Source organism: Silene latifolia, chromosome 3, assembly GCF_048544455.1.
Source record: "Silene latifolia isolate original U9 population chromosome 3, ASM4854445v1, whole genome shotgun sequence".
In the NCBI taxonomy this organism is placed as follows: domain Eukaryota; kingdom Viridiplantae; phylum Streptophyta; class Magnoliopsida; order Caryophyllales; family Caryophyllaceae; genus Silene; species Silene latifolia.
Window position 1 is genome coordinate 108,138,971 of NC_133528.1, and position 72,089 is coordinate 108,211,059.

The following is a 72,089-nucleotide window of genomic DNA, read 5'->3' on the forward strand; positions in this document are numbered from 1 at the left end:
TTATTTGGATTTTTCGAAATTTTATTTTATTGGAAAATATTTTTTGAAAATTGGAATTTGAAAATGTAATTACATAAAATTCGACATTATTTGGTTTACAAATAGTCTTCTTTTTTTCGAAGAAAATGAATTTTATTTATAGAAAACTTGACATTATTTGGTTTACAAATGTGGAATTTTAGACATGTGATTGACTCGGGAAACACATACAATGTACACACATATAAATAGGAATTATAACGCTATGCTGAGTGCTTTAGTAATTGTTTTGGTTTAGAAGGGTGGGTTGACACACCAAGCTATCAAACACTAGTCTGTGGAGAGGTCCGCGCCAACATGAGTAGGGCCGGTTCCTAGTTCCATTCGCTCGAGTAGTGAAAGCTCTTGATACAAATATGAGTAAGCATCGTGGTGTGGTTGGCGTAAATCACTATCCATTAACTAAGAACAAATAAGAATATGTGATATCGAGGACGATTGGTCGAATCGGTTGGGTTAAGAGCCTAGGAAGACTTGTTGAAACGACCTAAGAAGGTCGAGTAATGAAAATCAACAACTATCTTATATAACTTATAACCCAACCTCGTTCAACTTTCACCCTAGGTAACACAATGACTATGTCTAAGTTTATCATCCCCAGCGGAGTCGCCAAACTCTAGACAAGGCCACCCGCGCCGCGCTCATCCGCGCCTTGGTGTATGGAAGGCGGCGACACTTCCCCCACGAAACCTTGGTGAACCAAAGCACGTCATAGGCCGTTACCGATTTGAAAGGCATTGAAACCGGTGAATGGTTTGAATAAGCCTGCATTTGTGGAATCGCCACCAAGTTAAGTGGAAAACTGGAAACCATTCAAATACTTCATGCTTATGTCGACATGATGCGTGCCATAGGCACTAAAGATACTTGTTTAACCTTAGCATTCTATGTCTAGAATGACTCTCGTGATACCAATGAACAAGGATGTCAAAAGAGATCTTGAGTAAGGGCGAGGGTACGTATTAGGAAGCTCTTTAATCGAACGCCTACGTCGAAGCAGATGCTGCGACTGTTCCAGAAGGCGTAACAGTTTTTGCGTTCCTTCTCGACGGTCTTCCCTTGCTGTTTCGTAAAAAGGGTTTGAAAACGTGATTATGAAAACAGTTTTGAGCATGCTTATACTATAAATTCGTACAAAAGATAAAATAGAAAAATAAAACACGATTAAAGTGGGATTTACACCCTTAGACTTACATGTTTAATGAAGCGAGATTAAATAAGTTGTCGCTTAGTGGTTGCTCGACTTGATTTGATGCAAATATGAAAGTGCCCTATAAAAAAGGAGTTAGAAACAATATGAATTAGATTAGATTAATTGTGGTGTTGGTCAAATTTGTCGGTCATGCAACGAGACTGGTACCCAAAAGAATTTCGGCTTACGTGGTCGAGTGATCAAGCACGTAAGCGTCAAAGAAATAGCAAAAGTCTTAGAATGCAAAGAGAGAAGAGAAGGGGCGGACACTAGTGTGAAGAATAGGTGAGGTGAAGGCCTCTATTTATACTAATCACGGGGTAGAATTTAGGAAAAGATATTATATGGAAAGAATCTGGAAATATTCTGGAAACTGACGAAAAACCAGCCCAGGAAGAGGCGCAGCAAGCACTGCGGCCCTTCCAAGAGGCGCAACACCTACTGCGTCCTCTCCCGAGGCTTTTCCTCCTCAGCAAGAAACATTCCCGCATTTTGGAATTAGGATAGAGGAAGATTGACGGCTTCCTTATTCCCCAAGGTATATATTTCATCAATATTAAGAATAATATTAGGAAATCGAGTTTGATGGAAATTCTAGAACATTCTGACTCGGACTAAGACGGTTTTAGAAATGAAGAAGGTTTTTTACCCATACTCCAAATGTACTCTAATTACTGTCAAAACGACCGTATCGGGACGTAGATGACGACAAAGGGGTTGTCATGACTATTTGAGCTACCACTTATCGACGAACTTATGGTATGTCATAAATTGCTCTGTATGTGAAACATGCAGCCCAATCATCACTGGATGTTTAGCGAGAGGTGCATAAATGAGATATCTACAAAGTCTTATATATAATGCCAAGTGAAGACATTATTATTGAAGTGAGGATCAATATAGATGACAAAGGTTTATAGAAAAATGATGAGGGTAGTTCAAGGAAAAATGGTGAGAAGGTGGTGGATGTAAGCAATGATGAGAGGGAATCAATGAAGAAGAAGAAAGAAGAAGAAAGAAGGGAGAAGGTTGATGAGGAGACAATTGTCATTAGGCTACCATTTCCAAGTAGTCAAATGAAGCCTAAGATAGATAAGCAACTTGGGAAATTCATGGAAATTGTGCAGAATTTGGAAGTCTTTATTCCCTTCCCCCAATTTATTACCCATGTGCCGGCTTATGCAAAATACATGAAAGACATCCTTACAAAGAAGAAGTCCATTGGTCAAACGGAAACAATTGCTTTTGCTGATACTTCTAGTGCCGTCCTACAAGGTACTTCACCACCAAAGTTATAAAATCCCGGGAGTTTCTCTATTCCATGCACAATTGGAGATACAAGATTTTAGAAGGCACTTTGTGACCTTGGAGCAAGTGTAAGCGTGATGCCTTAGTCGGTTTGTGCAAAGCTTGGGATGGGAAAGTTAAGGTGTACGAGTATGGCGCTTCAAATGGTGGATCGCTCTATAAAGAAGACTCTAGGAGTCTTGGTGTAGATACCTCATTTCTGCACCTCCCGCAAACCACCCGGTGATGATTGGGCCGCATGTTTGGTACGCGGAACGATTTATGACAGTTCATAAGTTTATCATCAAGTGATAGCTCAAATACTTGTGTCTACCCCTTGGTCATCATCTACGCGCCATTACGGTCGTTTTGACAGTAATTAGAGTTCATTTGGAGTTCCGGTCAAAAACCGCTTCATTTTCCAATAAACCGTTTAAAATGTCGAGTCGGAATGTTCTAGAATATTCCGGATATTTCTATTCCATAATTTAATTTTATATTCTTTTGGCAAAATATATCCCGAAAATCTTATTTTAGGGAATAAGGAAGTCGAGATCTACCGCAATTCCATAAAAGAAACGCGTAAATCTTTCTTCCGCAGGAGGAAACCTCTGGGGAAAGGACGCAGCACCTGCTGCGCCTCTTCCAAGAGTCGCAGTGGCTGCAGCGCCTCTTCCCCAGCTATTTTCTGCATATTTTCAGATCTTTACGAGATTTGTTTCCAAAGTTTCAGTCATTCCATAATTCCTCCGTGTGATTAGTATAAATAGGGACCTTCGTTCCTCATATTTCTCACGCGAGTGTCCGCCCTTCTCCTCTTCCTTTGCATTCTAAGACCGTACTCTAAGCTTATTGACGTCTACGTGCTTGATCAATCGACCACGTAAGTTCGGATCCTTCTAAGTACCATTCACGTTACATGACCGACCAATTTGACCAACTACACTCAATTAATCAATCAATTTAATCTAAATGCTCTTGCGAGGGCACTTTCATCATACATTCGAGTCGAGCAATCACTAAATGTTAACTTAGTTAATCTCGTTTCGTCAAACATGCAAGTCTGAGGGTGTAAATCCCATCTTTTATTATTGTATTTTATTATTGTACCAATTAATGTAAGGTTTACGTCAAAAATATGCTTAAGAACGATTTCTAAAACCCTTTTATCAAATTTTTTTCACGGATTAACTATAGACAGACGTCGAGAAGAAACACAGCAACTGCTGCGTCTCTTCCAGAGGCTGCCGCAGTTCCTGCTTTTCTTCTTCTTCCTCACCTCTCTGTTAATTCGTCTTCTTTTGTTTCTTTTTCTTATTTTCATCTTATTTGTTCGTATATAATAATTATAACAGATATTCTTAATAATTTATCGCTTTAAATCCGACTTAAATCCCTTATAATCAATATTTGCGGGTTTTCGTCATCAAATCAAACCCGGATTTTGGAGATTCGATTCGTTCATATCAAATATCTGGAATTCGACTTTTGTATATGTTTTCACCTGTTTATCACTACTTTCGTATTGTTTCCGTCTTAATAACCTAAATAACCCTAATTAATCTGTAATTAATTTCTAATTTGTCTTAATTCGTTTTAATTCATTTTATTTCGTTTTTTACTGCTTCTATGACCAATGCACATGTTAATAATATGCTAAATCACTTTCATCCGAGATAAATATCAATAATCAATCATTAAACACATCAACGAACATTAACAACACGCAGTTCTGACTTCACAGCCAGAACTCACCTCAGGAACAGACGAAGTGACCACTGTGCCTCTTCCAAGAGACGCACCATTACTGCGCCTGTTCCGGGTTGAGCTCTGTCTCTGAAATTCCGTTCTTGCTTTGACCTAATTCATTAGTTTACGTATTAATCGACTATTAACCGTAATATCACTCTAATCTTTCCGTGTTAACCTAATTTTCTCTTGTTTTTCTCAAATTATCTGTCTTAAATATATTTTTGACGTAAATCAATTAAACCGTTGTAATTATTGTAATTTTAATTATCGTTATTTATTTATTGTATTGTATGGTTTATTTATTCGTTTTCACATGTAATTAATCCTAAACCCAACTTCGACATTAATAAGTGCTAAATTACATGTTCACCGACTTAGTTAATTCTCATATGCTAGGATTAATCTGTGGATGTTGCATTGCATGCATATAATCGACAACATATAGAGTATGAATAATTTCCCTAATCATTAGTAGAAGCCGCTATCGAGGCGGAAAGGATTAGGTTTTCATTAAAAGGACTTTCTAATACGTACCCTCACCCCTTACTCCAGATCTCTGTGAACATCCGTGTTCATTGGCATCCACGAGAGTCATTCTAGACATAGAATGCTAAGGGTAACGAGTTCTTAGTGTCTATGTCATTACTTTGTGTCTTGCCATGACGCAAAGTATTCGAACGGTTTCCAATTTTCCACAATAAATTGGTGGCGACTCCACAAATGCAAACGCTTGTTTCCCAAGCCCCTCCGTGGGCCTCCCGTGTCCACAGTTTGGCGACTCCGCTGGGGTGTAATACACTTACGTGTTGCCAGGGTGAAACTTGAACAAGGTTAGGGAATAGTTTATCTGAGACAGTTGTCGGTTTTCATTACTCGACCTTCCTAGGTCGTTTTATTCAGCCTTCATAGGCCCAACCCAACCCATTCGACCAATCGCCCCGTCTGGACGGTCCAAATTCTTATCTGGGCCTAAGGATGGATAGCGATTGACGTCAACCATATCATGATGCTTACTCATGTTTGTATCAAGAGCTTTCAGTACTCGAGGAAATGGACTAGGAACCGACCTTACTCATGTTTGGCACGGACCTCTCCACAGACCCGGGTTTGATTGCTCAGTATGGCAACCCACCCTTTTAAACCAAAACTCTTATAAATGCTCTCATCATACCGTTATAATGCCTGTATAAATGCTTGTATCATATGTGATCACCATTTTCTAAACAAAACCATGACGAAATTTGTAAAATCGAAAACCTTTTTTTAAAAAAATGTAAACATTTTCTAAAATGGCCAAGATTAGCGCAAAATAAGTCAAAAATCTGTCCAAGTATCCAGTCAAAGTTTGGGCCTCAAAACCCATTTCAAAAACCTCACTTCGAGTCAACACTCCTACAACTACACTACAGTTGTCTAGGACAAACATTTCAAACCTTTGTCATTTTCAAACCTCACTTAACACAAGTGGCACACTCCCACTTCACAAAGTTGAGTCTTTTCTTTGAGTAAGTGTGCTAGAATGGTCGATCGTGTTTTGATTCATCGTCAACATCTTATCCAGTGTCCAAGATGCCTAGAACTAGTACCACAAGTCAGAGTGGTCAGCTCCAAAATGGTAATGATCAAATCCTAGCTGCGCTAGCCCGTCTCCAAACAAGCCAAGACCAAGTTTATGATCGCCTCAACACTATTGAAGGCCGAATTGTTGCTGTAGAAACTAGGCTTCCTCCTGCAGAAAGCGACGTTCCTAGTGAGGCCGTGCATGATATCCTTCCACCCTTCATTGGACAACCAGAAACCAACCCTCCAATAGGTCTTACTGAAGCTGAAAAACGACTCCAATATTTGGAGGAAAAACTAATGTACCTCAAGAGAGATGACATCTACAGGGAGAATAATCGCAAGTATGAGGTCGTAAATACTAAATTGCCAACCAACGTCAACATGACTGACATCCCGAAGTTCAAAGGACATGAAAACCCTTTGAACCACATTTGTGCTTTCAAAGACTACATGTCTAACAAAGGCATCAAACCTGAGATGTTCTTAAGAATCTTTCCTTCATCTCTCGACACCATTCCTAAACAATGGTTCTAATCTTTGGAGCACAAGAAGATTGCCACCTGGGATGATGCCGTAATTGAGTTCGCTAAACAATACGCGGATAATGCTGAAATCCAAGTCAACATGCGTACTCTAGAGGTTCTTACCCAAAATGAAAAAGAAGGCTTCACCGACTTCCTAAGTAAGTGGAGGAAGACTAGCACATAGCTAGTTGAACGTCTAGATGAAGCTACCCTTGTGAGGAAATTCGTGGATAATCTGAGACCCATTTATGCAAACCACTTGAGGTACCAAAACATAAAGACCTTCAAAGATCTAACTGTGCTAGAGACAAGAATTGAAGATGACATCCGTAAAGGGCTCTTGTCCAAAATGGTAGGTCATAGATATCAAGGCTCAACGAGTCATTCTTATGGCTCTACTAGCAAGACTGATGAGGTTAACCTCCTCGAATCATCAAAGAAGAATAACCCACAAAAGAAGTTCACGAACATTGGCGATACATACTCTAATGCTCTAAAAACATTGATGAAACAAGGTAAGCTCCAACCCATAGGGCCTACACCTGACCCAGAAAAGAAGGCCAAGTTCTGGGACGAAAATGCATAGTGTGAATATCATAGAGGTAAGGGATACGATACAGAGAAATGCTTTAAGCTAAAACATGTTCTTCAAGATATGATCGAAGATGGTCGTTTACCAATACCTCATGGAGGTAAGCCTTATAATACTCAGAATTCTCTTGGAGTTCTGATAATTACAGATGAAGAATCCACCTTGGATTGTTCACACCTCATTTTTCCAATCGAAGATGAGATTCATGCACTAGAAGATGAGGGGAGTTACTCCACCATTTCTCCTACAATCACCGATTTTATTGCATGGGCGAAGAGTGTGAATAGGCAAGTTTCAGAACTGGAAGATGTAGTAGCATCCCTCCGCAATCCAAGCACCATACCCAAGGAGAGCATTGTTGGAGTTAGTGTCCTCCACAATAGTGCGTTAACATAATAAATCTCATTAATGGAATATCATCAGATATTTAATTATTTGATTCTCGTCAGTTGATTAACGTAAATCGATAACGGTTGGCTGACTAGAGTTTGACGTTATTGTCGTGAGACGACGGTGATCAACTGACCCATTTCGGTCACACCTATAGGAACGAACCCCAATAGACAACTAATTACTTGTATGAGATACAATTTATTTAGTCCCTTGATTTGTAGACTAAAAGGTTAGTCAATGATTTTAAGAGAGAATTCGAGTTGCGAACTCGAGGAACGTCAGTTATTATTTAATTATGTGATAATTGAATAATAAATATTGGGAGACGGGTTTTAGTTAATTAATTGTTAATTCAATAAAATTGTACTAATTGATTAATGTGATTAATATTAGTACGTAAATAATATGTGTAGTGGTACACGTATATATTTACGGAGTGATTTGGACGAATTAATTATGGAAGTATTTAAACATGAAACGATGTTTAAAATAAAATTACACGTATTTGTGCGACAAATATAAGAACCAACATGGACCCGTAAATGGGCAAGTGGACCGTGTAATATTGAGTAGTGGATGATTAGGAACATAATCATTTCACCTTACTTTGTATACTACCATAAGTTATCTTATATAAGATTTTGCATGTGATGTAAGATAAAAATATAAGATAAATTCAACACTCTACCTCACCAACCCCACCATCCGGTTTTTCCCCCCTTATACACTCAAGATGTTTGTTTATTTTACACACATCATTTGTACATCTTTGCATGTGTATATCTTCCCCTATCTAAAAATAATATTCATCACTACTAAGATTGTTAGTATACATATATTAATATTTACTAAGAGAGTTAGTAAAATTAAAATATTATCAAGGGTATAATATTAACAAGTTTCTAGTTAATTACTTGTTATTATTTTTGGGTAAGTTCTTGGGTGCAACAAGAAGGAGATCTTCTCTTTGAAGATTTGTAAGGAGGATCATCCATTTGGTATAAGCTCAAGAACAAGCTAGTAAGGTGAACTAGTTTGTGCCCTTTTTACCACAAAATCAATATAAGGAAATTGTTTTTCCTTATACTTTCATTTTTATGCTTTCATATTAGCATGCATGTTACATAGATCACCTAAATGACAAATTATGAGATAATTTATTTTTTTATTAGAGAGTCTAATATGGATCTATGATCTTTCAAGTGGTATCAGAGCTTAGGCTTGTAATTTGCATGTTGATTTTAAGCATTTTAATGAATTATGAGATAATTTATAAAAACTCAAAAATGGTGTTAGAAGAGGTTTTAGCACAAAATTTTAAGGACATGCATACCTACTGAATTTAAAAGATTTGTGGTTAAGTTTGGTGATTTTTGAAGTTATTTTGCTATTTTTTATGATTTTTGGTAGAAAACCGTGTCAAAATGCCGTATTTTAGTTAAAAATTGACTAAAATTAGTTAAAATTTGATTTGGTGCATGTATTTTTTATGATATTTCATGCATGTATTCTACTGATTGTATGCAAAATGTTGAAGGTTGGTTCGAATTTTTTTTGCATGTTTATTGATTTTATGAGATAAAAGTCGATAAAAGTGAAATAAAATAATCATAATTTCGAAACATTTGATTCTGCCCATGATAAATTTATGTAAATTTAAAAATATTATTTAAATGTAAAAAGTGATTTTTAATATGTGTTTTCACTCTGTTTTGATGTTTATTGGTTTTAGTGGTTAAAAATCGATAAATATCGGTCTTTTTCTTCATAAAATTTATCCGAAATTTTTGGGCAATTTTTCCGATATTTTGGTGTTCTTGGGAGTGTTCCATAATATTAAAAAATTTTGCTTCAATTTTTTGGGTAATTTTTCAATTATTTTGGATTTTTACTTAAATATTATGTTTTTTATCGATTAAATTAGCAAAATATCACAAAATCAAACTAATTATTTATCAAAAAATTAGTGAGGACTAATTTTGAGGCTCAAAACAGTTTGGACAATTAGTTTGGACTTAAATGAGATTTAAGAGTTGATTATTGATTTTTACATGTTAAAAATCGATTAAATCCACAAAAACCGAGATGGATACCAACGAATGATAGATAGGGCGATTTTGGCATCAATTTACAGCATTTTAAGCATATTTATTTAAGTTGAATGAATGATTGTCATTTATTTAAGGTATTTATCTTTGTTGTACCTAGTATGGCCTAGTTTATTTTAATCGTTATTACCCGAAATGAATGGGAATATCGATTTGTTTGTAATTCAATATGATCTCATATCGTCGGTTTGTAATTATTTAATAGTTTTATTTATTTTATTAATTAATGTATAATAGGAATAGTTATGTAATTCATTTGTAGTAGTTATTCTTACCGGCATTTCCAAAAGATGGATTACATCGAGCAGAGTCTATTTTTGGAAGGTGTTCCAAATCCCACAAGGAAGAGCCACTTTTGAATGAAGAGGCAAGGGACCAAGGAGTTGGTTTCCGAAATGTAATAGACTAGTTTTTATTAACTAGGTGGCCATACTAGGATTTATTCATATGCTTACATGTTTGCTTGTTTTATTTTCGCGCATGCCAAAATCGCCATTCACATGCATTTTATTTTCGCGGTTGTCAATTCACGTCATTTGCATTCACCGAATTAATTCACTTATAAGGAATTTATGACTAAATTGACAAGATCTCTCACATAACTAAAATTGAGATTAGCCTTACCAATTAGTAACACCTATGAATATCCTGTTCATTAGAGCCACGCTCGCCCAAGCGGGGTGTTCTCTTTTTTACCTTGGGTAAGTAGGGTGGTAAACGGTTATCACACGCTAAAATTGGTTGGACTCAACGGGATATATGACGGTCTTGTGTTCCGGGGCTAGTAGATGGATTTAAGGAAATTCGTCGACCAAGAGTTCTAGAGGTAGAATTAGTCAACGTGACTTACCGAATTTACACAATTATGGGATGTTCCGCCTAAGCGATGCTCATTTTTGTTTAATATTTGGGTCTTGAAATCATTTATATAATTTAGTGGGAAATCATTATATAAATTCTAAAACTTGCTAAACATGTTTTACAAGTAATTTTTAAACAATGGATGTTAATTTTTCCTTTTTGTTGTAGCATTTTAATTCGCAATGGCAACTTCATCAACTCCATCGACTACTTCACTAGGCAAAGATTAATGGCTAAGGTCCGTAATGGACAAATGTATCTTAAAAGATGACGGTAGTAACTTTCTTGAATGGGAATCCAACATCAAAAGTGCCGTGTTCTCCGACAATGTGCTCACTTACTTGACCGATGCTCCTCCTATCGAGCCTGGTGCAAGAGCTTCATCGGCGGTGCGGACCGCCTATGATGACCATGTTAAGATGTTAAATGATATCAAGAATGTGTTGATATGGTCGATGTCCCCAAAGCTCAAGCTATCATGCATTTCTTTAAATGCATACGAGATATTCACTCGTATGATCGCTTTGTTTTCACAAACACCTAAAGTCCGTCAATACGATGCGGCAGCACGCTTCTTTGAAGCTAAGCTTGAGAGGGGCCAAAAGATTAGTCCCCATGTACTCAAAATGGTCGAATATGTTGACATCCTAGAGCGTCTAGGGTGTAAGTTTCCTAAGACTCTTGTGGTGGATCGTATCCTCCACTCACTCCCCACCAAGTTTGCACACTTTAGGGTAAACTACAACATCAATGACATGGATAAGAGTTACCATGAAATTCATGCCCTCCTCACCCAAGCGGAGAGGGATATGGAAGCTAGTGGGAGTGAAAAGGGAGATGTTTTAACCATGAAGTTAAAGAACATGTCCCTTGGAGTCAAGAAAGGAAAAGGGAAAGAAAAGTCCCAATTTAAGAAATCGTCAAAGAAACATGACAAGGGAAAGGGGAAAGTCGTTGAGAATGGCAATACCAAGGCAAAAAGTGTCACGCTCTCCGAGGCCGAATATTTTCATTGTAATGGGAAGGGGCATTATAGGAGGAGTTGTCCCAAATACTTGGAGGATCTCAAGGAAGGGCGTGTGACGCCTATTGGTATGATTTCCTCTCTCTATGTGATAGACGTTAATTATGCTTGTACTTCCACTTGGGTACTTGATACCGGATGTGGCTCTTTCCTTTGTAATCATTTGCAGGGTTTAAGGGACGTGCAAGCACTAGCAAAAGGTGATGTGGATCTCCCCATGGGTAATGGATCTAGAGTAGCTGCCGTTTCCGTGGGGACCTATGTGCTCACTTTAGCTAGTGGTTTAGAGTTGTATTTAAATAAGTGTTATTTTGTACCAACTTTAACTAAGAACATCATCTCCATTTACGCGTTAGACGCGGAAGGCTTTTGTTTTATGATTAAGGACAAGTGTTGTACTTTTTCTTTTAATGATGTGGTTTATGGTAAGGCCATTTCAATTGGAGAATTTATGTTTTAAATGATGTTAATGATGTTTATCATGTGGAAACTAAAAAGCTCAAAACGGGTAATCCAAACGAATCCTACCTTTGGCATTGTCGTTTAGGCCACATAAACGAAAGACGCATAAAGAGACTTGCTTCATCAAAAGTGCTCAAACCATTTGGTTTCGAATCTTATGGTACATATGAGTCTTGCCTTCTAGGCAAGATGACTCGTGCACCTTTTGCGGGAAAAGGGACACGAGCTAGTGAGGTTTTGGCTCTCATACATACGGATGTGTGTGGACCATTAACCATCTCCGCTAGAGGAGGTTTTCACTACTTCATTACTTTTATTGATGACTTAAGTAGATATGGGTATGTCTACTTAATGAAGAACAAGAGTGAAGCCTTTGACAAGTTCAAAGAGTTCCAAAATGAAGTAGAGAACCAATTGGATAAAAAAGATAAAGACCCTACGGTCCGACCGTGGTGGTGAGTATTTAAATATTGAATTTGATTCATACCCTAAAGATTGTGGTATAGTATCACAATGGACTTCTCCTGGCACACCGCAATTAAATGGTGTGACCGAAAGGAGAAACCGAACTTTACTTGATATGGTTCGGTCTATGATGAGTCTAACTGAGCTTCCTAGTTCATTTTGGGGTTTTGCCCTCTTGTCTGCAGTATTTTCACTAAATCGAAGCCCGACTAAAGAAGCCGATAAGACTCCATATGAGATATGGACAGGGAAAGTCCCTCATTTGTCATTCATGCGTATTTGGGGTTGCGAAACGTACGTTAAGATCAAGTCTGACAATAAGCTTGCACCGAGGTCTGACAAATGTCTTTTGGTAGGATATCCAAGGGAAACACGTGGCTATTACTTCTACAATAAACACGAGAACAAAGTGTTTGTGGCTCGTGATGTTGTCTTCCTAGAAAAGGAGTTTATTTCTAGGAGACAGAGTGGGAGAAAATTTGAACTTGAAGAAGTTCAGTACTATTTACAAAAAAACAAGCCACAACAAATCAAATGCCAAAACAGCTCAACACAGAACAAACCCCAGTCTCCATATTCAATCTCCACACAACTGACTACACCCTAAAGTGTGTAGCCCTGCCAGAGTACCCATCGCAATAGATACTCCACACCTAAGCCCCGCTCATCTCCATCGAGCGATAAACCCATGTTCATTAATGTGCACATCCCTCCTATGGCGGGTTCCACATAAGATGAATATGGGCGTGAAGACACTCCCGCAAGTGACTCCACTTAGCCAGGGACGCACCCCGAAGACCACAGACAGATACAACAACAATCAACGATATTAATCAAAAATACAACCAATAATATAACCAACAATCGTCACAACCACCAACAATATACTTTAACAATAATCACAATGAAACCACCAAACATATCATGTAATTAATACTGAGTAGGGAAACCCTACCTGGATAGCAATCACCAAGATCACCACAATCAGCTAATCACAATCGTTCTTCAACGAAATCATCTCCTATAAACACACAATCATACAATCACAATCTAACATCAACCATACTCCCCAAAACCCCCAAATTACCTAATTAGGGTTTCAACTAAAATCAATAAAACGATATAAAAACTATACTAGGATTTTACCCACAAAGCGACGGTCTCAACGGCGTAAAGAACTCAAACGATCCGACGATTCTAGCCCTTAGGATTTGATAGCAATGCGAAAGAGGAGAGTAACGTAACATGTTTTCACTCTTTAAGAAACTTAGAAAAGGGTAAAATGAAGAGAAACTGACGAAAGATGATTTTATATCCTTCTCGCATTACTATCAAAATCCGACAAAATAACCCGTAAAACTCACTTACTCGATCGAGTAAGTAACTTACTCGATCGAGTGCCCCTTACTCGATCGAGTGCCACACATACTCGATCGAGTACCCATCAGACAGACTACTGATTCGTATAAAAACATACTTACTTGACAGAGTAAGCCCCACTCGATAGAGTACCCATAGACATAGAAAACCGTAGTATTACAGTCTTCCCTCCTTAAAAAGAACTTCGTCCCCGAAGTTCAACCCATACATAAAAACAAACAAACTAACTCAATCAAGACATCACAACGCAACTAGGAACTCAAAACGAAACCCCACCTATCAAACAGGTACTCTTAACACAAACTCCACCAACTATGCTTACCTCACAAAGAAAAAAAACCCTAATGGAAGGCGATTCTCGGGCGAAAACTTCAGCTTGCAGCCATTAATTAGGGCTCTTTAATTCATTATTATGGCACGAAATTCAGCAAAGAAATCACGTAGCAATCAAAAATCTATACCTAAACGATCTACTACTCCTAAGAAGACGAGCCATGTTCATAATAATGGAAAAAAGAGAGGTCCAGAGGAGAATGAGGTTTTACGTACTAAACCTATGCATGAGGTGCATCCTGTGACTGGTTTGTCTTTTGATGATGAAGAGGATCCAGTTGCGACCACAGCATGGGTTACACAACGTGGCAAGAAGAATGAGGCTAAAAAGGATGATAGGGTTCCTGAGATTGTAGTAAACCCTATGGTGGAGATTGCAACTGATGATCTGCTGCAGTTTACAGATGAGGATGTCAAAGAGGAGGTGGACTACTGGAACCAGGCGGTATATTGCTTTGTACTTGGGGCAAATCCTCCATGGGAAGTATTGCATGGTTTTATTCATCGTATTTGGAGCAAATATGGCATTGACAAGGTCTCATTCTTACCAAATGGAGTCTTTTGGTAAGGTTTAAGGAGGTAAAAGATAAGGAAGCCATTCTTGCGGCTGGTTATCATATGTTTGATAACAAACCTTTAATAGTTAGACCATGGCAGGTTGATGTGGACCTCTTAAAGGAGGATGTGAAAATAGTTCCTGCTTGGGTAAGGCTCCATGGATTGCCTCTGAAATTTTGGGGCAAGTGTCTTCCATCTATTGCAGGGCTTGTTGGGAAATATATCAAAAAGGATGTAGCAACAGATGAAAAGACGAGATTGGGGTTTGCTAGAACTATGGTGGAACTTACAGTAGGGCAAAAATTCCCAAATTCTGTTAAATTTAAGGATGAGCAGAGGAAAATTGTTGTGATTAATGTGGAGTATGAATGGAAACCAAGCATTTGCACTAAGTGTAAGAGCTTGGGACATAAAGAAAGAACTTGTAGGAAGGTGCTTCAGAGAGGCAAGCCTACTCAAAAGGTTTGGAAACCAGTTCCAAAGCCTGCAACAACTGATAATAAACTCTCTGAAATTGAATACCCTGTCGTGAGTGCAGCAAATGGGACTCCTGGGAAAATACAGGCTACTCCTAGTGTGTCTACTCAGGAGGAATTGGCATCTCAGGGTGGCAAAAGTTGTCCAATGCAGGAGCCTCCTCAGGTGGTAGTAGTTGATGTCAGTGCTGATGCAGCTACTCAGAATGGGATTGAGGCAACTACAGATCAGGTGAAAGATATTGGTGACCCTCCTAACAAGTTGAATAATGAATAATATAGGTTTTTGGAATGTTAGAGGCCTCAATAATGTAAATAAACAAAAGTTAGTAAAGCAATTCATTCAGAATAATGAGATTTGTTTGTTTGGTCTCTTAGAAACAAAAATAAATGGTGATAATGTGCATAATATTTCTAATAAAATGCTGGAAGGGTGGTGTGTGACAACAAACTGTAATTTGCATAAAGGGGGTAGAGTCTGGTTACTGTGGCAACCTAGCATTTTTTATGTGTAGGTTCTGCAGTATGATCCTCAGTTTATTCATGTGAAGGTGACTATAAAAAGTACTCAGAAATCTTTCTTTCTGAGTATGATCTATGCTTATAATGAGGGTGTGGATAGAAAAGATCTCTGGGCTAAAATGGAAAGGCTTGCAGCTGTGTCAAATGGTCCATGGGTTATGGCAGGAGATTTCAATACAGTTGTATCACCTGATGAAAGAATGGGGGGTAATACTAAGCAGGAGGATATGGATGATTTTATTGACTGCATTACCACCTGTGGCATGACTGACATTCATGCTACTGGAGCTTATTTTACTTGGACAAATAAACAGGATGTTGCTCATAGGAAGTTTAGTAGATTGGATAGGTTTATGGTTAATCATGATTCGATGAATACTTTCCCTGAGATGGAAGCTCATTTCCATCCAGAGGGACTTCTTGATCATAACCCTTGTGTTGTCAGAAATTCAAAGATGGGAGGGAGGAAGAATGCCAGTTTCAAGTACTTCAATATGTGGAGTACAACTCCTGATTTTCTGGCCAAAGTTCAACAAGAATGGTCTGTGCATATAGAGGGGACTATGATTTTCAGAGTAGCCAAACGTTTGAAGAATTTGAAAGGGGTACTCAAAGACCTGAACAAGGACTGTTATTCTGACATTGAAAACAAGACTAGTCAGGCTTGTCATGAGTTAGAAAGGATTCAGTTGTAGCTTAGAGATGGTATTACCAATTCTGAATTGATTGCTCAGGAAATAAATGTTGCTGCTAATGTTAGATTTTTGACAGCTGCCAGGGACAGTTTTCTGCAAAAAAAGGCCAAGTCCAAATGGTTAGAGGAAGGGGACTCCAATTCTGCACACTTTCACAATGCAATTAAGAAAAGATGCTTGCAGAATAAAATAATTCAAGTTGAAAATATGCAGGGACAAGTCTGTACTGATAGAGAGACAATCCAACAAGCTTTCATAGATTATTATACTGACCTACTTGGCAGCAAAAAGTCTACTGAGGCTGTGAGACAAGAAGTTCTAATGCAGGGACCATTATGCACTGAAGCTCATTCAACTCTTTTATTGACACCAGTGACAGATGAGGAAATCAAACAAGTTGTCTTTGCCATTCCTAAGGACAAGGCCCCTGAACCTGATGGTTACACCAGTGGTGTCTTTAAAGACACCTAGGACACTACTGGACCTGATATTTGCTGTGCTGTTAAGGAGTTCTTTAGGAATGGTCAGTTGCTATCCCAGATTAATGCTACTAATATAACTCTCATCCCAAAATGTGAAAGACCTACCACTGTTAAACACTTTAGACCTATAGCCTGCTGTAACCTGATTTACAAGGTCATCTCCAAACTTCTCTGCAATAAGCTAGCTCTGGTCCTTCCTGACATTATACATGAAAACCAGGGAGCATTTATCAAAGGTAGATCCATTATTGAGAATGTCCTAATTTGCCAGGATATAGTTCACATGTATGCAAGGAAAAGTGTATCCCCAAGATGTTTGTTTAAAATTGATCTTCAGAAGGCCTATGATACTGTTGAATGGGAGCATGTGGAACAAATGCTGTATGGGTTACAATTTCCTACACACTTTGTCCAACTGGTGATGAGTTGTATCAGTACACCTGCTTATACATTGTCCCTCAATGGAAATCTATTTGGATATTTTAAGGGACAGAGGGGTCTAAGACAGGGTGACCCCATATCTCCTCTCTTGTTCACTATATGTATGGATTACCTCACCAGGGTCATCAAATTTGCCACTACAAGATGGCCATTTCATTATCATCCAAACTGCAAGCCTCTCAAGCTTACCCATCTGATGTTTGCAGATGACCTGCTGATGTTTTGTAAAGGAGACCCTCCTTCTATCATGCTGCTGATGAAAGCTTATACATCCTTTTCTAATGCATCTGGACTGACCATGAACAATACTAAATCTGAGATTTTCTTTAATGGGATGCAAGAGGAGATCAAAGAAGGTATCAAATCAGTGACTGGCTTTACTGAGGGGGTCATGCCTTTTAGGTACTTAGGGGTGCCTATACAGCCTGGAAAGATATCCAAGAAAGATTGCACCTCTCTAACTGAAAAAAATGGTCTCTAGGATAAGAGGATTGGGAGCAAAGAAGCTATCTTATGCTGGCAGGATCACCTTAATCAATTCTGTTCTCAATACATTGTATAACTACTGGGCTCAAATGTTTGTAATTCCTCAAAGTGTCATTAAACGTATTGAAGCTATATGTAGGAATTTCCTATGGGATGGCAGCCCTGATTTTCATAGGGTTCCCCTGGTAGCTTGGGACACAGTGACTACTTCAAAAAAGGAAGGTGGACTAGGGATAAAAAAAGCAGACATTTGGAACATTGCCACTGTTGGGAAACTTGTCAATTGGATACACTCTATGGCTGATAGACTGTGGATCAAATGGATCAATGCTATTTACATTAAAGATCAGAACTGGCAGGACTACTCCCCTCCTGCTGACAGTACTTGGGTTTGGAAGAGCATTTGCAAAGTGAAAGAGAAGTTAAAGGAAGGGTTTGTGAATGGCAGCTGGGATCACCACCCTAAGGGATATACTATTAGAAGTGGATATGACTGGTTGTGCTCTGAACAGATTGCAGCAGTCTGGTCACCTGTGGTTTGGAACAATTGGAATGTCCCTAAACATTCCATTGTTACTTGGTTGATGATGCATAATGGGATGAATGTCAAGGAAAAATTGTTCAAGTATGCTTGCTGTGCTGATGATTTATGTGTGATGTGTGAGTCTCAAACTGAGACTGTGCATCATGTGTTCTCTGAATGTGTTTACAGTTGCAGAATTAAAGCTCAGCTAAGCCAATGGTTTGGAGGAAGTGTCCCTGATACGATACATCTAGCTACGGTGTATCAGAAATCAGTCCTATGGAAAGCAAGAGCTGCTTGTCTTACTGCATACCATTACCATGTTTGGTTCCAAAGAAACAACGCAAGATTAAACTGTTGCTTGCTGCGTCCTGAAGTGGTAGCCAGGAGAATTGAGGAAGAAGTTAGCAGGAGAGTAACAGCTAAGCTAGGAGGAGCCAATGTGAACATTAATTGGCTTGCTTTAATTCAAGGACATCAGGCTTAGTTGATATATGTTTGTTTTTGTCAATGTGGGGGTTTGAACCGTGATCAGTTTGTATCTTTTGTATATTCCTTGATTTTAATATATAATATTCTCATTTTCACCAAAAAAAAACTATGCTTACCTCCACAACAAGGCTCACGATATCGTATCAACTACATTATAGTCTCTCTCGACACCAACTCCAAACACTACCAAATACTATCCATAAACGCTGTTAGCTCTGTAACATATTATCCACTAGAAAATGCGATATCAAGACACTCATAACATCAAACGGAATCTTACACCTTAGCCTTAGCATAACTCCCACTGTCTTCACAGTGTGTAGGGATAGGACTTTCGTTTATTGGAACGAACTACCATAGTGTTGGAATATGTGTCCTCCGACAATAATGCGATCACGACTGTTGATCATGATGATCACATGTTTAAAACTCATTATATAGAATACAATTGGGAAGTAATATTGTTACTGTCAACTGGTCAACATATATTGGTAATGATTGGCTGACTAGAGTTTGACATTACTGTCGTGTGACGGTGGTGATCAGTTGACCCCCTAGGTCATACCTATAGGGCAACACTCTTAATTGATTATTTAATTAATCGTATAACGTTACGAGTTAATTAAATTACTTGAAAATTGACGGACGATTTTTGGAAGTAAAATTTACGTATCAAATTGAAATGTGATTAAATGTGATACGGTCTGAGTAATTGAATTGTATAATTACTCGGATGAAATAATTGTTTAATGTAACAATTAAATTGAATGAATTATTATAAATACAATCTGTTGTAATTTATAAATGGTAAAATATTCTGGCACAAGTAATTATGAAATTACTAAGTCGATTTTGTATGTGACGTATTTTTATTAATACGTTGATTTTTAATATGTTAAAAATACATAACAAATTTATGTCACATATGACATGTGACATATTGACAATTGACAAAAATAATATGGAATCCATATTATCAAGTGGGCCGAAAATTAGAGGGTTTTTATGCTAATTATATGTTGATTGTAATTAGTGGAGGGCATGATGATTACCCTAGTCACTAGCCATGCAAGCCTATTGTTTATTGTGAAGAACAATTTTTTCATGCATTGGCTCCCCAAAATCCCTCCTCTTACACGGTTTTGAGAAGACAAAACCCATCATGATTTTTTTTTCTATAATTTTTACCTAATAACACTAAAATGTTTTAGTGTATTCATTCATTCTATCATCCAAAAATTAAGATTTCTAGAGAGATAAAATGCTCTCTTCTTCTCCTTCCATAATACCGAAATATTTATGTGTTTATAATATTTTGGGTCAATTTTCTACTAGATTAATATTATACTAGTACTTATAATATTAATTTGAATTAAGAGAAAGCCTTGGGTATAAAGCTTAGGGAGAGATCCTACACTTGGATCTTGGTTCATCCATAAGGAAAAGCTCAAGAACAAGAGAGAAAGGTGATCTCTCTTGTGCCCATTAAACCGAAATCACCAATGTAAGGACATGATTTCTCCTCTATTTTTATATTGTTTGCATGCATAAAATCCGTATTTAATTTTATGACAAATTAATTTTGACATATATGAGTATGTTAGTATGTATATAGATCTACATTTCCTTCAATCGGTATCATGAGCCACGGTTGTTTGCATGCAAATCGGTTAAAAGTTTTTCCGAGTTATAAGAATAACAAATAAAACTTGTAATATTTGTGTTATTATGATATATCACGAATTTAATCCATGCATGTTAATATTTCTGGTCCTAAAATGTTTTAGGATATTTTGGTTAATTTTACGGATTTTTATTGTTCATATTTTACAATAATGGCATTTAAATATGATTTTATGAGTAAAAATATCATTTTTGGTCTAAAATTAGCTATACTTCGAATTTTAAGTTGATTTTTGGATATGTTGGCACATATATTATTTTGAGATAACCTGTAAAGTTTCATAATTTTTGGACTTGTGATGCTCGAAAAATGAATTTTTTATTATTAAATTCGGATTTAAGTGAAAAATAGGTTAATATGAGTTAAATTTCGAATCTGGTCATAGAAAATTAATATGTTGTCACATGAAATTTTAAAAGATGTGTGTAAAATAATTGGCTATAAAGAAGTCTTTTTGCATGATTTATGGATTTTTGAAGAAAAATAGCATAAATAGTGACATTATTAGTGAAAAATTAATAAAACATAATCTATGACTTAGGAAAAACGTCTAATGTTGCATTTTATTATATTTTTCAGATCTAAAATTGAAAAGTTAATGAAAATATTTTACCATGTTTTTATGATTTTTTTTTATTTAAAATCGATAAACCGCAACATTGTTTTTCCGGAAAAATTTCGAAATTTTTAACCTAAGTTTTTGAACATTATGAGTGTCATGGTATTTTTCCAGAATGTTCATGAGTTTAAATTTCAAATTTCAAATTTATTTGAAATTTTTTGATTTATTTGAAGTTTAATAGCTTATTTTTGTAATTTTTGGTCCATTTATGAACAATTTTATAAAATATGGGTTAATTATGGTCAAATTATTAGTGAAGACTAAATTTTGAGTCCTAAGAGGTTAGGGTAATTAACTTATGCATAAATATGAGTTTATGTATTTTTGTGATTATAAAATGTTGAAATCACGCAAATCCGTAAAAACCGAGTAATATACGATATTGGCTAATTAAAGGCGATTTAGCATAAAATTGAGCATGTTCATACATATTATAATGCTGCATTTTCTTTATGATTGTCATAATTTTAATTTATGTAATTTTTGAATTATGTAATTTTACTTAGTATGGCCTTAGATTTTAATTGGTATTTCCCGAAATGTATGGGAATATCGATTCGGTTGTAATTTTATTGTGATCTCGTATCACCGTTGTGTAATTTAATAGATTTATTTTATTTTAGTTACAAATGTATAATAGGAAATTATGTAATTTATTATGTAATTTTTATTCATTCCGGAGTTCCAAAAGACGAATTTCTTCAAGAATGGCGATACATAAAGATGGTGTTACCTCGAGATGCGTGCCACAACCGAAGTTCAAGGGACCAATGGAGTTGGTTTCTGAATATGTAATAGTTAAATAGTTTTTCTATTTTAGGAAAGGTCATACTCGGATTTATTTATTTTTGCTTGCATTTTATTTTATGTCACATGCATCGCTAAATCGCCATAACTAAACATGCATTGTCATTTTATCGAGTTTATCGACCGTGTCAATTAAAATTATCGTAGTTCACCGCTTTAGTTCACTTAAAACGTGATAGATAATAAATTGACATGACCTCTCGCTAAAACAATTAATTGAGACATAGCCTTACCAAATAGTAGAAACCATGAAAACATATTTCGCGAGGGAGTGCGCTCGGCCCCACCGGGGTACAAACCTTGTTACGTAGGGGAAGTGGGTGATGAATGTTAATCCACCGAATTCATGTTGATAAGGGATGTATCGGCCACACCATGCCCAAGTTAATGTGGGTTTGGATCATGGACACATTTATTCGAAATTTGGATTGAACTCAACAAAAGTTTTTGATAAGGGATGTATCGGCCCCACCGTGCCCTTGTCGAATGTGTTTTGGGCTAAAGATAATTGTTAATGTAATATTATCGACCAAGAGTTCTAAAAGTAGAATCGATTAAACGTTAATCCACCGAGTTATATTGATAAAGGATGTATCGGCCCCACCGTGCCTAAGTCGATATGAATTTGGGTCTTGGAATCATTTATCTAGTTGGGTAGAGGTCACTAGAAAAATGCATAAAACTTGTTTAAATCATACATTTTTACGAGTATTATTAAAACGACAATTGTTTTACTCCTTATATTTTGTTTTGTAGACCACTTCTTTTTCATAACAAATGGCAACACCAACACCAACTCCTAATGCTACACCTCTCGCTAGTTCGTCTTGGCTCCGATCCTTTATGGATCGATGTAAACTTGAAAAGAATGGGTCAAATTTCTCCGAATGGGATGCCCAACTCAAATTAGCCGCCGAAGGTGACGACAAGCTTCGTTACCTTACCGAGGCCTCTCCACCCGAACCCTCCACTAGGTCCACCGCGGCCACTAGGGAAGCATATGAGGCTTACCAAAAGGAGTCCGCCGCAATGAAAAATGTCTTGATATTTGCGATGGAGGCGGACCTCCAAAGGAGAGCCTTTAAAATGAGCAATGCTAATGAGATATACTCCAAACTTGTGACCATGTTTTCACAAACTCCGCGGATCGTCCAATATGAGGCGGCCGCGGCATTCTTTGATCTCGACTTCAAAGAGGGCCAAAAGGTTAGCCCTCATGTGCTCAAACTCATGGAGCTTGTCGAGACCTTGAAAATTCAAAAGGTTGAAATCCCCAAAGAACTCATCGTAGATAGGATTCTACACTCCTTGTCCAAAGTCAAGGCATATGTGCAATTCCGGGTGAATTTCAACATGCAAGACAAGGATGTGTCTCTTGAGGAGTTGCACAAGTTACTTGTGCAAGCCGAGAGGGACATGGGATTAAATGTGAACCCTCCCAAGGATGTGCTTAACATAAGCACTAAAAGTAAGGGGAAGTTCAAGAAGAATGGGAGAAAGGGCAAGAAGCAAGCTCCCACATTCACCAAAGCTAAGTCTTGTGAAGCTAGCACCTCAAAAGTCAAGAAGGGTCCTCTTGATAAATGCCATTATTGTAATGGCATGGGACATTGGAAAAGGAATTGTTCCAAATACCTTGGTGATATCAAAACTGGAAAGATCACTCCAGTAGGTAAATGACTATCCTTCTTTTATGTTTCTAATTCAACTATGGTATTATGATGCAAAGTTGTGATAATGTATCTCCCTTTTTATTGTAAATAGGGCCTCCACCAAGCAAAGACAAAGGAAAGGAAAAGCAAGCATAAGAAACCATGGAGAAGCTAAGGATAGCTTTTATGGAGCTTTGCTTTTCATTGTCTTATTTTAAGTTATATTTTGGATTTTAGAACTTTAAGTTTCCGTGTTCGACATGGAAAGGTATTTTGGATAATGGTTTGTATTTTGGATGATGGTGACTTGGTTTGCAACCCAAGTCACCCGCTTTATCATTTATCCTTTCATGTTCTAAAATTCATCTTTAAATGCTTGCACTTTGAAACATAAGATTAGTCACTTAAAGTGATCTAATAGACAAATATAATGACGGGTTTCATTATATGTCCACATGCTTAAGGCTTGTGTATGATCATTTATGAACCGATTTTTGAGTCTATGAACTCTCTTAAAGGAATGTCAATCACCAAGTACACATATGAAATCAATAACTATTAGTCTATCTATGAGATAGTTCTCCTTATACTTCAACATCATTAATTTGTGTCTCATATGCTATCTTTGAATGTTTAGTGTATTTATTCTAAAGATAGAGTGGGAGAAAAATGAGGACACAACACACAAGGCAAGATAAAATTGTGTACTTGTGTATATGAAGATCTACACAAGAGAGAATGATTTGAATAAAGGTATATTTATTTACATAGTATGCCGAATAGATGAGATCTATGGTCTCAAGTTAGTTCTATATGACTAAAGAGACCAAGTGTAGTAATCATAAGAGATTATTCTCAAGATAACTACACGAGGAGACCAAAAGAAAGTTTTGGAAGAAAAATGACTAATGTAAAGTCTTAACAAGTTTTTGACTAAGTTCATGAAACATTTGACCAATAGTTTCAACCTTGAGATTTATTTAAGAGCCTAAATGAATCATAGTAACATACTAGTCATGATCGAGTTGCAAAGATTGATATACCGATATCTTCAATGACCAAAGTTTTAACCACACAAATGTCATTACTTAACCTCGCTATGAAATGGTTAAACCTCCTTCCAAAAGGGTATTTGCGAAGGACGTATTCTAGATATTGTTTATATTTGAATAATGACATTACTACACATCATTATGACATGAGTGTGTTGGAGATTTAAAATCTCTTTACGTAAGGTTGAGATGAGACCACTTCAAAATAGGTATTTTGAAAGGATATGATGGAACATATATGGTTTTATCCTAATAACTTGGCAATGAAATTTATATTTCAAATCTTGAATAAATTTCGATTGAGAAGTCAATTTCGAAATGTGTAAAATTGAGTGGGAGTTAGGAAATTCTCATGTGAAGACATGGAATTTAGTGGGAGCTATCATCCTTGAATGTATAAAACTCATTACTCATTAAAGAATGACGAGCTAATACCTTTTTTCATAAAGAACTTTTGAGTTTTCAATTCTGGATGAAAATGGACTATGATGAATCCAATTACATCAAGGGATGTTGGATTAGTATTAAGAGATACACATCGTATCAACATTCACATAGGTTATTCATGTAGATGAAAATGGAATTGCCATTAGCAGTCATGGTCGTTCATTGAACCTATGAACGGTTGATCTCATGATTATTAGTAACTAATGTTTCCGCCATTAGAATAATCATGTACATGTCCAATTATGAATCATATGCATAAGAGCATGATGATGGATGGTAAGCCATAATAGAAACGTCATGTATTCTCAAGAAGAATCCAATGAGCGATTTCGGTGTTTGACGGAATACTCCATTATGTGATAAGAGGTTGCACATATTGTAGAAAATCCGAACACATATGAGGATTTATGAGAATCCCAATTCTTTCAAGCCTAGAAAGAGAAATGAGAAGTTTTTGGAAAGATGCTTGGTTAAATAAGAGGTTATTCAAAAATCAATCTTTCCTAGTTAAGCTAGGACTTGTGAGAAGTACTGAGCTAAATAATCTTGTCAATTGTTACAAGATTCTACAAAACGTATACCTAGTGCATTTTGTGTGGATGGAGTACTTGATCAGTACAAGTTATATCATTCATCACAAATTCATTCGTTATGAGATAATCGAGAAGAAAGTTCTTTCAAGTTAAAGAACCAAAACCAAGGTCGGGAATCTTGATGTGTACTTGGTAAGATTCATGATATGAGAGAGAACATGAATGTAATGGAAATTGCAAGTGTAAGAAGTTTGAACACATGGACACATGGCATGTTAAACTTCTATTGCAATCAATAAGTGTTTACACTTACGATATACATCACAAGGTTGTAATATGATATTGACTACCCGAGTGTGATGTCGACATTTGTCGTTTGAGTTATTATTAACTCACCTTGTACATTGTTATATCCAAACGGGTTGTAGAGACAATTGAACCCCGTTAAAGTGAACATGGATTAACATTGTTTTTGCCCATAGTTACTTGTATGAGGTGACTTCTCGAAGTGACTAGAGTGTGATGCGATTGATGGCAAGTTCAAATGCCATAGAGTCATGTGAGATGACTAGTCGATCACATAGGCAGACTGTTAGGAACATTTTGTCGGGCCTAATGACCGCTTATAGAGTTCTGGCAAATTTATTTTGCCTGGTCGTGGCGAGAGCTACTATAGTATTCAAATGAGTCGATTCTTTTGACTAAAGACTATTCACCTAAGATGGCACAGTTTCAGATTAACTTTGATTTGTGTTACTACGACCTTCGTAAATGGGGTCAAATGGGCATATTTTGGGTTATGATGGTGTGGCTAGTCGAAGGGAATGAGTGCGATAGGAATTGTCCACCCCTAGTCAGGGTTATAACAATATCTCGGGGCCACTCGAGGAGTAATGAATTGGAAAATGCGTGGCCACGCTCGGAAAGTATCTATGATAGATAAGTCCGGTCAATCAGTTATTCTCCAGATCGAGGAAACCACTCTCGATATGATCACTTGCAAGTACGACCTGAAAGACACCTTGCATTGAGTGGGAGATAGTAATAGGACAAGAGAATTGGTGACGCACACTTGTCGAGGACAAGTGGGAGATTGTTGGAATATGTGTCCTCCTACAATAATGCGATCATGACTGTTGATCATGATGATCACATGTTTAAAACTCATTATATAGAATACAATTGGGAAGTAATATTGTTACTGTCAACTGGTCAACATATATCGGTAATGATTAGCTGACTAGAGTTTGACACATTTTGTCGTGTGACGGTGGTGATCGATTGACCCCCTAGGTCATACCTATAGGGCAACACTCTTAATTGATTATTTAATTAATCGTATAACGTTACGAGTTAATTAAATTACTTGAAAATTGACGGACGATTTTTGGAAGTAAAATTTACGTATCAAATTGAAATGTGATTAAATGAGATACGGTCTGAGTAATTGAATTGTATAATTACTCGGATGAAATAATTGTTTAATGTAACAATTAAATTGAATGAATTATTATAAATACAATCTGTTGTGATTTATAAATGGTAAAATATTATGGCACAAGTAATTATGAAATTACTAAGTCGATTTTGTATGTGACGTATTTTTATTAATACGTTGATTTTAAATATGTTAAAAATACATAACAAATTTATGTCACATATGACATGTGACATATTGACAATTGACAAAAATAATATGGAATCCATATTATCAAGTGGGCCGAAAATTAGAGGGTTTTTATGCTAATTATATGTTGATTGTAATTAGTGGAGGGCATGATGATTACCCTAGTCACTAGCCATGCAAGCCTATTGTTTATTGTGAAGAACAATTTTTTCATGCATTGGCTCCCCAAAATCCCTCCTCTTACACGGTTTTGAGAAGACAAAACCCATCATGATTTTTTTTTTCTATAATTTTTACCTAATAACACTAAAATGTTTTAGTGTATTCATTCATTCTATCATCCAAAAATTAAGATTTCTAGAGAGATAAAAAGATCTCTTCTTCTCCCTCCATAATACCGAAATATTTATGTGTTTATAATATTTTGGGTCAATTTTCTACTAGATTAATATTATACTAGTACTTATAATATTAATTTGAATTAAGAGAAAGCCTTGGGTATAAAGCTTAGGGAGAGATCCTACACTTGGATCTTGGTTCATCCATAAGGAAAAGCTCAAGAACAAGAGAGAAAGGTGATCTCTTTTGTGCCCATTAAACCGAAATCACCAATGTAAGGACATGATTTCTCCTCTATTTTTATATTGTTTGCATGCATAAAATCCGTATTTAATTTTTTGACAAATTAATTTTGACATATATGAGTATGTTAGTATGTATATAGATCTACATTTCCTTCACATAGATCCTCCAATTAATTAAACCGAATCCTAATATCATCCCCTCCTTCTTGCATATCTCATTATTGCAAGTGTACTCAATTTTCGTTGTGTATATCTCATTGTTCAACTGCCTACGACGTTTCTAGCAGATTTCCTCCTTAAATAATATAGCCAAGATGGTTCTATAACCATCCTTGTGTGATTAGAATATGGTTATAGTGTAACTCCTTACACATAAATCCATATCATTACTAATCACTTAGCTTCATATCTTTAGTACTTCTTTAGTACTAACCAATGAACTATATGGCTATATAGAGACTTCTCTCAAAGATTCGATTTGTAACTTCTCGTCATACTCCAAGTATACGAAGTTTAAGAATGGTGATACATCTTAGCGTAATGAATTAATCCCGCAGTGGAAGCATGTGGATTTAATTTCTACATGTTCAATACTTTTGAACTTGTCAAGATTCTTATTAACATAAGAATATTCATTTAACGCTAATATTCTCTTAGAACTATCTTTATAGGTCTTGATACCTTAGAGATGTATTATTTTTCTCTTACGTCTTCCATCATTCACAATGATCAAAATGTTCCTTACACATAAGACTAGTAACACCATATTACTCCACTAAACTCCTTGTATAAACAGAACTACTCGGCAATTCGAGAAACGTTTATCACATGATCAAAACCTACAAATCAGCTCTTTTACTTCTACTTAAGAGTTTTCCTTATATTTTTATCCTACCTTAGGATAGTTGCGATTTTCAAAAACTCATGCAAGATGATTTTAAAATCCAACTGTCAAATTATATCCGAATTCAATGAGGCGTTGTTGTTACGTGCAAAACCCTTTGCCACCAATCAACCAAGCTAAATAAACATCTTCATGTTTATGCTAACTTCGGACTATTGTGGAGTTGAGAGCAGATTAAGCATCTTAATAAGTTGCAGGTTTGTTACTTCAAAAATAACATGACTCTTGTCCACTTTAGGTTTCGAGGAAATAATACTGATTTTGATGAAGAAGGAACATCTTCCTACGTCTTATTCTCAGTTTGTGGCTTTTGAACATTTTCTCCCACTCTGTCTTTAAGAAATAATCCTGTTTTCTTTAATAGACAGCATCACGAGCCACAAACCCTTTGTTCTGGTGATCATATAGGAAGAGAGAGAGCATATGTTTACTATCGAAACAAGCTAGAATTTAGGTACCATGCCTAACCATATCTCGTATAAAAAGTAGATGATTGCTTTAACCATGTTTTGTTTTAGTGGAAAATTTAAATGCCAGACAAATTTTATAAAAGAAACTACCACCAACTACAATGTAAAGATTTAATCATATCGTAATGAAAGTAAACTTGTGATACCATATCACACTCTTTTTGGTGCAGATAAAAGTCATCACTTTATTGTTCCTTACCTTAACAAAGTACTAATACTTTGTTTTTATGATCTCTAGGTTTTGTTACTTTTAAACATTCATTAAACTTATTCAAAGAATTTTTCTTCTTACTTCATTAAGTGGATACCAAGTATCTACCTAATTCGTTGGTAAAAAGAGATGGAAGTAATAACCCTTTTCCGATTGAAATTGTATTCGACCATACACTTCAAAGTGTAAATAGGGCGAATATCTTGCTCTATTCATAATCCTTTTCCATAAAAAGTCAATAATTAACTTGCTTTGAATACAAGATTCGCACACACCAAAAAAATCTCAGTCAAATGGTTTGGGAGACTAGTAAAAACTAGTTTCTAAATGTGATTTTCAATCGAGAATTAAGAAATGATTGGGGTCACGAACTTAAGTCTTTTATATATGACATTTTATTTCTAGTTTGAATATAATTACCTTGACTTGTATGGTCTCACCATAAACTTAATTGTGGTATGTAAGAGTACAACACTTGTTTTAATTGCATAATGGTAAAACCCTTTACCTTTTGTGAAAACTCAAATTATATTCTTATTTAGACATATTGTACATCATAACAATTATTGAGGTACATTTTTAAATGCAAAACTAAAATAAGTACATTAAAACATTCATATGTTCATGGATGAAGTGGCAACTACCCTAGTTCTATTCATGCAAATTTATGAACTTATTCTTGCTAGTCGTCAAACGATAATGCCAAATATTATAATGAAATCCACAAATTTGTATCAAATACTCATGATGTGGTAATTAGCAAGAATGAAATGTCAATGTCGTATATATTCAAGGAGGAATATGTTGGAGTCACACGACCAACTTCCTTGATCTTTACTTATTTGGGGTTTGTCTCTATTTTAGTGTCTAACACCTTCTCTTTCGAGCCTAGTTCTGTTCATAACAATTAAGATAGGTACTTGCTTCTTATTGCTCCCACCTACTTCAAGAATTCCGACTTGATGAAGACTTATCTTCATATAAATAGCTAGTTAATCCTTCACAAGGATGAACTCTATTGTGGTATTTGGTTAATCAAAATTTCTAACAAATTAATTAACCAATTTAACTTTGTCATGTTCTTAACAACTTAAGTGCTTGATGACAAGTGTTTAGGTTGAGCAATAAGACTTTTGAACCATGGATGCATAGAAGAATTATCAAAATATATTTTGACTAATTACTACTTCTATTTATTCTTCTTCATCAGAGATTTCAAATACATGGGTATGTAAGGAATTTAAGATGTTAATCTTGTATTTACATAGGACAATTCCTATCGAGTTCTATGGAATAGAACGATTCCTATGGAGCTGGTCCACAACCTATGATGCGGTTCATTTTTAGAAAGAGATTCTTTGTCGTTAGCAATAGTGGTTTCGCGGAGACTCATGTTACAATCGAATGATATAACATATGAGTAGGAGTAATGAAATAGAACAACATTAAAAATAACAAAATAGTGGGAAAATTGAACATTCATCGTTATATCTAAAACATTTTAGCATGTTTTAGCATTTATATAATGACCTCCACCCAATTATATAAATGATTCCGAGACCCAAAATTCATATTAACTTTGGATGTGAGCCTACGGGCCCTCTACACCTCTTATTAATATAACTTGGTGGGTCAACCCTTTTAATCGATTCTACAATTAGAACTCTCGGTTGATGAATTTACGTTAAGTTCATCTTTAGTCCGAACCTATTGGGACAACAGTCCCTCTAATACTTTCGTTGAGATCAACCAAATTTCGAAATGTAATAACATTTTATTACCCCACTTACCCAACGTCAATAGAGAGCACCCCGAAAAATCGTATTGTACCCTTATGAAATTGAGATTCATGGGTTCCTACTATTAGGTAAGGCTATGTCTCAATCTTAATAACGTGAGAGGTAGAGTCAATTTATTATCTATCAAATTTAAGTGAATTAAATTTTCGAACTAACGATAATTATAATTGACACGGTCGAATACTCGATATGATATGCATGTGTTGTTTATGGCGATTTGGCAATTCATGCAACATATAATGAAAAATGCATAAGCAATAAATAAATTTCCTAGTATGACCTTCCTAAAAAAGAAAATCTAATAATCTATTTACAAATTCGGAAACCAACTCTATTGGTCCCTTGAAATTCAAGTAGCACGCTTCCCAAGGACTCCGTCTTTATCGGAACGCCTTTCCGATTGGCACCGTCTTGAAGGAACTCCGGAATTACAAATAATAATAAAATACATAGCTATTCCTATTATACATTTGTAATATGAAAAACTAGTAAAAATAAAAGTGATACGAGATCACATTAAAATTACAAGCGAACCGGTATCCCTTACATTACGGGTAATACCGATTAAAACTAAGGCCATACTAAGATAAAATTACATAATTCAAAATTACATAAATAAAATTATGACATTCATCAATAAAAATGCAGCATTATTATATGTGTCTAACATGCCAAATTAATGTGCCAAATCGCCCTACTTAAACCTTATATCGTATAATCCGGTTTTATGGAAACGCGTGAAAATAACTTATTAAAATCACAAATCAATGCTTAAATCAATTTTAAGCTCAAGTTAATTACTCTAACTCAATTAGGACTCAAAATTAGTCCTTACTCAATTTTTAACAATAATTCAACTTGGTTTTCTATTATTGCTTATTAAACTTCTCCTAATCATAACAATTATGGAATATCCCAATAAATCATAAAATTTGACAAAAATTTGAAATCACATTTTTGCACATACAGGAATATTACCAAGATCCCAAAAACTCAATAAAATTTGCCCATAAAATATTTATAATTTACTTCATTAATAAATCGTATAAATCATAACTTTTACCATTTAATTCCAAATTAAACATAAAAATTATGAAAAAATCAAAATCAAAATTTTGAACATTCTTAAATAATTTCCAGAACCTTTAAATGGAAAAATTTCAATCAAAAATTTCGAATTAATTTTTATGACTAATAAAGTTGCCCTTTTATCACATAAAAATTAATAAACATACCAAATCAATCAAAATTAATCGTACAACTTTAGATATGATGTCCATATCATATAAACAACATTAGAGAAAAAATTCATGTCATAAAATTCATTTTAGCTATTTTTGCTAAAAATAGTCACTATTTATATCATTTTAACCATTAAAATTATAAATCATGCATAATAAATCACATTTATCTCAAATTTTATACAATATGTAAAACATGCATGTGACATCATATTAAAATTTCATGGCCTGTTTCGAAGTTTAACTATTTTTAGTCATTTAACCTCCATTTATAGCGTTTTTATCACATAAAAATCATAAATCATGAAATATTAATCACATTAATAAGAAATTTTACATACAATAAGTAACATATGCATGTGAGGTCATACTAAAAGTCACGGCCATTAGTGAAGTTTAACTATTTTTAGTAAATAAAAATTCATTTTACTTAATAAAATGTAATTATTTCACTAAAAATCATTAAAATAAGCAATAATCATCCATAAATCATTAATATGACCTAAACAGATTTTAGAACCAGAATATATTATATGAAAAAAATTCGTGGCTTAATCCTTAAAAATCACAAATATCTAGTTTTAATTAAGTTACATTTAACTCGGAAAAACGAAACCGATTATGCATGCAACACCAAAGCTCTGATACCAATTGTTAGGGTTCATATAACCTTATTAGATTCATCTAATCATTTTATAAATTACTTATAATTTATATTTAACTGGATCTAGTTGCATGCATGATTAATTAAACAAAATGAGAAGAAGAAATTGATGTTCTTACGTCATATGGACGAATTTAAGGGCACTAGTTTTGGACTCCTTCCAAAACTATATCTTGAGCTATTACCATTATGAATGATCCTCCAAGAATCTTCATGCATTCAAATGTAGAATGCCTCCTTTTAGTTGCACCCAAGACAATCCCTTAATACTACAAATATTATTAACTAGATGATAAGAGTAGTTTACCTTAAACTTAAATCTAATATTAGTAATATTACTACTTTAGTAATCTAGTGTTTATATTAGATTTTGTGAACAAAATTTTTGCATAAACATATTTATGTTGTTGTTTTTGTCGAGAGAGAGAGGATAGTTTTTGTCTTTTTAAAAACATAAGAATGAATAATGTTGAGAAAGAGTAAAAATAAGAACCTCACTCATCTCCTATCTTGGCTGCCGTTTTGCTCTTGTTGGGAGCCAAAATTGCTCTTCTCAATTCCCTTTTTGTCTTCACAAGAAAGGCTAGATGTAGGCTTAGATTTTTTTAGGTATAATTATGATGTTTAAAGCATCTTAAAATCATCCCCTAAACAAACCCAACAAAACCGGTTTTATGCCCTTAATGTGACCTCCATTTTAACTTTGTCATTTGTCATTTGTCATTTGTCACACAATATGTCACATGTAGCATGTAACATGTTATTAATCAATTTAATGCATAATTAACACTTAAATATCAATATATAAATTAATTAAATTACAAATAACAAATTTACTAGTAATTCATAATTACTTGTGTATAAAATTGGTCAAGTTAATATAATTTACAATATTTTGTAATTATAATTAACAATTCATTCTTATCTTAATTGTTTCATAAACAATAATCAATTTTAGTAATATAACATATTAATTACTAAATGAATCTTATTTAATCGAATTACAATAAGATACAAATTCTCACTCACAAATATAAATTGTTCAATTTTTAAGGAATTAATTAACTTGTATCATTATACAATTAATTAACTTATCTATTAAGAGAATTGTCCTATAGGTGTGACCTTAAGAGATCAACTGATCACCACCGTCAAACGACGGTAATGGCAAACTCTAGTTAGCCAATCATTACCGATTAATTTTGATCAGTTGACTATATAATTGAATCTTCCCTTTTGTATTCTTGTTATGGGATTTAATATGTGATCGCACTATTGTTGAGGACACATACTCCAACACATCTATGTTGACTCTTGTTTTCTTCTGGCAGTATAGTAAGGTCAAAGTCGCGTCAACGGCATCAAATTCGCAGGTTTGTTCCACTGATGCTTCTTTCTCGGAAGTCTTGTTAAATTTGGTGATCAAAGACCAACTTTTTGTAGAGTGTGAATTTTTACCGCCAATGTAAGACAACAAGGACTTAAAGATGTCCATTGTTATCAGTACCAATTACGTCAACACCTTATATTGCAGCTTATCCAAAGGGTATACATAAACTTTTGCTTTTCCAATTTTCTAGTTATTTATTCCTGGCTAATTACGTGAAAATATTCTCATTATTCACTTTTTCAATTGAATTGATCATTGTATGTTGCTATGATTTGTCCAATTGAAAGTATATTGTATTCGTGTGATCCACTTGGATATCCAGAGCCTCGACAGTTTTCGTGGAAAAAGTTATTAGGTAAATCATTTATTGAATATACTTGATATTCGTGATTTGAATTATGTATGAAGTGACGACTTATTTTAGTTAAATGAAATACATCGCCTTCGAGAAATGAAACTCTATCGATCCACTTGCCGTGCTCGAAGCAAAACCACTTACTTCGAAATGAATTCAGGTATATTATACTCCCTCCTAGTTTCTATTTTCTTCCCTTTGTTTGTGGGCACGTATATTAAGGCAAGGAATAAAATAAGAGTAAAAGAGTTGGGTGGGGTTTGGTAATAGGAGAGATGTATGAATAATCAATAATTATAAGTTAAATAAGGAATTGTGGGCCAAAACATTAAGGAAAGTAATAAAATATGGGTAAAAGAGTTGAGTGGGTTTGGTGATAGGAGAGAGAGAGAGATGAATAAAATAAGAGTAAAAGTTTCCAAAATGAGAAAGGAGAAGAAAACCTGAATAATCCGTTCAAAGAAATATGGAAGAAAATAGTGAATAGGAGGGAGTATCTTCTTAATTGTTCAGACTAGCTATAATCTCAGTTTGCCAAGGATAGATGATCCTAGTATCTTCCTTGTAACACCCCCTCATACCAAGGTACCTTACCAAGGACTACCCTAGCATGAAAGACTGTTACCATCTCGGTTTCCCGAGGTTAGTATATAAAAGTTACCAATTCCAAACAACCTTTATTAAAGTATAAAGAATTAGCGATTACATATCTCCAAAACCAAACTAAAGCATAACGATGAAATATCTATTAATTACAAATAATGCAAGCTAAGTCTCTTGACGGCGGAAGCTAGACTCGAGTGATGACCCTCATAACTGTCCCATAGCTAAACATCTGCATTACCTGTCACAATCTGCTCACCATCCCCAAATGGATCACCGCAGGTTTTATAAAACAACAACAACGGGGTCAGTACTGTTCAATCAATGTAAGACAAACAAACGATGTAACCGGCTGATCATCCACACTCTCCGGTCTCCCGATCTCACATAGTAACCGACTATACACCGAAGTGTGTAGCCCTACCAGATTACCCATCGCAACAGGTAATCCACGCCGCCAGTGGGTGGCCGCAGCCCATCCCACCAAGTCCAGCTCATCAACGAGCGACTAAAAATCCCTGTCCCTTAATGTGCACATCCCCTTCCGTGACGGGTTCCACGGAGGGCGAACTAGGGTGTGAAGCCACTCCCGCAAGTGACTCCACCACAATCACAACACACACAGCATCACAGCTGTCACAACACCACAACCGTCACAACACAACAGCCATACTCCGATGATCAGCGGGTAACAATAATTACAACACAAGCACAGTCCTAAATCAATTAACAGTAACCGAGTAGTAAAACCCTACCTTTTCACAATCCGCTATGCTGCAATCAACCACACAAATGCATAACAAATACCACATCGTCACCTACAACAACAATCACATAATTCCAATCACTAACTGCAAAACCCCATTTCCCCCGATTCATGATTAAAGGCAAACCCTAGAATTAATCATCAACAAACATGGGAATAAAAACTTACCGACGAAAGGATGAAGGATTGAATGCAAAAGCTACGATGATTACACATACAGTAGGAGATTTGGGAGTGATTAGAATATCGTAAAAGTGATTAGGGTTGTGAAATGGCATTTAGAAACTGTTTTAACAAATAAATAATCCCTAAACACTCCCGCATCAACCGCTGAATAATTACACGCCAGACCGGATACTCGGTCGAGTATAGAGTATACTCGGCCGAGTATCTTCTACTCGGTCAAGTATCCATCATACTCGGCCGAGTATTCCTCGGCAGAACCAAAACATAAGACACATTTAGCACAACTCGGCCGAGTAGGCTCTACTCGGTCGAGTACTTAACTTATGAAAATCCGTAGTATTACAGTCTTTCCCCCTTAAAAAGAACTTCGTCCCCGAAGTTCCAACCCAACCTATAAAACATGGACACCTAACACTAACTCTATCAACCACGCTACTAGGTAGCATATCCACTCGATATTGACTCCATAATATTATCGAATAACCACAATATAATGTTGCCAACCTTGTCTCACTTCCATAACACTCACTAGCAACTCAATGCCAATACAATCCATAAAATAAGATCAACCATCAAAACGGAATGTTACATTCTACCATCCTTAAAACGAACTTCGTCCTCGAAGTTATTCACACACATAAACATTCTCACACAAGTCATTACTCCCACTCCTAAACATCATACTACTATGAGCACTGCCATTACCTGTAATAAAATCGACCATCGCACAAATCCATCCTTATTCTATACCAACACTCAAACTTCCAATTGTACTATAACATGTACAACCATCAAACTCTCTTTGTCGATCATTGATACGTGCATATTCTATACACTTTATCTGTGGTTTTGGCACGTATTTCCATGCATAATTGGTAGCTTAAAGCTACTATTTCTCCCGAAACGGTTTACTTTGCATTTTCTATGATTTATTGTAGGAATGCGTGGAAGTAGGCTAAATCAAGCCAAGTTCGTCCTCCGGAAGCGAGTTCAGGGAAGCCAAGAGGAAGGAGAGTTCATTCACTCACCTTGGGATGCGTGCAAGGAGTGAAGAGTTGTTTGGAAGCATCAAGGAGCCACTGAACAGCACTTTCAGTCGATCGACTAAGATTTTCATCGATCGACCACCGGAGCTTCAGACGAAGCTCTTTCCGCATGTTGATCGATCGACCGTCTTGACGTCGATCGATCGACGATTTGAGTGATGTTTAATTTTCCGTGTTAGACTTTTAAAAGCCCAACTTGTAATTAACTTTCAGTATCTTTTTATCGTTGGACGCAGCAACTTTTAGGTTATGTTTTCATTCGGAAAAACCTTAGTTTTGAGATCTAGCTTGAGACGGAAACCTGGATTCGAATGCTTTGTTCTTGATATTCAATTAGTAAGCCTTTTATGCAATTCTTTCTTTTCTTATTTTTGGCTTGTTAATTTAATTCTTGTTTCATCAATTAATTTCAGTAATTGAATTTCTCTCCTTTGTTCTAGTTAGATTTCATCATGTTGAATTTGTCCTTATTTATTAATTTCGTAATTAGTGTAGTCATGATTATGTGTAGGTAATTCTTTGATTGGGAATAAGGTGAGCCATGGTATTAAACTAGGATAGTTGTGTAGCATGAGTTCTTCCGTATTGGTCTTGTTATCTTTTGATGGATTTCTTTGCTAGGTCGAAAGATTGGTAATTTGATTTATCGCTAGATTTAGAATTTCTCTTGAGTGAAAGCTTTGTTAAATTCTGGGGAATTATTAGACCGTGAGGTTATTTGAGCTTTGATCGAAAGACTAGCTTATTTTCCCTGAGACTGTATTGTGAGATCTCTCTTTGCTTGTGACTGTTACTTGCCATGGTGAACCGAAATTCCCGATCCTCTCTTTATCTTGTTAAGAATATTCATTTTTGCAATTAGCCTGTTAGCCAACCAATTTCAAAACCCCCAATTAATTGTTACTTTTATAGACTGAAAATTAGCAAACAAAATCAACCTTGTCTCTCTGTGGTTCGACCCTTACTATCACTAGCTATAGTTTTAGTTTGGAATTATAAATTTAATTTTGGTACTAAACGACGGTATCAAATTTTGGCGCCGTTGCCGGGGAGACGGTGTAATTCTGTTTGCTTTATTTTAGTTTATTTTCCTTGTCTCAGGGAACTTTTGTTCCTTGAGGCCGTTGCTTACCTCTTCTTCTAGTTTTGCTTTTGCACAGTTAGAGGACATGTTTTTGAGAGGAAGACTTGAGTACTCTCATTTTGGAAGTTATGGCTACGATATATGATAATTTTCAGCCAAAGGAGCACCACCTTCCAAAGGGGCAACAGTTACCTACCCCTTCTACCGGTAAATTCGAGTTTCGTTCCTCTTATATTGATTTAGTGGAACGGAACCAGTTTGCGGGTCTGCCAGATGAAGACCCCCTGAAACATATGGAAATTTTCACGGACTATTGCTGTTCAATACCTATACCGGATGGGGTAACTCAAGATGAAGTAAAGGGGTTCATGTTCTTATACTCCTTGAAGGATTCGGCACGAGATTGGTATCGCTACCTCGATAGAGTAGCAGCTGGAGTCACTGATTGGACATCTTTAGCACTAGCCTTCTACAAGAAGTACTTCCCGCCTTCGAAGACTGATGCCTTGAAGAGTAAAATCACGAGTTTTCAGCAAGGAGCCGACGAAGATTTTTGTGAAGCATGGGGACGTTTCAAAAGTTTGGTCCGAGCTGTCCCTCATCATGGTTTCCAGCAATGGTATCTTTGCAATCTATTTTACAATGCTTTATATGATGATTACAAGGTCATCTTGGATGCAGCTGCTAATGGCAGGTTTCAAAATAATACCGGTCAAAGTAAAGGTTGGAACACCATTGAGGAGATGGCAGTCCATAAAGCTGAGTTTGGAAGTTCACGTGGTAAGTCACGAAAGCAAAGTGAAGACATGACTGCTGTTGTGACACTTATAACTTCCATTTCTACCCGTCTCGAGAAGCTCGAGACTTCTGAAGCTTCCAAGGGGAAAGTCGAAGTTCCTATTCAAAACTCAGATGAGATCGAGAAGTTAAGAGAGATGGTCCAACTCCTTTTGGTTCAAGTGGCGAATATGGAAGCAAATAGGGATTGAGTCCTCACAGAATTTTGTGAAACAATTGGAGAATATGGAGGCTAAGCAAGCCGCTAATTCTTCAATTAAATGTGAAGGGCCGGTTGAGACGATCAATGCCATCAATCTCAAAAGTGGCCTTTCTTATGAAAGTCCCGACAAGCCAAAGGAAGACTCGGGGAATGATGAAGAAGCTCGTTTAAATTCGATGCAAAACGAGTCGAATGCGATGGTGTCGATCGACCGCATTCCCGATCGATCGATTGTTTTGTCGACAAAATAGTTTCGGTCGAAACTATTCACACCAAAGACATCCGTCGATCGACCAACATCCTCGATCGATCGACCGAGATACCGATGACGATAATTACGGGACAGAACTGTTCACGCCCGGCTACTTGGTCGATCGACTACCCATACCGGTCGATCGATCGGATCTCCGAGAGCGAGGATGCAAATCCGTCAACTAGTTTGCAAGATTCATCACTCATTGATGATTTGACGGGGGTTTTAAACCTACGGAAGCCGAAGGTTACCGATCCTACGGCCGTGTTGCGATCCGTATCCGGAGCGTTTGAAGGCTACCAAGTGGAGCGTAAGTTTGGTAAGTTTCGGAGATGGTCCGAATCTCGAGGTAACGGTTCCTTTCACCGATTTAATTACCCAGGTACCCTCTTACGCTAAATTTATGAAAGATATTTTGAATCGTAAGAGAAATTTTCGTGATGATGGTAATGTTGCGTTTGTGGAGGAATGTAATGTTCTTTCACAAGTTAATGTGCCACCTAAATTAAAGGACCCGGGTAGTTTTTCAATACCTTGCACTATAGGTAACCACGTAATTGGAAAGGCCCTTTGTGACTTAGGGGCCAGCGTTAGTGTCATGCCGTATTCTGTTTGCGAAAGGTTAAACATTGGTAGACTTAAGGTGACCGATATTACCGTTCAAATGGCAAATAGATCGACTCAGAGACCTATAGGTGTTCTAGAGGATGTACCCGTTCGAGTGGGTAAGTTTTTTATTCCTGTCGATTTCGTTGTTTTGGACATTGCAGAGGATAGTCAGATACCTATCATTTTAGGCAGACCGTTCTTACATATAGCTGGGGCTGTGATAGATGTCAAACGCGGAACCATCACCTTAGAGGTAGGGGATGACACCATTGAGTTCAGTCTTGCTCACAAGGCAACTGAACTCGCGATGAGGATACGTGTTATTCTATTGATGTTGTTGACAGGATTGTTACTTGTAATTGGAGGGAATCCTTAGCCAAGGATCCCTTAGCTGATCTAACTCATTCAGATGAGTGTGCAGGTAATACAGTGGAGAATACTAAGGAGCCAGATGCTTTGGTTGCCTTAATGGAGAGCTACGAGCTCAATGAAGAAGAAGATGAGATGCTTTTGAGCCTGGCCAACGATAACTTGGTGAACACTTGCTACACCATTGAAGCTGATTCTGTTTATCTTTGTAGAGGTAAAGGTGCCAGAGCGTAAGCCACTTCCCCTAATCTTAAGTATGTTTTTCTAGATGATACGGAGCAAGACCAACTATTGTTAGCTCTAAGCTTAACGATGACCGGTATGTCTGCTTTGATGTGTGTACTTAAGAAAAACGGGAAGGCTTTGGGTTACTCTTTGGATGACATTAAGGGCATCGGCCCTGATGTTTGTATACACAGGATAGAGTTGGAAGAAGGCCACAAGCCTTATAGACGGTGGTCAACGCAAGTTGAACCCAAAGATGCAGGAAGTTGTTATGGCCGAGGTGATGAAACTACTTGATGCAGGTATTATTTATACAGTTGGCAACTCCAAGTGGGTTAGCCTAGTTCAGGTGGTCCCGAAGAAAGCAGGGACTACCGTGGTTAAAAATGATAAAAATGAATTAATACCAACTCGAGTAGTGACAGGGTGGCGGATGTGCATTGTTTATAGACAGTTAAATGCCGCCACTAAGAAAGACCATTTCCCCCTCCCTTTTGTTGACCAAATGACTGAAAGACTTGCTTCTAACAAATTTTTCTGTTTTCTAGACGGATATTCAGGGTTCTTTCAGATCCCTATTCATCCGGACGATCAGAGTAAGACTACTTTTACCTGTCCACAGGGTGTTTTTGCTTATCGTAGAATGCCTTTCGGATTGTGTAATGCCCCCGCTACCTTTCGTGAGGTGCATGATGGGGATTTTTTTACGATTATATAGAGAATATTATGGAAGTATTCATGGATGATTTCTCAGTTTATGGCAGTGACTTTGATCGTTGTTTAGCTAACCTTGATAAAGTCATGCAGCGTTGTATAGATGTTAATCTTGTTTTAAACTGGGAAAAGTGTCAGTTTATGGTCAATGAGGGAGTTGTGTTAGGGCATCTGATTTCTGATAAAGGTATACATGTTGACAAGGCAAAGGTGAAGGTGATTGAGCAATTACCTCCTCCCGTGAATGTTAAAGGAGTGAGGAGTTTCCTAGGTCACGTTGGTTTCTACCGGCGTTTCATTAAGGATTTTTCAAAAATTGCTAAACCACTTACACAATTGCTTCTTAAGGATGCTGTCTTTGAATTTACTGATTAGTGCCATGTCGCTTTTAACAGGTTAAAGGAGGCCTTAGTTTCTGCGCCAATCATTCAGCCGCCTGATTGGGACCTCCCATTTGAGATCATGTGTGATGCCAGCGATTATGCTATCGGTGCAGTTCTGGGACAGCGAAAGAATAAAGCTTTGAATGCCATATACTATGCGAGCCGGACTCTGGATGAGGCTCAAGTCAACTATTTTACCACTGAGAAAGAGTTTCTAGCTGTTGTTTTTGCCTTAGACAAATTTCGGTCTTATTTGTTAGGCTCTAAAGTTATTGTTTACACTGACCATGCAGCGTTGAAGACTCTCTTTATTAAGAAAGATGCAAAGCCAAGGCTTTTGAGGTGGATACTCCTTTTACAGGAGTTTGATTTGGAGATCAAAGATAAGAAAGGAGCAGAGAATGTGGTAGCTGACCACTTATCTCGTCTGCAGCTGACAGAAAGGGAGGATTCTTTGCCTATTAATGATTCCTTTCCTGATGAGAGTTTGTTAGCTATTACTACTTCAGGGTCTTATCCACCCCCGTGGTTTGCTGATTTTGCTAACTATGCTGTGACAGGTAGGATACCACCCGAGCTTTCATGTCAGCAGAAGAAGCGGTTTGTCTATGATGCTAGACAGTATTTTTGGGATGATCCTTATGTTTTCAAGGAATGTGCAGACGGTCTCATCCGGAGATGCGTACCTCAGTGGGAGGTGAAGGACATCCTAGAGGCTTGCCACTCTTCCGCTTATGGTGGTCATCACGGTCCGTCCAGGACCGTAGCTAAGGTACTCCAATCTGGTTTCTATTGGCCAACTTTGCATGCAGATTGTCGCAGATTTTGTTCTTTGAATGCGATGCTTGTCAAAGATCGGGAATATTTCCAAGAGACATGAGATGCCACGGGTAGGCATTCTTGAGGTCGAGATTTTCGATGTCTGGGGCATCGATTATCAAGGACCTTTTCCGAGCGATCAAGGTAATAAATATATCCTCGTAGTTTGTAGATTATGTATCCAAGTGGGTGGAAGCTATTGCTACTCCCCATTGCGATGCAAAAGCCGTGATTAAATTGTTTAAAAAGATTATTTTCCCTCGTTTTGGTGTCCCTCGGGTTGTCATTAGAGATGGGGGAATGCATTTTAAAGAGAAACAACTTAGTGCTCTATTGACTAAATTCGGTGTCCAACATCGTAGAGGTTTGGGGTATCATTCCCAAACTAGTGGTCAGGTTGAGGTTTCTAACAGAGAATTGAAAGAAGTCTTAGCTAAAGTTGTTTCTAAATCACGAAAGACGGAGTCTCAAGTTAGCGATGTCTTATGGGCTTATAGAATGCGTTTAAAACGCCAATCGGGATGTCACCGTACCGATTGATTTATGGTAAGACATGTCATTTACCTGTTGAGTTAGAGCGTAAGTCTTGGTGGGCTATTTGTGATTTGAATTTGGATCCTAACCTCTCTCGTGAGAAACGCATGACACAGCTGAATGAACTAGAGGAATTTAGGTTGTTGGCCTATGACAATGCAAGGATCTACAAGGAGAAATCAAAGCGCTGGCACGACAAGAGAATCATAAAGCGCGAGTTCCATATTGGCGATAAGGTACTTCTTTTTAACGCTCGTATCCGTTTGTTTCCTGGTAAGCTGAAATCCAAGTGGACCGGTCCCTATACGGTCACAGCTGTCAAAAAGTTCGGATCTGTTGAATTGGAGACCTCTGCTGGAGAAAGGTTCAAGGTAAATGGCCAATATGTGAAGCACTACCATGGATCAGATGCATATGTTGGGAAGGTCGAGGTTTTGTACTTCGATCCGCTATCAGATGATGAGAAGTGAGGTAACAAGGTCGTGCGGGACCTCTTAAACCAGCGCTAACTGGGAGGCAACCCAGGTTGTAGTCATTCTGTAATTTAGGATTTCCGTTTTGTTGTTTCAATCAATTTGCTTTTAAGTTTTCTTGTTTTGTTTCCTTTATTTTCATGCATTTGCAATTTCTTGGTTTGGGAAAATTGTACGCCTTTGATAATTTCTGCAGGAATTTATTTTATGCAAAGTGCGTAAGTGGTCTACTGGATTTTTGCGAGAGAAAGACAGGAAGTTATGATGGCGAAATGAATTTTGACGATTTTAATTCCAATTGCCAGTTCAAACAGTCGATCGACTAGGAGGTTCAGTCGATCGACTGAAGCGAGGAGAACAGAGGCTACTGTGCATAGGGAAGTGGTCGATCGACTGAGTCACATAGTCGATCGACCACCAAGGAGAGTCCAGAAGCCAGGAATATGAAGGATCAGTCGATCGACCAAGTAAACCGGTCGATCGACCAGTCCGCGGGTTCAGAGGCAGCTGATAAGGGAAGTTTCTATCCTTATTTTCTCATTCTTTATTTGTTCCCAAAATCAGAAAAGAGCAAACCCTATATCCTCTCCCTTTTTCGCGTCTTCACCTACAAATCCGCCTCATTCTCTGCCTTTCTTGTTTTAATCTTCAAGAAAATCATCAAGGTATGTTTCTAATCTTATCTTTATACTATTTGTTCGAATTTTGCTGCTGTTCCATGCACACTTTTCGAGTACTGAACCCTTGAGTCGAAAAAATTGATTTGGGGAAAACGATTTTAAGGTGTGATTTCTGGACATTTATATGCTTTAATTGCTTATTCTAGCCTTTACCCTTTAATTTTCGACACTAATTAGCAACTAGGAACAGCTATTTCGGTTTGCCCCAAAAATTTCGAAACCCTAATTTGCGTGATGGTCTGATTTTGATGCGGGTTTCTGGAATTTTAAACTTAAGATGGTTGTTTGTTGCTAATTTGACTCTTTTGCAGGAATAACAATGACAAAGGGAAAAGCGCCAATGCAAGAGGGACAATCGAGCCAACGGCCTGCTAAGCGGCCACGCGGACCGCCTCTGATGATAGAATCCACTACGGATAGTCTACCTGACTATCTGCAGGTTATCTTTGAAAAACCTATTCAGCGCGCTAAATTCTCCTTCTTTGTTTCGACTGTAAAGGTCACAGCTACCCGGTTTCTCCACAAAGACACTTTGGAGAAACTAGGCTGTTATGAGTCGGTCGTGTCCCTGCTAAATGGGACGTGTATGATAGGTCTTGTGGACATGGCTGAGTTCACATATTATGTTTTGACCCTTGAGTTCTTTTCCTCTTACGCTTTTGATTCCGAAGCATTTGAGGCTGATGCGACCAAACCCTGCATTTCCTTTCACCTTTTTAATGTCAATTATTCTCTGACACTTGCCGATTTTGCGGGTTTTCTGGGTCTTTATTCTGAGGGCAGAACCTCGGACCCCTCTGACACTCACCGGACCATGTGGTCTTGTATCGGTGACACTTACGGGTTGAGGAGGACGGGCACTTCCGTCCACTTGCCCCCTCTTCGTTATTTTTTACGGCTAATGGGTAATACCATTTTTGGCCGTAAAGAGTCTAATAACGTGAATAATATTGAGCTTTCGATTTTGGCGGGTTATCTGAACGTTGAGCGTCGGAAAGCCCGCATCTATAACATTGCCTACTTGACTGCCGCTCACTTTCAGACTGCAAGTGAGGGGCACTTGACCACCATTGCTTGTGGCGGTTTGGTGACACGTATCGCCAACCGCCTTGTTTTACTTTTCCCTCGACAGGAGGACCCCATTGACCCTGAGCTGCGTTTTATGGACCTCCCTTACGCGAGGGGCGTCCATTGGGTCGATAGACAGATGCGGTGGAAGATTGACTCTTTCATCTGTGACCGCATTCCTGTCACGGGCTACCCTCCTGTCCTGCCCCTCACCACTGTTGAGGGGGCTGCTAGGCCGCCCTTGCCTAGTTACAGGCTTCCTCTGGTGGCAGCCACACCTTCTGCTAGTACTTCGAGGAGGGCTCATGCCTCCTCTTCACAGGCACCCCCTACCTCCACTACTCCCACTGCTGGCACCTCCACTTTTCGACCACCTACTCCCTTAGTTGTCCCTCCGGTCATGGACCAGAGAGCAATGTCACGTGTCTTGGGTGATTTGTGCAGGAGCTTCAACGAGCACAGATTGGACACGGCCATCGCCCTGTTCCCGGTCTACGATGAGCTAGCTCGGGGGGGGATGCTTCCCAAGGGTGACTGGGCTCACCCTTCTTACTTTGTTCCCCCTGAGGGTGGCTAACCTCAGGCGGCTAGGAGACCCCCTCCTACCACCACCACTACTGGTCCCTCCACTTCCAGGAGAGCCACTCCCTCCGTTTCCAGGAGAGCTACTCTTGCTGCTGAGGAGGAGGAGAGTGAGTCGGGGTCCGACGAGGACAGCGACCCCTCCTACGAGGGTGGAGATTAGATGCTGGTGACCTCCCCGTTTTTGGCTGGTTTGGGGAGGTCGTATTTTGTGAGTTGTTTTCCTTTCTCTTTTCGCTTCCTTTTACTTTCTATGCTTTTATTCTCCCATTTTTCTCTTTGGTGATTTCTTTGTTGAGCACAATGGGGACATTGTGCGTTTTGGTTTGGGGAGGGTATTTGCATATGCCTTTTGTTTTGCATCTGCATTTGTTTTTTATTGCATTTCAGTCACATGTTTAGTGCATTTCTGTTTGCATTTGTTTTTATTTTCACCGTTCAAAAAAAAAAAAAAAAAAGCAAAAACAAAGAAAAAATTGAAAAAATGCATAAAAAACCAAAAATATCACGTTTACTTTTGCATATAGTTGAGTCGGATTGGAGTTTTTAATGATGATTCTGCTCTATTAGTCAAATATGCCATTCCTTGCCTCTTCATAGCTGCTTAGCAAGAATTAAAAGCGATATCTCAAATTTTGTTGTGGAATCTATTTCGGGCAATTAGACTTGACTCATTACTTTTGGCAAACTACTTATACCTTCTGAGATATAGAGCCTATAACTGGTGACATTTATGACCGGTTAATTTAGGATTGAGAGTAGTTACTCCCTTCATTTCATGTTTTGCACGTGTATGAGTTTTGATTGCTTATTGCCTATATGCATCGGTTTGTGGTCGGTATTGCATGTTTGGAGAATTATTGCATCATCCCCTTTCTCATTTTACCCCACTAACTCCACTATAAGCCAAAATTGCCAGTTGCCCTCAACTACATCCCATAATTAGCCTACCATTGTGCCAAGCTAGGAAGTAGTAGAGGAATTTGTTGATTTAAGCTGTTTTGGTTCGCTCTTGTAATGTTGGAGCGGGTATTTTTGAGAAGTGACGGATCTACTTCAGCCTGAAAAAAGGAAGAAAGAAGAAAAATTCAGAAAAAATGAAAAAAAAGAGGAGGCTGTTACCTGGGCAGAATGTGCTGAAGTGTGCAGGGTGGTCGATCGACAGCCATCATTGGTCGATCGACCACCAGTTCAGGTCTTGAAAAAAAAAATGTAATGAAAATGAAAAAAAAAAAAAGAGTCTTGAAAATAATAAGTCTTGGCTGAAATAAAGACACGCCTCATGCGTTTACCTCTTGATTTGGAGGCGTTCGTTGGATTTTTGTGTTGCCTAGTCAATAAAGGCATGGTTATTTGTTTTTGTTGAGTTGGAAGAACGGGATTCGGTTACTAATGGTTCATTAGGTACTAGCTTGGCTCTTACCTTCACTTTTCCATAATTGTTTTGCCCCTTCTTTCCCACTTAGCCTCACATATTCAGAATTTTGCAATAGTTCGGCATGTGATAGTCCTTGACGGTGGTTATGCGTATGTACGGTGAATAGAATCATTATTTATGCTAGTCAAGCATACATGTCTTGTCGGTCGCAGTCTAGGTGAGAGACTATATTTCTCTTCCCTCTCTTTTACATATCATCTTACCATTTGCTTTGCTGAGAGAAGAGCGATCCGGGAGAGTCCGATTGTGTGAGTCTTGCAAGGTCGAACGCCCGATCTAATTCTATGATATGCATAAATTTGTTCGCTTGATTTAAGCTTTGCAGTAGTTGACTTGGGGCATTAAATGGTTTGGCATTGACTTGTAGTTAGCTCTGAAATGTTCTCCTCTCCATGTAGTTTTTATACGGGTCATAGTGCTTGCTTGGGGACAAGCAAGGTTTGGTTTGGGGAGATTTGATACGTGCATATTCTATACACTTTATCTGTGGTTTTGGCACGTATTTCCATGCATAATTAGTAGCTTAAAGCTACTATTTCTCCCGAAACGGTTTACTTTGCATTTTCTATGATTTATTGTAGGAATGCGTGGAAGTAGGCTAAATCAAGCCAAGTTCGTCCTCCGGAAGCGAGTTCAGGGAAGCCAAGAGGAAGGAGAGTTCATTCACTCACCTTGGGATGCGTGCAAGGAGTGAAGAGTTGTTTGGAAGCATCAAGGAGCCACTGCACAGCACTTTCAGTCGATCGACTAAGACTTTCAGTCGATCGACCACTGGAGCTCAGACAGAAGCTACTGTTCCGCATGTTCAGTAGATCGACCGTGCTGACCAATCGATCGACCTGATTTCGAGCTGATGTTTAATTTTCCGTGTTAGACTTTTAAAAGCCCAACTTGTAATTAACTTTCAGTATCTTTTTATCAGTTGGACGCAGCAACTTTTAGGTTATGTTTTCATTCTGGAAAAACCTTAGTTTTCAGATCTAGCTTGAGACGGAAACCTGGATTCGAATGCTTTGTTCTTGATATTCAATTAGTAAGCCTTTTATGCAATTCTTTCTTTTCTTATTTTTGGCTTGTTAATTTAATTCTTGTTTCATCAATTAATTTCAGTAATTGAATTTCTCTCCTTTGTTCTAGTTAGATTTCATCATGTTGAATTTGTCCTTATTTATTAATTTCGTAATTAGTGTAGTCATGATTATGTGTAGGTAATTCTTTGATTGGGAATAAGGTGAGCCATGGTATTAAACTAGGATAGTTGTGTAGCATGAGTTCTTCCGTATTGGTCTTGTTATCTTTTGATGGATTTCTTTGCTAGGTCGAAAGATTGGTAATTTGATTTATCGCTAGATTTAGAATTTCTCTTGAGTGAAAGCTTTGTTAAATTCTAGGGAATTATTAGACCGTGAGGTTATTTGAGCTTTGATCGAAAGACTAGCTTATTTTCCCTGAGACTGTATTGTGAGATCTCTTTGCTTGGTGACACTGTTACTTGCCATGGTGAACCGAAATTCCCGATCCTCTCTTTATCTTGTTAAGAATATTCATTTTTGCAATTAGCCTGTTAGCCAACCAATTTCAAAACCCCCAATTAATTGTTACTTTTATAGACTGAAAATTAGCAAACAAAATCAACCTTGTCTCTCTGTGGTTCGACCCTTACTATCACTAGCTATAGTTTTAGTTTGGAATTATAAATTTAATTTTGGTACTAAACGACGGTATCAATCATACTCCTCTTAAGATGAAAGTTACGTCCTCGTAACTCACTAATACTAGGTCCATTGACATATCTCCCATAATCCTCATTACTACCGCATGACAACGATAATCCACTATAACCTCAACACCTACAACCATTCCTATAACCAGGACTCTCTTTCTTTAACAGTTCTCGTGTCTCCAATTATTCTGTACTCACATAACATATATCATAAAATTATCAGTACAACCACCACTCCATCTCTTCCACATTACCGCAAAACAACATACTTCTATATATACTTATACACTCATCTCCACGATCTTAGCTTACAATCCACAATTGTTACACATACCTACTTTAGCTTCTCAAGTTCACCTCTTTTATTATCACTAAGCTCACCCTTAACTTATCATGATATAAAGTCCCAAAACTCCGTACTCGCTGTCCCAAGAAAATGTGTTAAACCTCATGTAGTTCCAGTTCAATACCACACATGCTCCACAATTCTCTTGCCACAACTATGTCCACCAATGCCTCATCTAAACCAGATCAAAAGTACTCTCACAACCTCCCATAACTGTGTCTCATGAACAGATTACTACTATACCATGACCTCAACAAAACCATACCCAACTCTCTTTTTCATGTCATATTCTATGAAAACCAACAGAACCATACCCATACTGACACTGGTAATACACATCGGGAACCAAAACAACAATATATATGCCCCGACCGACACTGACAGGGAACAACAGTAAACAAGCAACAATCTATGACAACATGAAAAAACTCGTATCACCACACGAATTATCGTGCATAGTGCAAAAAAAACCACATCGATAGCCATCACAACTTTTACAATCTCATTACACTGACTCAGCATAACTTCCTTGACCATAAGACTTTCTTAAAACTGCTCTACCAGATCACGACGCAGCATATTAGACGGGATCACAAATACCAACCTTATGAATATTATCCATACCATGACTCTTGAGGCTGGAACCTCACACCATTACTTATAGATATCATACATACACATATAAGTATAACATATGACGCGGAACACACTTATAACGACTCGTAACTATCACGCCACACCATTACTCGTGAGGCCAGGACCTCGCACAAAGTTTTACATACCTCATGGATCCATAATCTAATTTAGGTAGCCAATCCTGATCACGTAAGTTACCACTTGACAATACATATCTCTTATCCGGACTTAACTCAGGTGCCCTTCATAACATATCTTCTCTTACAGACAATTATCACCCCCCCGGCAAATGTAGCCATAACATCAGTACCCAACTTCCAGCGAACACCTCGTATATCCACATCTTATACTTCATCACAACCAAACATACTAACCACCTCCACAAAATCAACCTCATTAAAACAACTAACTTCCCTAAAGTAACATCATCCTCAGCCACTACTGACACTACTATGACACCAACATCCTTCATGTGACTACTCTCTTACTATCACTTCTTAATATAACAATCTGTTTCCTCTCTTTGGTTATCATCCCAAATACGAACATCCAATCCATCAACAAAACATACCTCAACATTATTCCCAATTCTATCCTTTATCATATCGCTACCTAACTCTCCACCAAAATCTCAGATCTTGCAACACTCCACAAGCTTCTTATTCCCTTAATACCTCGAAACTCACGGCTAACACGTCGTCCTGCTCTCCTATATAACCATTAACTCACACCCTCTAGTGGGGATATCGTACATTTCATAATTTCCTACCTTCATGCTCCGTAACTCCGGTCAACGTTCTCTCAACTTACTTCCATCCCTCTTCCCCCCCTTTTACTCCATAATGCCAATTAATAAGTCATCTCCTTTCTCTTTCTACCTAACTCTTTAGTCATTTATTTATTTTACATAGCTCCACAATTCTAATTCCATTAATTCATATCAATATCTTATCATTCTTCTTATCATTTATCATCTCTCATCTTGCTTCACACTCACCCTTGTCACCATCAAGTCCACGCACTAACAGTTACTCTTCAATTAGTCGTATCTCCCTTTCGCATCTCTAGAAACCAAAATTCACTTCATACCGTTTGTCCAAAGAATTACACACTAGGCTCACCCCTTGATATTCCAACTTCCCAAACTTAGCCACTATCTACAAATCCACATCGCGACATAACTTCCTTTAAGTTCACTATATACATCTCTTTCCTATCTTCTTACAACAACCTTCCATTACATATATCCTTAAGCAACTCTATCCTAGCTATCTTCCTCCATAAATCCTTACACATCTAAATATGCCACTATTCGTATCCCTTATCTCAATCTTTCATTCTCATGCTTCTTTACACTTACATCACCCTTGCCCATATACACTTACTTTTATACTACTCAACACACGACTATATCACTCATCATATCTCACAAAACATGCTCTTTACCTCGATTAGCTCATCATTCTTCCCTTTTCTTTTTCCACTATCCTTCACAACCACATTAACACATGTCTTCCTTACCCAACACATGTCCCTCATAAGCCCGCATTCCCCATGTCATAACTTCCGGTAACTTACGTATCAAGACCGTCCCACATATAAAAGAATGCGTTTAGACTCAAAACATACATGTGTATATACCCTACGACTCAAAACAATGTAAAAACATAGCCACCGGCTCAAAACAAAAGTAAGAACATAGCCACCGACTCAAAACAAAAGTAAGAACATAGCCACCGACTCAAAGTGGCCGCCCAATGAGGTACTCGGTCGAGTAACTATATTACTCGGTCGAGTTTTCGACTCCAGAAGCAAACTAAATTGTCGCAGAAGGATTACTCGGTCAAGTATTGGGAATACTCGGCCAAGTAGACCTTACTCGGTCGAATATTGGGAATACTCGGCCGAGTAGACCTTACTCGGTCGAGTACCAACACAGTTCTCAACATCGTCCAGTTTTCGTAAAACAGTCATATCTCACTCGTTTCTTGGTCATTTTGGGCGTGTGACCTATCGTTAGAATCGTAATAGGACAAGCTATCACCTCAACTTAGAATCACAGCAATAGCATTTCTAGAACTCGACTTATGACAGTTTTAAGACAACCCTTCCAAAATCGGTTTGTATACAAATCAAAATTTCTTAACAAAACAACTTAAACATGCATAAAACAAACAATAACGATCCAATACTTCTAAAAACCAGTACATGGGTGAACGTTTATCATATCCACAAGGAAATTAAACACGACATTCATATGCATAGACGCATGACCTTAATCACATGCTACTACCAACAACCAAACATTAACATCATCATGATTATGTACGCATGTTCCACTACCCTTTTGAAACCCACATAATAAATACTTAACATGCGAACATATTTCATACCAAATCCGTTTCAACAAGTTTCACCATGTCTTACACATGTTTCCACACATCTCACTTCCTTTCACATGATTCAACCATTCAAGTTCCACATACCACACACACGCATCGAAAAGACTCCCAACAAATTCACCCTGGTGACCGGCTTGAGATTGTGAGGGCCATAGTGCGACTCCGGGACGTCTCCCAAGTCTTTGCGGTAGCTCCAAACAACTCTCCCCGGGTTCATTTTATTTAGACTCCCTAAGTTCATTGGGTTCATTAGTTTTAGGTGCCAGAATCTTCGGCTCTGATACCACTTTGTAACACCCCCTCATACCAAGGTACCTTACCAAGGACTACCCTAGCATGAAAGACTGTTACCATCTCGGTTTCCCGAGGTTAGTATATCAAAGTTACCAATTCCAAACAACCTTTCTTAAAGTATAAAGAATTAGCGATTACATATCTCCAAAACCAAACTAAAGCATAACGATGAAATATCTATTAATTACAAATAATGTAAGCTAAGTCTCTTGACGGCGGAAGCTAGACTCGAGTGATGACCCCCATAACTGTCCTATAGCTAAACATCTACATTACCTGTCACAATCTGCTCACCATCCCCAAATGGATCACCGCAGGTTTTATAAAACAACAACAACGGGGTCAGTACTGTTCAATCAATGTAAGACAAACAAACGATGTAACCGGCTGATCATCCACACTCTCCGGTCTCCCGATCTCACATAGTAACCGACTACACACCGAAGTGTGTAGCCCTGCCAGATTACCCATCGCAACAGGTAATCCACGCCGCCAGTGGGTGACCGCAGCCCATCCCACCAAGTCCAGCTCATCAGCGAGCGACTAAAAATCCCTGTCCCTTAATGTGCACATCCCCTCCCGTGACGGGTTCCACGGAGGGCGAACTAGGGTGTGAAGCCACTCCCGCAAGTGACTCCACCACAATCACAATACACACGGCATCACAGCTGTCACAACACCACAACTGTCACAACACAACAGCCATACTCCGATGATGAGCGGGTAACAATAATTACAACATAAGCACAGTCTTAAATCAATTAACAGTAACCGAGTAGGAAAACCCCACCTTTTCGCAATCCGCTATGCTGCAATCAACCACACAAATGCATAACGAATACCACATCGTCACCTACAACAACAATCACATAATTCCAATCACTAACTGCAAAACCCCATTTCCCCCAATTCATGATTAAAGGCAAACCCTAGAATTAATCATCAACAAACATGGGAATAAAGACTTACCGACGAAAGGATGAAGGATTGAATGCAAAAGCTACGATGATTACACATACAGTAGGAGATTTGGGAGTGATTAGAATATCGTAAAAGTGATTAGGGTTGTGAAATGGCGTTTAGAAACTGTTTTAACAAATAAATAATCCCTAAACACTCCCGCATCAACCGCTGAATAATTACACGCCAGACCGGATACTCGGTCGAGTATAGAGTATACTCGGCCAAGTATCTTCTACTCGGTCGAGTATCCATCATACTCGGCCGAGTATTCCTCGGCAAAACCAAAACAGAAGACACATTTAGCACAACTCGGCCGAGTACTTAACTTATGAAAATCCGTAGTATTACATTCCTCATCCTGAATCCTCACCTGATGGTACCCCGACCTTAGATCAATCCTCGAAAAGACACCAGCTCCACTCAACTTGTCAAAAAGATCATCTATCCTTGGCAAAGGATCCCTATTCTTTACTGTGACATGGTTCAGTTCTCTGTAGTCTCTACATAACCTCAAGCTCCCATCTTTCTTCTTCACGAACAAGACTGGTTCACCCCAAGGCGATACACTTGGTCTAATGTATGCCTTATCCACCAAATCATTCAACTTTTTCTTCATCTCTTCTAACTCCTTTGGACCCATACGGTTCGGGGCCTTAGAGATTGGTCCTGTCCCCGGTTTCAACTCCACACTGAAGTATATCTCTCTCTTTTGTGGTAAACCTGGTATCTCATCTCGAAAAAAATCTGGAAACTCCCCCACCACTGGTATCTCAGCTGCTGTCGGTTCCACCATACTAGTGTCTTTCACATGGCATAGAATCAAAGGGCACCCTTTCCTCAAGTACGACTTTAATGTCACCGCTGCAATCACTTTGACTTTGGGTTTGATAACAAACCCACGATAAGACACACTAACTCCTTTAGGACCTTTTAAAAAAAACTTTTTTTTGGTGACAGTCTATCCTAGCCTTATACTTACCCAACTAGTCCATCCCGACTATCATCTCAAAACCATCCATAGGAAACTCCAACAAGTCAACTCGAATATCAACTTGTCCAATAACAATGGACACCCCTCTTTAAAACTTCCCACAAGACACTGACTCACCCGACGGTATAAAAATCTCATCTTTTATAGACTCAAACTCTCTCAAACCCAAATACTTAGCATGACTCGATGATACAAACGAGCGTGACGCCCCTGAATCAAACAAAACAAAGGTATAAACGTTGTTAACAAGAAAAGTACTTGTGATCACGTGTGCATCATCCTCAGTAGCTTGCTTGTTCATCATAAACAGCTTGTCATTACTCTTTTTTCCACCCCCTTTGCAGTGTGCTGGTAGATGTAGAAAACTTGGCAGCTGCCCCTTGATTGTTGTTAGTTGTCAGTTTCTGATAAGAATTACCGCCATTGTGGTTGAATCCACCGTTTTTATTACTCTGCCCTCCTTGGCTGTTCCATGACCCGCCTGGTCGGTTGCTAGCATAGCTCTGCGTTGGTCCGTGTGAAAAGCTCCCCTGATACTGTCTCTGAAAGCCTCTCCCCACTGCACTAGTACACTCATGCCTCTTATGACCCACACTACCACAGTTGAAACATGCCATACCCCAGTGACTGCTACTACCACTACCACACCCATAAGAAGAACCTCCACCAAAACACAACCCAGAAGAATAAGCCCTTTGCCTAGTTGTGGTTACCCCTCTTCTAGCTAGATTGGGCACTACCGTTGCTCTCAGCCTTTCTCTTCTCCGAGCCCTTCTCCTTGTTTTCCTTGGCCATCTCGACCAACCTCTCAGCCCGTCCAGTCCTCTCATAAGCATCTTTCACATCGATAAGAGTCCCCGCCGGTAGCTTCTCCATGATCTGATAAATGAACCCTTTCTCGAAGCGAATTGATAAATTCTCCTGATTTAGCCCCATATCCTCAGCATATCTGGCCTTTTTGTTAAACTTATGATAGAACTCGGTCACCGTCATATCCCCGGTCATCTTGAAGGAATCAAACTCATCACGTAGCTTGCTGCGAACATGCTCCGGAGCGAACTCCTGCCTCATAGCCCTCTTAAGCTCAGACCACTGGATTGCAGTCTTACCCTACTTCATCTATATGTCTAATGCACTATCCTTTACCTTATCCCACCATTTCCCGGCTGCATCTCTAGGTAGACAGCAGCTTATTCCACCTTAAAATCTTCCAGACAGCGTACCACTCCCAAGATGTTTTCTTTCTCCCGGTGCCAGTTGTCGAGCAAAATCAGCGCACCTGTACCCATATAGGTAGTAGGGTTGAAGCGAGATATCTTAATGCTCATCTTGGCAAAGTCTACCCCGTCCTCCTTATCTTTCCCCATCTTCTTGAGAGCTTCGGTAAGCGCGTCTTGATGCTCAAGAATCTTGGCGATCTCGTCAACACTCATCTTCTGAGCCCTAATGCAGCAGGAGCTGAATTAGGAGCTCCCACACCCAACCCAAGCTAGGACATCACACCTGCAACACCACCAGAACAACCTGTCAAGAGGTTCACCGGGTCCAGCTTTCAGCTGCCAATATGGCCAGCTGGGGTGAGCCTAAACTAAGTCCATCAGGAGTCCCAAGCATCCAAGCCTAGCCAAGCAAATGCAATTTAAAATTCAGCACAAAAAAACAAGCAAGAAGAGCCAGTCACATGCTTGCTGAAAAGGGTGATAAAGTATAAAGCAATCTTTCCATTTCTGGTGAGGCAATTGTGAGGCTGTTGCAGAAGGACCACTATACCATTCCTCATAAAATCAGCTACATAAAACTACCAAAAGCCTTGACTTTGGAAAGTGCTCAGCTAGCCAACAAAGCAACAACAACAGCAACCTGTGCACAATAGAGAAAGGATCAGACTGCCCTCTTACTTTATTTCAGTCTATTTTCCCCCATTGCTTTTGTTTTTCACTTATTTACTTAAGTTTTCAGTTGTAATATATTTAATGTTGTTTGTACTTATCGTAAAAGAGATCTTGGCCCTTCGAGATGTAATGCAAGACAAGGCCTATATAAGGACCTGTGTCTCAATTGTTTCAAGCAGAATACTTTTGAATGAAACTTAGCCTTTGAAACTTCTCTTAAAACTTTCAAACTTGTGTTAAACTGTAGTTTGAGTCCCTGGCTTGATAATTAGCCTGTGATCTCTATGGCTAATTGATCAAAGTCAGTTGGGCATAATTAGATTGAACATGTGCTTGACTGTGGTTCATATTAAATGTGTTGTGCAATATAGGCTTTTAGTCCTGTGTCAACCGTGGATTTTGAGTTTAGATTTGCTTAGGTTAATCCCTTAAATTTCATGTGAGAATTCTGTGGGAATTTAGAGCCTTAACTCACTCAAACCAGTCCATCCACTGCACTAAGTCCTTGTCTGCAATTGTCTTGAGCAGGTTGTTTTTTAGTAGCATTAAAAATACTTAAAACTTCAGCATAAATCTTGAAATTTAGCACAATTTTAGTTTATCCTTTAAACTTAATTGTCATAAAAATTCAGGATTTTTAAAAGTAATTTGATATTTTTTACGTCTCTTGCAATGTCCATAACATTGTTGTGAAACCCTGGGTTTTACACTGCAAATTGGTACCAAGAGCCAGGTTTTAACACAATTCCACCTTTGTGTTAGTCTTGGGTTGAGAGAATAGTGAGTTCATTATCCCTAACTACTTTAAAAACAGAAAAAATAACCACGAGTGAAGAGAGAATGACAGGAATTGAAACAAGGATTGAGCAATTAGCAGGACTGTCAATGTGATATTTATTGCTATGAATGCTGTCATGGAAAGAATCCCAAATCCTGATCTAAGGAGAAGATCACCTGGTAGAGGCAGAGGTAGGGCCAAAGGGTTTTATATGGGAGCAAGAAGAGGAAAGCCACATCATAAAGAGGCTTATGGCTCAGATTCAGATGAGAGCATCAGAACACAAGAGCCGGCCTTTGAGCAAACAGACAAGCATCTAGAGGTAGAAATTCCTGATATTTTTGGTAGTCTTAACCCAGATAACTTACTAGAATGGATTAGGGATGTTGAAAAGATACTTGAGTATAAAAACTACAATGATGCTAAGGCTTGTAAGGTTGCTGTGTTGAAAATAAAAGGGTATGCCTCATTGTGGTATGATAACCTTAAACATCAGAGATTAAGGGAAGAAAAGGAACCTGTTAAATCTTGGTCCAAATTTAAAAAGAAATTATTGGATAAGTTTGTCACCAAAGACTACACTCAGGATTTGTTCATTAAGTTGTCTAAACTTAGACAGGATGAGACACCCATTGAAACTTATTTAAGGGAATTTGAGCAATTAACTTTGCAATGTGAGATTAATAAGAAACCTGAGCAAATGATTACTAGGTTTTTAGAAGGGCTTGATAAAAACATTGCTGCTAAGGTTCGGATGCAACCACTATGGTCATATGATGATGTAGTTAACCTAACACTAAGAGTGTAAAAAAATGGGAAAATCTAAACCTACTGCACCCAAACCAAAACCTGTTTATAAACCTTACACATGTATTAAGATTATTGAGACACCCAAATCAGTGTCCCAACCAGGAGGAGACAAGGGGAAGGCACATATGTTCCCTAAGTCTAACCCACCTTTGACCAAGGAGAAGATTAAGTGCTTCCAATGCCAAGGGTATGGTCATTTCAGGAAGGACTGTCCTTCCAAAAGAGCATTGACAGCAATGGAAGTAGAGGAGTGGGAAAAAGAGGGTTCAGTTGAATATGAGCAAGAGGATCATGTGATTGAGGAGATAGCCCTTGACGAGGAACTCACTTAGGACATGGTCATGGCTCACCCTGATACAGGTCATAGCCTTGTTTTATGGAGAGTAATGCACTCTCAACAGGCACCTCTGGAGGAGGATTAGAGGTCCCTCATTTTCAGGAGAAGATGTACTATTCATGGAAGGGTATGTAACCTAATCATTGATGGTGGGAGCTGCACCAATGTAGCCTATGTCACAATGGTCAGTAAGCTTAACCTCAGCACCCAGGAACACCCCAATCCAGTCAAACACAGATGGTTAAACAAGGGAGCAGAGGTCAAAGTTGATAAGCAATGTTTGGTTCAATTTTCAATTGGCAATATTTATAAAGATGAGATCTTGTGTGATTTAGTCCCTATAGATACATGTCACCTATTACTAGGGAGACAATGGGAATTTGATAAGAATTCAGTCCATCAAGGAAGGAGCAACACCTACTCCTTCAAGCAAAGCAGCAGGAAAATACCTTGACTCCTTTACCACCTAATCAGAAGAACTATGGGAGTCCTAGTGTGACTGATGGGCTTATTGGAGTTTTGTTCCTATCTGAAGCAGAAATGGTCAAGGAAATACAACAAGAGCAGCCTGTTCTCATCGTTTTATCCAAAAAAATTCATGAGGGTGTGGAGCACCAACTACCAGTAGAGGTTAGACCATTGCTAGAGCAGTATCAAGATGTCTTTTCTATTGAGTTACCTAGTGGCTTGCCTCCAATGAAAGGAATTGAGCACCAGATTGACCTTGTGCCAGGATCTGTACTCCCTAACAGGCCTGCACATAGGTGAGATCCTGATGCTACAAAAGAGTTACAGAAGCAAATTGATGAGTTGATGAACAAGGGATTTGTGAGGGAATCTTTAAGCCCTTGTGTTGTCCCAACATTGTTGGTTCCTAAGAAAGATAACACTTGGATGATGTGTATTGATAGCAGGGCTATCAACAATATCACAGTCAAGTATAGGTTTCCCATACCTAGACTGGATGACATGCTGGATGAGTTAAGTGGTACCAGGATCTTTTCTAAAACTCATCTTAGACAGGGCTATCACCAGGTGAGGATGAGGGAGGGTGATGAGTGGAAGACTGCCTTCAAAACAAAACAAGGACTCTATGAATGGCTGGTTATGCCATTTGGATTATCAAATGCACCCAGCACTTTTATGAGGTTAATGACAGAAGTGTTGAGGCCTTGTTTGGGAAGGTTTGATGTGGTATACTTTGATGATATTCTGATCTACAGCAAGACCATAGAAGAGCACCTAATTCATCTTGAGAAAGTGTTCCAAATTTAGAGAAACAACAAGCTGTTTGGAAAACTAGAGAAGTGCACCCTCATGACATCTGAAGTCAAGTTTGAGGCTATCAAATCTTGGCCAATTCCTAAGAATATCACTGAAGTGAGGGGTTTCGATGGCCTTGCTTTATTTTATAGAAGGTTTATCAATAATTTCAGTGTTGTTGCTGCCCCTATCATAGAATGTATAAAGAAAGGATAATACAGGTGGACTTAGAAGGCACAACATGCATTCGACTTAATCAAGAGATTGTTGTGTAAGGCACCTATTCTTAGGTTGCCCGATTTCAGTTGCTTGTTTGTAGAGTGTGATGCCAGTGGTGTTGACATATGAGTTGTGCTAATTCAAGAGAAGAAACCAGTGGCTTACTTCAGTGAGAAACTGAATGGAGCCAAACTAAATTAATCCACCTATGATAAGGAATTCTATGCCATTATCAGAGCTCTTATGCATTGGGGTCATTACTTGAAACCAAAGCCTTTTATGTTGCACTCAGACCGTGAGGCTTTAAAATACATCAGTGGCCAGCATAAATTGAACAATAGGCATGCTAAATGGGTTGAGTTATTGGAATCCTTCACATTTTCTAGCAAGTACAAAGAGGGGAAACGAAAAATTGTTGCTGATGCACTCTTCTGGAGATATTCATTACTATCAGTCATGGAGCATAAAGTTCTTGGATTTGAGTTCATGAAAGAGTTGTATAAAGATGATACTGATTTTTATGAGGATTGGTTGGCTCAAACAGAAGGAACCAAGAATCAGGGAACCAAATTCTTGCTACAGAAGGGATTCCTGTTTCATGGAAACAAGCTGTGTGTTCCCAGAGGCTCCTATAGGGATTTATTGATCAAAGAGGTTCACTCCAGTGGGTTAGGAGGTCATTTTGTGGTCCAGAAAACCCTGGACATTTTGCAGGATCAATTCTACTGGCCTAAGATGATGGGAGATGTCCAGATAGTGCTCAGGAGATGCTCCACATGCTAGCAAGCCAAGAGTTCATTTCAAACATGCCCCTACACACCCCTGCCAGTGCCAAACAAACCTTGGGAAGATGTGAGCATGGATTTCATACTGGCATTGCCAATAACTCAGAGAGGAAATGACTTAGTGTTGGTTGCTGTTGACAGGTTCAGCAAAATAGCTCACTTCATAGCATGTACGAAAACTGAGGATGTTGTGAGTGTTAGTGAACTTTATTTCAGTGATACTGTCAGGCAATATGGAGTCCCAAAGACCATAGTATCAGACAAAGATGTTAAATTCATGATTTATTTCTGGAAGACATTATGAAAGCTTCTCAACACCAGATTGCTGTTTAGCACATCCCACCATCCCCAAACAGATGGCCAAATTGAGGTCACCAACAAAACATTGGGGAGAATACTGAGGTGCATTGTTAGTAAGTCATTAAAAGTCTGGGACTTGAAGCTGCCCCAAGCTTAATTTGCATTCAACAGAGCTCTCTCAGCTGCAACTGGTCTCAGACCATTTGAAGTGGTTTATGGGGTCAATCCTCTGATGCCCCTAGATCTTTCAAGTGTCCATAAGGAGGAAGTAAACTATGATTCTAAGAAAAGAGTGGAACAGATGCTGAAGCTCCATGATGCTGTTAAAAGACAAATTGAAAAAGCTAATGACATGTACAAGAAGCAGGCCAAGGCTCCTAAACAAAAGAAAGAATTCATGTCAGGTGGTCTGGTATGGATCTATCTCAGGAAAGAAAGGTTCCCTACCAAGAGAAATGGTAAGTTAATGCCAAGGGCAGAGGGCCCTTTTGTGGTCATTGAGAAGGTTGGTCCAAATGCTTAAAAGATTGACCTTCCTGATGAATATGAGGTGCATGTGACATTCAACATAGGAGATATGAGTCCTTATTATGGAGAGTGTAATGATGAGGAGGGACCAGGCTTAAGGTCAAGTCCCTTTCAAGATAGGGAAGCTACAGCAAGAGGTGAATCAGGAGCTCCCACACCCAACCCATGCCAGGACTTCAAACCTGCACCACCACCAGAACAACCTGTCAAGAGGTTCACCGGGTTCAGCTTTCAGCTGCCAATATGGCTAGCTGGGGTGAGCCTAAACTAAGTCCAGTAGGAGTCCCAAGCATCGAAATATAGCCAATCAAATGCAATGTAAAATTTAGCACAAAAAAACAAGCAAGAAGAGCCAGACACATGCTTGCTGAAAAGGGTGATAAAGCATAAAGAAATCTTTCCATTTTTGGTGAGGCAATTGTGAGGCTGTTGCTGAAGGACCGTTGTACCATTCCCCAAAAAATCAGCTATAGAAAACTACAAGAAGCCTTGACTTTGGAAAGTGCTCATCTAGCCAACCAGCAACAACAACCCGTGCACAATAGACAAATGATGAGACCGCCCTCTGGCTTTATTTCAGTCTGTTTTACCCCATTGCTTTTGTTTTTCACTTATTTACTTCAATTTCCAGCTTGTAATATATTTAATGTTTTTTGTACTCATCCTAAAAGATATCTTGGCCCTTGGATGCTAGGCTATTCGAGATGTAATGCAAGATAAGGCCTATATAAGGACCTGTGTCTCAACTGTTTCAAGCAGAATACTTTTGAAGGAAAATTAGCCTTTGAGACTTCTCTTAAAACTTTCAAACTTGTGTTAAACTCTAGTTTGAGTCCCTGGCCTGATAATTAGCCTTTGATCTTTGTGGCTAATTGATCAAAGTCAGTTGGGCATAATTATATTAAACATGTGCTTGACTGTGGTTCATTTTAACTGTGTTGTGCAATATAGGCTTCTAATCCTGTGTCAACTATAAATTTTGAGCTTAGATTTGCTTAAGTTAATCCCTTAAATTTCCTGTGAGAATTCAGTGGGTATTTAGAGCTTTAACTATATCCTTAACTCACTCAAACCAGTCCATCCACTGCACTAAGTCCTTGTCTGCAATTGTCCTGAGCATGCTGTTTCTGAGTAGCATTAAAAATACTTAAAACTTCAGCGTAAATCTTGATATTTAACACAGTTTTAGTTTATCCTTTAAACTTAATTGTCACAAAAATTCAGGATTTCTAAGTGTCATTTGATATTTTTTGATGTCTCCTACAATGTCCATAGCATTGTTGTGAAACACTAGGTGTTGCACTGCACCTAACGTACAACGATGATCTGTTTGGCAGCATATCTTTTAGCTATAAAAGGGACATAAATGTAAGCACATAGCCTACTTCTTAAAGCAAATATGACCCGCACAGAACTTACTCGATCGAGTAAAAACACATACTCGATCGAGTAGGAGTCACTCGATCGAGTAAGACGTTAACTCGATCGAGTAACTCAACTCCAGAACCTGCCCAGAACTGTCACAAAACACAATCGATCGAGTCACATATGTAATCGGTCGCATACCGGACACTCGATAAGAAGCTTTCTATTTTTGTTGGACTTATGTTGATAGGTAGCATTCACGGCCTCAATCTAGCCCGAACTTGCTCATGGAGCTTCAACATCGCTTTCAACTTTGATTCGGCATCTTTATGCACCAATTCATCTTTAGGCAACAGAATTAAATCCAAAGGGAGATAAGGACTAATACCGTACACAATTTCAAAAGGAGAATGATTAGTAGCATAAGTAGGTGACCGATTATAAGCAAACTCGGCATGAGAAAGTTTGAGATCCCAATCCTTTTGTGTCTTGCTCACAAGACCACTCAACAAAGTACCCAAGGTTCGATTAGTGACTTCGGTTTGTCCATCCATTTGAGGATGATGAGAAGTACTAAACAGCAACTTAGTACCCACTTTTCTCCATAATGTGTTCCAAAAGTAACTAAAGAACTTAGAATCCCGATCCGACACAATATTTCTTGGAATGCCATGTAATCTCACAATTTCCCGATAGTACAAATCAGCCACATTAGGAGCATCATCGGTTTTATGGCAAGCAATAAAGTGAGCCATATTTGATAAATGATCGACCACCACAATGACAGCATCCTTACCACGTTGAGTGCGTGGCAAACCAACAATGAAGACCATTGAGACATCGTCCCAAGGTCTATCCGGAATTGGTAAAGGAGTATATTCGCTCGGTTTGAACTTGCTTTTCGAAACTTGACAAGTAACAAACTTACGCACGATGTTATGGACATCTTTTTGAAATCGTGGCCCTATGAAATGCTCTTTCAAGATCTCCACGGTCTTAGCCACCCCGAAATGGCCAGCTAGCCCACCACCGTGAGCCTCTCTTACAAGTAGTTCCTGAATAGGATGCTTAGGAATACAAAGTCAATTTCCTTTAAAAAGAAAACCATCATGAATCAAATACTCTCCCTTAGTTCCTGATTTGCACTCAAGATACATTGCACCAAAGTCTCCATCTTCACCATAGTAATCCTTCAAAGTTTCAAAGCCCAGGAGACGGACATCGAGCATGGACAGCAATGTGTAACGCCGTGATAGAGCATCGAACACAATATTTCTCTTCCCATCTTTGTACATGGAAGAAAAGTGAAATGATTGAAAAAACTCAACCCATTTCACATGCCTCAGACTTAGTTTCTGCTGCCCATTTATGTGTTTCAAGGACTCATGGTCGGAATGCAACACAAAGTGATTAGAACGAAGATACTGACTCCAATGATCAGGAGCCCGAACAATAGCATAAAATTCTTTATTATAAGTACAATAATTCAATCGAGCTCCACCCAATTTCTCCGAGAAGTAGGCAATAGGTCGTTTCCCTTGAATCAAAACAGCCCCTATTCCCACGCCACTAGCATCACACTCGACCTCGAAAGGTTGAGTAAAGTCGGGTAAAGCCAGGATAGGAGCGGTACACAATCGATCCTTAATCGTTTCAAAAGCTTGCTTAGCAGCTCGGCCCCAATTAAAACTTCCCTTATTCAAAAACTCTGTAATAGGGCTAGTAATGGAACTGAAATCTCGAATAAAACGACGATAAAATGAAGCCTAGACACCAAATTTGGACACAACGTACCCCAAGAAAACCACGCTCTCTACAAGAAAAGAGCATTTCTAACGCTTCCCATATAGCTTCTGATTTCGCAATGTTTCGAACACTTGCCTCAAATGCATAATATGATCATCGATACTCTTGCTATACACCAAAATATCTTAAAAATAAACAACAACAAGCCTGCTCAAAAAGGAATTAAGTACCTCATTCATTAATCTCATGAAGGTACTTGGAGCATTAGTAAGACCGAATGGCATGACGGTCCATTCATACAACCCATGTTTTGTTTTGAAAGCCGTTTTTCATTCATTACCTTCACGCATCCGAATCTGATGGTAACCACTTCTAAGGTCGATTTTTGAGAAGATAACCGAACCATGAAGCTCATCAAGCATATCGTCGAGTCTTAGAATTGGGAAGTGGTATTTGATTGTTATATTGTTCATGGCACGACTATCAACACACATCCTCCACGACCCATCTTTCTTTGGCACAAGTAGCACCGGTACAGCGCAAGGACTTATACTTTCACGAACATAGCCTCTAGCCATCAATTCATCGATTTGCTTTTGGAGTTCCTTTGTTTCTTCGGGATTACAATGATAGGCAGCCTTATTCGGGAGAGATGAGCCCAGAATAAGGTCAACTTGATGTTCAATGCCCCGAATAGGAGGGAAATCAATCGACAAATTATCGAGAAATACATCACTAAACTCAACAAGGAGTTTATCAACTTGGCCATTCTCCTACAAAACGACATTAGAACTCGAATTTTCTTGAGCAACAAGTAAGAAAACTCGTTCACCATTATCAATAGCACGCTCCACATCCCGTTCTCCAATAAACAACGAGATGCCAGCCTTGGGAACCGTGTTAATAGCAGCAACACGACTGCTTTGAGGTGATAGAGGCTTGAGCACAATTCGTTTTCCCTTATCCCTCAATTCATACTCATTACTCCTTCCCCTATGCAATACATCCCGATCAAATTGCCAAGGCCGACCCAACAAGATATGACAAGCATCCATGGGTATAACATCACACAAAATCTCATTAATATACGAGCCCATAGCCAAGTTCACACGGGCATGTTTTGTGACTTTAACACTACTACCATTATCGAGCCAATGCAATGCATAAGGACGGGGATGTTTCGTGGTCTTAATACCCAATTTAGACACCATTTTATTAGAGGCAACATTAGTGCAACTTCCTCCATAGATAATTAGACTCACCCATCTATCATTCACCTTACCATTAGTATGAAACAATTAGTTCTGCTGTCCCGACTCAATGTGTTTAGAATCAACATTCAAATTTCGCAAAACCAAGCTAGTATCGACATGAGGTGCCTCATAACCCTCTACTTCTTCTTCCCCCTCCTCACCGTCAATAGAAATCAGAAACTCATTCATTTGCTCCTCCTCGGCCAACAACTCATCCCGAAACTCTAAGGCTTCTCTTAAGGTCACAACTCGTTGATTAGGACACGCATTTTGATAATGACCGAATCCTTGACACTTAAAGCATCGAACCTTAGCCAAACTTGTCTCTCTTCCCGAGGTTTTAGAGGATTGACCATCGGTGTTTTTAGGACTTTCAATCGAGGTGTTAGACACGGCCCGGTTATTAGGAGCACCAACAAATTTAGACTCGGGTTTAGACCATGATTTAGGCTTACTCGATTCCGAACTCGACCCACTCTCATACTTAGATTTCCCTTGGGATTCAAATTTTAAACAAAGACTACACAAAGTATCAAAATCAGAAAATTGGTAAAGCTCAACCGTACTATCAATGTTATAATTTAAACCACGCAAAAATCGAGAAATTGTTTGTTCCTCTATTTCCTCCAATTCACCCATAATAGCAAGATTCTGAAATTCATCTAAATACTCACTAACACTCATCTTGCCTTGTCTCAAATCAATGATTTTGCGATAATTAGTTAGCCTACGGGTCGATGGTACATACCTTTTCCATAGTTTGCTTTATAGGGACTCCCAAGAATTAATTTTCTCCATGCCTTCTCGGACCCTCTTAGCCTTCAACGCCTCATACCACAACGATGCTCCTTTGCTCAATTTCATAATTGCAAACCTACACTTCTTGTCATCGTCCAAGTCTTTAAAATCGAATAAGCGATCAATTTTCCGTTCCCACTCCAAATAGCTTCAAGATCAGCCCCTCCAATGAATTTAGGAAGATCACTTGTCTTGAATGCATCAACAATTCATTCTCCTCTCCTAGGTTGCCAACGCTCATCAGTTTCGCGAGCATGTTTCAAAGCCTCAGGTAATTGATGAAGGAAATCTGGATGATTGAAGTCTACCAACATAATCGATCAAGGATCAAGAGTCGAGGCTCTGATACCACAAATGATACGAATCAAACAACGGAAGCTTAAAATAACGGACTGTTTTTGCAAACTAGACGTTCCAGGTATGATTAGTTTTGATTTTTGTGTAGTTGGGATAGTATTTTGAACAAGCAAGACCTATTACTTGACCAAGGTGAGTGAGATCAAGACCTATTGATCAACAACTCGGGAATTTAATCGAAATCGCGTTTCAATTAAATCAGATTTGTTTCTAAGCAAGAAACGAGGTTTAACACAAGTGTTTGCTTGTAATTTCAAGGATGATTTTATTGATAGTCAACCAAGGCATTATATAGCCTGTTTGTACCGTCCAAGAGCTCAAGAAGTGAAGGGTTTGAGCAATCACTCTTCACTTGATTACAACATTAAAGCTAGGAATAAAAGGTCTTAAGTTAAACGCAACAATTAAACACTAGATGATCTTAAAATCTTTTATTTAACAAACATAATCTGAAATATTAAGTAAAACGTCTAGCTTGGACCGTCCTCTCCTTGGGATGCGTGCCACAATCAGCCCAAGGTTGCTTCTTGCTCCATACTTAGCAAATTCACATAGGAAGAACGATTTAAGCCCATAGAATAAGAACTACGAACCAAGCTCATCGAACCATCACCACTAGTGTTCACAACTAGCTCATCAACCAACTCCGAGTTACTAGCTTGGATCGCATCAACAACTCCTATTCACATGTTACTAATACCACAACACTATAATTCCAATTTCGTCACATAAACATGCTTAAACCACAAATCATATTATCATGCAACAATTACCTTTCATCCTTTCCACCACATCACCCATTCAACCACATACTCATCTAACACATACATATGAATAATAGTAAACATGGAGCGATCCCATGACACCCCATAGTGACCGTTTCAAAGTTGTAGGGCGAGTTAGCAATTTTAGGACGTCTCCCAAGCCTTTGCATTAACTACTAACAACTCCTACCCGGGTTTATTTTAGCTTGGCTCTCTAAGTTCATTAGGTTCATTAGTTATCGGTTCTAAAATCGTCGCTCTGATACCACTTTGTAACACTCCCATACACCAAGGTGCCTTACCAAGACCACCTAATATATGGGACTGCTACTGTCTCAGTTACACGAGGCATAGTAATAAAAGTGACCATCAAGAAACGTACTTTCAGTAAATAAATTTAAAGTGTTTAAATCCAAAACCAAAACTGAGAAATACAATACAGTTGTTCCAAACCAAAACCAACTAAAATAAATAAAATGTTATGACACTACAGCGGAAGACTACTACTCAGACTCGTGGTAACTCCATCCCCAACTAACCCGCGCGCATCCAAGTTATACCTGCTAATATAAAGAACTGCTCACCATCCCCAAATGGATCACCACAGTTTTCAAAATATTTAACGGGGTCAATTACTGCATAAATAATATAAGATAAAACAACAAACAGAAACACAATCACAGTCCTCCAACACCGTCAAATCACCAATCATCTGACTACACACTAAAGTGTGTAGTCCTGCTAGAATATCCATCGCAACAGATATTCCACACCACCAGTGGGGGACCGCAGTCGTTCCCACCTAAGCCCCGCTCATATCTATCGAGCGAATAACCCATGTTCCTTAATGTGTACATCCCCCTTGTGACGGGAACCATAAGGGGCGAAGAAAGGGCGTGAAGCCACTCCCGCAAGTGACTCCACTCAGCCGAGGGCGCACCTCGCGAACCACAGGCAATCAACAAAAACCAATTAAAATATCAATAATACCAAAACCAATTACGATATAATCACATGCCAAACAATCAACAACCATCTTATAATCATTTACACAATAACTGAGTAGGAAAACCCTACCTGGAATGAAATCACCGATCAACAATCACAAGCAGCGGATCAAAAGTGTTGTTCTATGAAATCACCTCCTATAATCACATAATCATACAATTACAAATCTATAAACAATAATACTCCCAATAATCCCCAATTCACTCAATGAAGGTTTAACACAAAACTAATGAGAGGGCGTTTGGTTCGGAAAAGGGAGAAAATGGAATCAAGAAAGAGAAAAGAGGGGAAATGAATTAGATTACCCCAAAACTACAATGTTGTTTGGTTATTTAACTAAAACAAAAGGAATAACAAAAATTACACAAATCAAAATAACCAGCCATTATTCCCCGTCCCTCAACCACCACAACACACACCCATGACCACCTCTCACTCTACCCATTACGACTACCACCAGCCAAGCTTTCTCTATTACCAGCGTCCTACTCACCGCACTCCATAAACACGACCCTATTTTACGTACTCCACTCAACCGCAGTACCGCGCTCCCCTTAACACACAAAATGAAAATAAATCGACTTTTTGAAATCTCTCTCTGATTAACAATTACTATGCCCATGATTGAATATGAAGATCAGTTTGCTTACAGTGCAAAGGTCGGCGCCGGAGATCGGAGTTATATTCATTCAAAAAGAAGATAAATGAGTCAAGCGAAGATAAGGATGGTAGACTGGTATAGTACGGTCGCCGACGATAGTGTATTGGTGATGTTGTATCAGTTATGTCGTCGGTGACACTCTGGTAGTTAGTGACCGCTACAGGGAGTAACTAATATCGTCGGTGTAGGTGGTAGAAATGGTTTCCAGGTGGTGATGGGTGGTGGGGTAAGGTTACAGGGAGGTGGAGAGATGTTGGTGGCCACTTACAGGGAAGCACATGTGGTGGCAGAGGTTTGAACAAACTGTGGTTCGTAGTCGGCATGGTGATGGGTGTGTTAAAGGGGAATGTAATTTCATTCATTAAGGGGGGGGGGGGGGGTGAGAGGTATTTGTAGGTAAGGGAGAGAATCTCAATCCCTTTGTTTATCTCAAACAAACACTAACAAAGGGAATTATTGACTTTTTGACTTTAATTCCCTTTCCCTTTCTTTAATACCTGAAACCAAATACCCCTGACATAAAAATGGTATAAGGACCTTACCCACAATACGACGATCTCAACCGTATAAAGAACTCCAAAATCCGACGAATCTAGCCCCTTAGATTTGATAGCAATGCGAGAGAAGAACTTACGTTGTTTTGTTTTCTTTGTAAAAAGGTTTAGAATAAGGTAAAAAGAAAAAGAAGCTGGCGGAATTGCTATCAAACCCGGCCAAAACCCGTATAACCCGACTTACTCGATTGTGTACCGCCTACTCGAATGAGTTGCCCTCACTCGATCGAGTATCCATAAGATAGAACACACTTCAGAACGCAATCTAACTTACTCGACAGAGTAAGCCCTACTCGATAGAGTACCCAACAACTCATAAATCCGTGGTATTACAACTCCCATTCATTACCCATTTAAGAATGCCTTCTCAACAACACCACCATGTCTGCCGCCGCCGTCACCTTCGGCTTCCTCAGCATTACCATTGTCAGCGGGTGAGATTAGTGGTTGGCGGAGAGGGCCACAACTGAACCCCCTTTCTGTCCCACAATCATCGTCTTCCCCAGCTCCGTCACCCAAAATCATCACCTTTTTTATACTTTTCCCCAATTCAATAACATATAGAACTCAGATTGATGATGATAATGTCAATTTACAGATTTAATCGGTTTTTTTTAATAAAAAAACCGAGTTTTTATAAAAATTGGGTTGGTGATTTTAATCGTTTTATTGAGTTTTGAACGGAAATAGAGAAGTTATAAAGGGATAAGTGATTTTGTTGATGGAGTGGTGATTACTCATATAATAAAGGTTTGATAAGCTTCATTGTTTTGTTGTTGTTGTTGTTGGAACTTGGAATGGCGATGGAGATGGGACAAAGGAGAGGAAGGAGGAAATGAGAGAAGCAGGTGTTATCGTTCGTTTAAGTCAAAGATTGTAGGTGGTGGCCGATCCAAAAATTTACAGGTAGAGAGAAGTAAGGGTTGACGTGATGAGGGGAGGATGGTTGTGTCTCGTGGTGGTTTGGTATTCTGGTGGCTGAGAATTGATATCAATGGTAGGGATGATGTTTAATGATTATTAATATTGTTAATATTATTAATTAATTAATTTATTATTAATATCTTTAAACAAATACTTGCCACATCAGATTTTACTTGTAGTAACAAGTCATGAAATATTCAATTCTATTATAGGAAGAGAAAATTAGTAGTATGGTTTATTTTGAGATTAAATGAAGTTTGGAGTAATTTAAGAAGACTAGGTATAGTTTGGAGTATTTTCATTAAATAACCCTTTATTTTAATTACTCTTAATAGATTTCATTTTTAGTATCTTACAAAAAAATTTAATATAGAAAGTATTACACTTTTTATTATATAAATTGTGCAAACTAACTTTCAGTTATGCTTTTTGGATTTTTCGCTTTTTTATTAAAATGATCAAAGCTTCTATACAAACTAGTTATTGTTCCGTGCAGAAATTGCACGGTTATCTTTTATTTTTTATATTAAAAATAAATTAATTGATTTGACGTATGAATAAGGGTAATATGAACATAAATAGGTGATAAAACTCGTATTGTTTTTTGTATCATTTCAACTTAAAATCTTAAGTAAAATCATTTTACATGTAAAACCAATAATAAAAGCTACTATAAGTTGTTATTTTCTAAATATTTAAGTGCATTAACTACCGGTTTCTTGTGTAAAACTACCGGTTTCTTATGTAAAACCTCCTTATATAAGTATTTTATTACTTATTAGAGTATATATTTATAAATTGGAGTACACTTTCGATATTTGTTTTATAGTCTCTCGGCCCAATTAGAGGCTAGTATGAAACTAACAAA

The 72,089-nt window shown here is 38.2% G+C and overlaps 1 protein-coding gene and 1 non-coding gene across 2 annotated transcripts; one reads left to right on the forward strand and one right to left on the reverse strand.

Moving 5' to 3' along the window:
- The first annotated feature begins 2,223 nt into the window (after positions 1-2,223).
- LOC141649463 (uncharacterized) lies at positions 2,224-18,645 on the forward strand. Its single transcript, XM_074458154.1, has 7 exons — positions 2,224-2,506; positions 14,071-14,510; positions 14,633-15,241; positions 15,525-16,193; positions 16,266-16,679; positions 16,734-17,551; positions 17,631-18,645. The coding sequence occupies exons 1-7, from the start codon at positions 2,224-2,226 to the stop codon at positions 18,643-18,645; spliced, it is 4,248 nt and encodes a 1,415-aa protein (XP_074314255.1).
- A 20,233-nt stretch (positions 18,646-38,878) lies between these two features.
- LOC141650203 (small nucleolar RNA R71) lies at positions 38,879-38,987 on the reverse strand. Its single transcript, XR_012546251.1, has one exon. It is a non-coding gene; the product is annotated as a small nucleolar RNA R71 (small nucleolar RNA).
- Positions 38,988-72,089: the final 33,102 nt, after the last annotated feature.

Bases quoted from the DNA above. Each gene is read 5' to 3' on its own strand.
- LOC141649463 (XM_074458154.1), top strand. From the start codon at position 2,224: ATGAAGAAGAAGAAAGAAGAAGAAAGAAGGGAGAAGGTTGATGAGGAG. The intron at 15,242-15,524 runs GTGAAAGATATT...TTTTATGTGTAG, and splicing joins TTGAGGCAACTACAGATCAG to GTTCTGCAGTATGATCCTCA. The intron at 16,194-16,265 runs GCTTGTCATGAG...TTGATTGCTCAG, and splicing joins TTGAAAACAAGACTAGTCAG to GAAATAAATGTTGCTGCTAA.